This window comes from Oncorhynchus nerka, linkage group LG18 (assembly GCF_034236695.1).
Source record: "Oncorhynchus nerka isolate Pitt River linkage group LG18, Oner_Uvic_2.0, whole genome shotgun sequence".
In the NCBI taxonomy this organism is placed as follows: Eukaryota; Metazoa; Chordata; class Actinopteri; order Salmoniformes; family Salmonidae; genus Oncorhynchus; species Oncorhynchus nerka.
This window is the reverse complement of record NC_088413.1, coordinates 3,644,708-3,706,349: the sequence shown is the minus strand read 5'-3', so window position 1 is coordinate 3,706,349 and position 61,642 is coordinate 3,644,708. Positions and strand designations below refer to the sequence as shown.

At 43.6% G+C, this 61,642-nt stretch overlaps 5 protein-coding genes across 8 annotated transcripts; 2 read left to right on the top strand and 3 right to left on the bottom strand.

Moving 5' to 3' along the window:
- Positions 1-1,471: 1,471 nt before the first annotated feature.
- On the top strand, positions 1,472-14,763 carry LOC135561698 (NACHT, LRR and PYD domains-containing protein 3-like). Of its 2 annotated transcripts, XM_065003436.1 has the most exons (11): positions 2,706-5,496; positions 5,747-5,913; positions 6,011-7,805; positions 7,889-8,062; positions 9,858-10,031; positions 10,209-10,385; positions 10,465-10,638; positions 10,805-10,978; positions 11,867-11,913; positions 12,049-12,592; positions 14,583-14,763. In XM_065003436.1, exons 1-11 carry the CDS (start codon positions 5,426-5,428, stop codon positions 14,761-14,763), a joined length of 3,678 nt encoding a protein of 1,225 aa, XP_064859508.1. In that variant the 5' UTR covers positions 2,706-5,425. The 2 variants fall into 2 exon arrangements, with proteins under 2 accessions (XP_064859507.1, XP_064859508.1); XM_065003435.1 differs by lacking the exons at positions 7,889-8,062; positions 9,858-10,031; positions 10,209-10,385; ... (3 more) ...; positions 12,049-12,592; positions 14,583-14,763 and adding an exon at positions 1,472-1,538 and having other exon boundaries at positions 5,354-5,496; positions 6,011-7,809.
- Positions 14,764-17,241: 2,478 nt separating this feature from the next.
- LOC135561701 (NACHT, LRR and PYD domains-containing protein 1 homolog) lies at positions 17,242-22,400 on the top strand. Its single transcript, XM_065003439.1, has 8 exons — positions 17,242-17,862; positions 18,749-18,813; positions 18,946-19,158; positions 19,342-19,598; positions 19,836-19,970; positions 20,102-20,234; positions 20,318-20,347; positions 21,040-22,400. Exons 3-8 carry the CDS (start codon positions 18,969-18,971, stop codon positions 21,438-21,440), a joined length of 1,146 nt encoding a protein of 381 aa, XP_064859511.1. The 5' UTR covers positions 17,242-17,862; positions 18,749-18,813; positions 18,946-18,968; the 3' UTR covers positions 21,441-22,400.
- A 17,434-nt stretch (positions 22,401-39,834) lies between these two features.
- Positions 39,835-46,411, bottom strand: LOC115124178 (uncharacterized). The gene is made up of 10 exons (XM_065004497.1): positions 46,397-46,411; positions 44,500-46,264; positions 43,881-43,918; positions 42,840-42,904; positions 42,493-42,707; positions 42,049-42,305; positions 41,418-41,552; positions 41,154-41,286; positions 41,041-41,070; positions 39,835-40,647 (listed from the first exon to the last, which is right to left on the bottom strand). Exons 1-10 carry the CDS (start codon positions 46,409-46,411, stop codon positions 40,247-40,249), a joined length of 3,054 nt encoding a protein of 1,017 aa, XP_064860569.1. The 3' UTR covers positions 39,835-40,246.
- Positions 46,412-46,836: 425 nt separating this feature from the next.
- Positions 46,837-48,475, bottom strand: LOC135561966 (neoverrucotoxin subunit beta-like). Its single transcript, XM_065004496.1, has 4 exons — positions 48,461-48,475; positions 48,200-48,396; positions 47,533-47,579; positions 46,837-47,396 (listed from the first exon to the last, which is right to left on the bottom strand). Exons 1-4 carry the CDS (start codon positions 48,473-48,475, stop codon positions 46,837-46,839), a joined length of 819 nt encoding a protein of 272 aa, XP_064860568.1.
- On the bottom strand, positions 48,319-55,980 carry LOC135561696 (NACHT, LRR and PYD domains-containing protein 3-like). Of its 3 annotated transcripts, XM_065003431.1 has the most exons (7): positions 55,301-55,678; positions 54,897-55,063; positions 52,888-54,799; positions 52,631-52,804; positions 49,436-49,609; positions 48,983-49,156; positions 48,319-48,903 (listed from the first exon to the last, which is right to left on the bottom strand). In XM_065003431.1, exons 1-7 carry the CDS (start codon positions 55,594-55,596, stop codon positions 48,726-48,728), a joined length of 3,075 nt encoding a protein of 1,024 aa, XP_064859503.1. In that variant the 5' UTR covers positions 55,597-55,678; the 3' UTR covers positions 48,319-48,725. The 3 variants fall into 3 exon arrangements, 2 of the variants coding, with proteins under 2 accessions (XP_064859503.1, XP_064859504.1); XR_010459609.1 differs by lacking the exons at positions 48,319-48,903; positions 48,983-49,156 and adding an exon at positions 49,976-50,105 and having other exon boundaries at positions 49,522-49,609; positions 55,301-55,980; XM_065003432.1 differs by lacking the exons at positions 48,319-48,903; positions 48,983-49,156; positions 49,436-49,609 and adding an exon at positions 49,618-50,105 and having other exon boundaries at positions 55,301-55,980.
- Between the last annotated feature and the right edge of the window lie 5,662 nt (positions 55,981-61,642).

Here is a 61,642-nt window from a genome sequence, read left to right as displayed (position 1 = left end):
AACCTTCTTGGGGAGCTGGACCCTTGCGAAAGGTCCAACCAAACAGCCTCTCTCCTTCTGCAGCCTCCTGGATGTGTGGATCTTCTAGCAGGAGGGTCAGTTAGTCCTCCACTAGGTACCTAGCTGGACCCCTATCTAGCAGGAGGGTCAGTCAGTCCTACACACATTCAACATAAATGTTTTTTATGAATATATTGTACAGTGTTGGCCTGTTAGAGGTTCATGAGAGAGACTGATTATCAACACAACCACCTCAGTCTATCAGCAGGTTTCCTGTTAGAGGTTCATGAGAGAGACTAATTATCAACACAACCACCTCAGTCTATGAGCAGGTTTCTCAGTGAGAGCCTGACGTCTGGAACACACTGACCATTGTCAGACATAAGGAGCTGTTAACCTGTCACTCCTTTACCAATGACTTGAGAGTGTCTGAAGGACATATAAGGAGCTGTGTGACCTGTCACTCCTTTACCAATGACTTGAGAGTGTCTGAAGGACATATAAGGAGCTGTGTGACCTGTCACTCCTTTACCAATGACTTGAGTGTCTGAAGGACATATAAGGAGCTGTGTAACCTGCCACTCCTTTACCAATGACTTGAGAGTGTCTGAAGGACATATAAGGAGCTGTTAACCTGCCACTCCTTTACCAATGACCTGAGAGTGTCTGAAGGACATATAAGGAGCTGTTAACCTGTCACTCCTTTACCAATGACTTGAGAGTGTCTGAAGGACATATAAGGAGCTGTTAACCTGTCACTCCTTTACCAATGACCTGAGAGTGTCTGAAGGACATATAAGGAGCTGTTCAACCTGTCACTCCTTTACCAATGACCTGAGAGTGTCTGAAGGACATATAAGGAGCTGTCCAACCTACGTTGATCTACCTGCCCAGGGACTACAGTTAAACTAGCTAGCTGGCTAAATCTGTCACATTTACAGAAATGATGATTGATGTGAAGTACCTCTGTCAAATACATTTTCAATAAATGACAGGAAAATGAATGGAATGTATTTGTCTGTGCATGTCTATCTCTGAATGTGTGTTGGTCTCTGTGTGTGAATGTGTCTTTGATTAGTGTGATTAGTTCAATGTAACTTCACATTATAAAGAGTCTATTTTTAACTTCATTTGCTATACATTATAATCAATATTTTGGGGGGGAGGGTTTGCAGAATCATTGTCTGTCATCGGTTACCCATCCTATCGTATTACCATAACAATACAGATATGACCGTCTTGCGTACTTCTGCCGAACCTGGTTGTTGTCACACTGCCCTCTGCTGGTAGCACTGCAAAACATCACTCAATCAAATCCTGATATAAAATAATACAAAATGCACTTTTACCAGATAGAATATGAATTCATGGGCTGAATACTGGCATTAAGTGTATGAAAACTTTACATGACATAAATGTGAATATATAATATAATCGTATACATGTTGAACCAGCCCACTGTGTTGAAATAGGAAGTACATTTATAAGGAAGTGAAGGAAGAAATGGACAATATCGGTAGAAGAAAAATGTTTCTAAGGTTTGTACTGTACCGTTCTTTTACAATTTTATGGAGAAAAGTGTTTCGGAGAAGTTAGGCAATCGCAGAGAGAGGTAAGACGTCCACATAATTATTATCTTTGCACTCTTTCACTTCCCGGAGGAAGACGTCTATCACGTAAACTAGTTTCCTTGAAAAATAAAAGTAATTCTCGTCAATTCGGTCAAGTAAAAGTGACGTGCGGCAATGGGTATTGAAACTAAAAGAAGGGCTTATGTGAAAAGTTTATGCCGCGATCACAACAACTGGGAGCTCTGAAAAATACGATGTCAGCTCTCGAGAAAGAGGACGGTTCAAATCGATTTTTCCCAGTCAGATTTAGTTTTTTACCGAGATCCCTGTGGTTTTGCAGGCGATATTAAGTTGATAAACTCAGAAAGGTGGTGATCTGCTTTGCTCACTAGTTACCACATCCACAAAGTCAGAAGGTCCGCCTACCCGACCAATCAGATGAGGGAGTGTGATGACGCGTAAGCTTACCCGACCAATCATATGGTTGCGGGAAACGCTGCAATCTCCAAATGGTAAATCTCGAGTTCAAGTTTTGAGGACCAAATAACGAAATACATTCAGGAACAAGAACTGGCAACGTCACTAAAAATCATACATCAGGAAAATACAAAAGTTTTGGCCAAAAAATTAAGTGGGCTTTTTTCTTTTTTTCGATAACTAGTATTTAAATTATTAGATCAACTGTTTGTTTTTTACGCACAACAAAGCCTTGACAAGAATGACGCGCTGGCCCACTATTTATTGTTTCTGCAGTAAGGATTCACCCTCTTCAGAGAATTATTGTGTAACTTATCTGCATTTAATCGTTGTTTTGAGCTCAAAAAGCACATCGTAGCTGTATGTAAACCAGGGAGCGAAATGAACGGCTCTTTCACCGATGCAATTCGGTTACCGACGTTCACCAAAAAGATCCGTTCAAAAACAACCTGTCGTTATCGAACGTCCCATCACTAGTTGAAACAGGAAATATTTGTATAAGGAAGTAGAGGAAGTAACGGACGTTATCGTCGAAGAAAAATGTTTCAGATGTTTGTAGCTTTCTTTTACAATGTAATGTAGAAAAGTATTTTTGAGAAGTTAGTTCATCATAAAGAGAGATGATTTAGGGGTTAAGACTTCCGCCAAGTTAATACAATATTGATTTAAACGTTCAAGAATGATTATTTTAGGCTTATTTACATTGGTATTGATTCATAGTGATTAGCCTAATCAATAAGATCCAATGTGATGTGAGAAAGGCTACAGGGCTATGAGGTATGGTATTATTGTTATCGGTGATTGACAGCACATTAAGGTGATTATTATCTACAGTAGTTTTTTTTTAATGAACAATAGTCCCTCTCATCAATTCGGTAAAAAGTGACGTGCGGTAATGGGCATTGAATCTTTACGTGACCGGCCTCCTTGATTCGGTCTTATATAGCAACATTTGAAAATGTGTTTTTTACATTGGAAAAAAATCAGAGACAGAGATACAAAATGGTGTATCATACTCTGCATTTGAGGAACAATGGGAAAGTAATTCTGCTTTGAAAGTTGAAACCCCACCATTGAGAAAATGGCCCCTGAATGTTTAGGTGCACCTACTGGAGAGCTCTCCTTTGTCTCCACCCATTCAGCATTGTTCACACCCCCTTTAAGTCTTAACCCCACCCATCTGTTTAAGGATTCACATGTGAGGTCATGTGATAAACAGTGAGTAGTGTAGTAAAGATTAAGACTAAAAGTAGTAGCCTACAATAAGGAACAATTCCAGATCAACAGAAAGTGTCCAGATATATATATTGTATAAATGTTAGATGATGCTAATCGAGACACTAAACTGATGGGTCATGTGATAGAAATGCTATACCCCCCAGCCACATCTAGCAACGTGGATGGGTCATGTGATAGAAATGCTATACCCACCAGCCACATCTAGCTACGTGGATTGGTCATGTGATAGAAATGCTATACCCCCCAGCCACATCTAGCAACGTGGATGGGTCATGTGATAGAAATGCTATACCCCCCAGCCACATCTAGCAACGTGGATTGGTCATGTGATAGAAATGCTATACCCCCCAGCCACATCTAGCAACGTGGATGGGTCTCTACAGAAACCTGGTCCCGACTGAGTCCCAACGCTCCTTGGTGACAACAACACCAGGCTTCAGAGCATCAATGCTGTAAAACAGGAAATAACTAAACCAATTGAGAAGACATGACAACCTTGCATAACATCAATTCACCTCCCGAGTTTAGATATGAAGAATAACCTCATACAATGCAATGAAAATGATATTCATCTGAAGTGCTGGTACTTCTTGATCTGTGGCAGTGGCCTGAAGACCGGAGTCAGGTGTTGTTGCCAGCCATAACTTTCCACCAGCACCGTACCATCCTCCAGTCCAACCAGCTGTGGGATGGTGACCCCTGTCACTGTGCTGTTCTTCACAACACCAGCAATCTCAGACAAAGTGTTCACTCTGGTCTTTCTGAAGCGCTGCTTGATGAGGCCGAAGGGTTAGGATGAAATACCTGTCAGCTATTTTAACAGTCTGTAATGTCTACTTGGTAAATGTTTATAATGTCTACTACCGTCTTTCAATGTAAACTGTAAAGTCGATGTCTGTAATGTATTTTAGTTAGTTGTGTTTGGACCCCAGGTGTTATGGAGTCAGCTAATGGGGATCCAACCAGGTAGAATAGCTGTTGTTATGGAGTCAGGGGATCCAACCAGGTGGACTAGCTGTTGTTATGGAGTCAGGGGATCCAACCAGGTAGACTAGCTGTTGTTATGGAGTCAGCTAATGGGGATCCAACCAGGTAGACTAGCTGTTGTTATGGAGTCAGGGGATCCAACCAGGTAGACTAGCTGTTGTTATGGAGTCAGGGGATCCAATCAGGTAGACTAGCTGTTGTTATGGAGTCAGCTAATGGGGATCCAACCAGGTAGACTAGCTGTTGTTAAGAAATCAGGGGATCCAACCAGGTAGACTAGCTGTTGTTATGGACTCAGGGGATCCAACCAGGTAGACTAGCTGTTGTTATGAAATCAGGGGATCCAACCAGGTAGACTAGCTGTTGTTATGAAATCAGGGGATCCAACCAGGTAGACTAGCTGTTGTTATGGACTCAGGGGATCCAACCAGGTAGACTAGCTGTTGTTATGGACTCAGGGGATCCAACCAGGTAGACTAGCTGTTGTTATGGACTCAGGGGATCCAACCAGGTAGACTAGCTGTTGTTATGGACTCAGGGGATCCAACCAGGTAGACTAGCTGTTGTTATGGAGTCAGGGGATCTAACCAGGTAGACTAGCTGTTGTTCTGGACTCAGGGGATCCAACCAGGTAGACTAGCTGTTGTTATGGACTCAGGGGATCCAACCAGGTAGACTAGCTGTTGTTATGGAGTCAGGGGATCTAACCAGGTAGACTAGCTGTTGTTCTGGAGTCAGCGAGTGGGGATCTAACCAGGTAGACTAGCTGTTGTTATGGTGTCAGGGGATCCAACCAGGTAGACTAGCTGTTGTTATGGTGTCAGGGGATCCAACCAGGTAGACTAGCTGTTGTTATGGTGTCAGGGGATCCAACCAGGTAGACTAGCTGTTGTTATGGTGTCAGGGCATCCAACCAGGTAGACTAGCTGTTGTTATGGGGTCAATATTAATAATATTGGACTGTGTATGTTTAAATGCAACAAGAAGTATCTGAACTCTGACCTCTGACAATAAAAGTGTTGTCATTGTTAATGGTTCTTCAATGTTCAGACATACTGTTCTGTTATTACTTATTGTAGCTGAGTGAGCTGTGACTTACATCTAAAACGAGTCTCTCTGGGGGGAGAGAGGAGGGGACTACTGCCTCTACAATGAGTCTCTCTGGGGAGAGAAAGGAGGGGACTACTGCCTCTAAAATGACTCAAGACACCAGTTCAAAGAGGTAAGAGATGAATTGCAAAATATACATTGCTATTAAAAAAATCAAACTAATGAAAAGTGATCCCAAATTATATGGAATGTAGATCTACATAATTATTTTAAAATTCCAAACATGGATTTACCAATTGCAGACTGTAGCTTTAAAAGAAACATCAGGACTTCTAGAAGTTCCATTATACAGTTGTTAAAATGAAGTAGATGAGGTATTAATGTAATATTGATGAGGTGATCTGTCTCCCTGTTTTGTTCAGTGTCCAGAAGCCCAGAGCAGAGTCCCCTACAACCAGCCTGCTATCAATGAAGAGTGATCAGCCACCTGCTTTCAGCCAGGAACCATTACCAGATGACAATAAGGAAGTGGAGAGTTTGGACAGTGAGGATGCATTAAAGATCACACACAACCTTCTGGACAGAAGAAGTAAGACTGTGTTTCATATAATATTACAAAGAATGGTACAAAGGCCATTATAAAACACACAAACTTATGAGTCCCAACTCTCATTGTTTTCCTACAGGTCAAACTCTGCTGACAGTCCAACAAGAGATTAAGGCTAAACTGAAACACAAGTATCAACACATATCTGAAGGAATTGGACACCATGGAAACCAAAGTCTGTTCAAGGACATATACACAGACCTCTACATCACAGAGGGTGGAAGTGGAGGGCTCAATAATGAACATGAGGTTAGACAGATAGAGATGGCATCCAAGAAACGAACCACACAAGAGACACCAATCAAATGCAACGACATCTTCAAGCCTTTACCTGGACAAGACAAACCTATCAGAACTGTGCTGACAAAAGGAATCGCTGGTGTTGGAAAAACAGTCTCTGTGCAGAAGGTCATCCTTGACTGGGCAGAGGGAAAAGCAAATCAGGACGTTCATTTCATGTTTCCTCTTCCTTTCCGTGATCTGAACCTGAAAAAGGAACAATACAGTCTGATGCAACTTCTTTCCTACTACTTCTCAGAGATGAAAGAGATTGACAGCATTGAAGATGGTGAAACCAAAAACGTTTTCATTTTTGATGGTCTGGATGAGTGTCGACTTCCTCTAGACTTCAAAAACAATGAGAAGTGCTCTGAAGTCACGAAGCCAACCTCAGTGGACGTGCTGCTGACAAACCTCATCAAGGGGAATTTGCTTCCCTCTGCTCTACTCTGGATAACTTCACGACCTGCAGCAGCCAATCAGATCCCTCCTGAGTGCGTTGACCAGGTGACTGAGGTACGAGGGTTCAATGATCCACAGAAGAAGGAGTACTTCAGGAAGAAAATCAAAGATCAGAATCTGGCCAATGAAATCATCAAACACATGAAGACATCAAGGAGCCTCCACATCATGTGCCACATGCCAGTGTTCTGTTGGATATCAGCCACTGTCCTTGAGATGATGCTGAAAGAGGCAGAGAAGGATGAAGTCCCCAAAACTCTGACCCAGATGTACTCACACTTCATACTCATCCAAATCATTGCGAAGAACAAGAAGTACAACAAAGCCACAGAGACAAACGCAAAGGAACTGTCTCAGTCAGACAAAGAGATGATCCTGAAACTGGCAAAACTTGCTTTCCAACAGCTGCAGAAGGGCAACCTGATCTTCTATGAGGAGGAACTGAGAGAGTGTGGCCTTGATGTCACAGAGGCATCAGAGTACTCAGCATTGTGTACAGAGATCTTTAAAGAGGAATCTGGGCTGTACCAAGACAAGGTCTACAGCTTTGTGCATCTGAGCATTCAGGAGTTTCTAGCAGCAGTGCATGCTTTAGAATCATGTCTGGACAAGAAGGAAAATGTTTTCTCCCCCACTAGTGATGATGAAGAGAAAGAATCAATCCAGTTGTCTGACTTACACAGGAGAGCAGTGGACCAGGCCTTGAAGAGTGAGAATGGACACCTGGACCTGTTCCTCCGCTTCCTTCTGGGTCTCTCACTGGAGTCCAATCAGAATCTGTTACGAGGCCTTCTGACACAGACAGGAAGGACAACACAGACCAATGCAGTTGAGAGAACAGCCAGGTACCTTTCAAACAAGATCAAGAAGGAATCCTCACCAGAAAGGATCATCAACTTGTTCCACTGTCTGAATGAACTTGGTGCCAACTCTCTAGTTGAAGACATGCAGACCTCCCTGCGATCAGGAACTCTTTCAGAAACAATACTAGAACCTGACCAATGTTCAGCCCTGGCCTACCTGTTACTGATGTCAGAGGAGGTGCTGGAGGAGTTTGACCTGAAGACATACAACACGTCAAAGGAAGGTTATCAGAGGTTGCTGTCGGTAGTGAGAACCTGTAAGAGAGCACTGTAAGTTCTGTTATTGAGTTGATGTTGACAGTATCATTATAATGAAGGATTTGTATATCTAACAGACTATATCCTCTCTTCAGACTAGCTGGCTGTAAACTCACATATAAATCCTGTGAGACTCTGACCTCATCTCTGCAGACACCAAACTCCCCCCTGAGAGAACTGGACCTCAGCTACAATGACCTGGGAGACAGAGGGGTGGAGCTGCTCTGTGTTGGACTAACCAGTCCACTCCGCAACATACAGACACTAGTGTGAGTTAACGTCCTTCAGTAGCCACTGTGGGTGTTTATATATTTTGTATATGGTTAGTATGTGTGTGTTTTTAACATTGTTAAATCATGTGCCCTTCTGTTTTTGTCTTAATGCATACAGTATATCACAAAAGTGAGTACACCCCTCACATTTTTGTCAATATTTGAGTATATCTTTTCATGTGACAACACTGAAGAAATGACACTTTGCTACAATGTAAAGTAGTGAGTGTACAGTTTGTATAACAGTGTCAATTTGCTGTCCCCTCAAAATAACTCAAAACTCACAGCCATTAATGTCTAAACCACTGGCAACAAAAGTGAGTACACCCCTAAGTGAAAATGTCCAAATTGGGCCCAATTAGCCATTTTCCCTCCCCGGTGTCATGTGACTCGTTAGTGTTACAAGGTCTCAGGTGTGAATGGGGAGCAGGTGTGTTAAATTTGGTGTCGTCGCTCTCACACTCCCTCATACTGACTGGTCACTGGAAGTTCAACATGGCACCTCATGGCAAAGAACTCTCTGAGGATCTGAAAAAAATCATTGTTGCTCTACATAAAGATGGCCTGGGCTATAAGAAGACTACCAAGACCCTGACACTGGGCTGCAGCACGGTGGCCAAGGCCATACAGCGGTTTAACTGGACAGGTTCCACTCAGAACAGGCCTCACCATGGTCGACCAAAGAAGTTGAGTACATGTGCTCAGCGTCATATCCAGAGGGTGTCTTTGGGAAATAGACGTATGAGTGCTGCCAGCATTGCTGCAGAGGTTGAAGGGGTGGGGGGGTCAGCCTGTCAATGCTGAGACCATACGCCGTACACTGCATCAAATTGGTCTGCATGGCTGTCGTCCCAGAAGGAAGCCTCTTCTAAAGCTGATGCACAAGAAAGCCCGTGAACAGTTTGACAAGCAGACTAAGGACATGGATTACTGGAACCATGTCCTGTGGTCTGACGAGACCAAGATAAGTTTATTTGGTTCAGATGGTGTCAAGTGTGTGTGGCGACAACCAGGTGAGGAGTACAAAGACAAGTGTCTTGCCTACCGTCAAGCATGGTGGTGGGAGTGTCATGGTCTGGGGCTGCATGAGTGCTGCCGGCACTGGGGAGCTACAACTCATTGAGGGAACCATGAATGCCAACATGTACTGAAACAGAGCATGATCCCCTCCCTTCGGAGACTGGGCCGCAGGGCTTTATTCCAACATGATAACGACCCCCAAACACACCTCCAAGACGACCACTGCCTTGCTAAAGAAGCTGAGGGTAAATGTGATGGACTGGCCAAGCATGTCTCCAGACCTAAACCCTATTGAGCATCTGTGGGGCATCCTCAAATGGAAGATGGAGGAGAGCAAGGTCTCTAACATCCACCAGGTCCGTGATGTCGTCATGGAGGAGTGGAAGAGGACTCCAGTGGCAACCTGTGAAGCTCTGGTGAACTCCATGAGGGTTAAGGCAGTGCTGGAAAATGATGGTGGCCACCAAAATATTGACACTTTGGGCCCAATTTGGACATTTTCACTTAGGGGTGTACTCACTTTTGTTGCCAGTGGTTTAGACATTAATGGCTGTGAGTTTTGAGTTATGTTGAGGGGACAGCAAATTGACACTGTTATACAAGCTGTACACTCACTACTTTACATTGTAGCAAAGTGTCATTTCTTCAGTGTTGTCACATGAAAAAATATACTCAAATATTTACAAAAATGTGAGGTGTACTCACTTGTGATATACTGTATCATTAAAGCTTTGCGTATTTAACTGTGTATCAACACATCTCCTCTCTCCAGACTAGCTGGCTGTAAACTCACATATGAATCCTGTGAGACTCTGGCCTCAGCTCTGCAGACACCAAACTCCCCCCTGAGAGAACTGGACCTCAGCTACAATGACCTGGGAGACAGTGGAGTGGAGCTGCTCTGTGTTGGACTAACCAGTCCACTCCGCAACATAGAGAGACTTGTGTAAGCACATTTTCTTCAGTATCCACTGAGTATTGATATAGAATATTTTGAATGTAGTTAGTATGTTTATGTTTTTAACATTGTTAAATCATGTGCCTTTCTGTTATTGTCTTAATGCATCTCATTATTCGTAAAGCTTTGCATATTTAACAGTGTCGACACATCTCCTCTCTCCAGACTGGATCACTGTGACCTCACATATGAATCCTGTGAGATTCTGACCTCAGCTCTGCAGACACCAAATTCCCCCCTGAGAGAACTGGACCTCAGCCACAACAATGACCTGGGAGACAGAGGAGTGGAGCTGCTCTGTGTTGGACTAACCAGTCCACTCTGCAACATACAGACACTAGTGTGAGTTAAATATCTTCAGTATGAGTTATTATGTGGATGTTTTCAACATGTGTTAATCATGTGCTATTCTGCCCTCAAGTCTAGGTCACTGTGGTCTGACAGAGGGTTGCTGTTCAGATCTGGCCTCAGTCCTGAGTTCACCCAACTCACAACTGAAACAACTGGAGCTGAGAGACAATGACCTGCAGGACTCAGGAGTTACACTGCTGTCTGCTGGACTGGAGGCTCCAGACTGTAAACTACACACACTGGGGTAAGTACAGCTGTTTCATACAGGTTGGTACTGAGCTTAGTAAAACACAAACTCTGAAAATCTAATATTTCATCACAATGTTTGTGTCATGGATAAATGTATTCGTGTCCTACAAGATGATTGACATCAGTACACCAACCTAGACAGCTGTTGTGTCTCTCTGTAGGCTGTCTGGCTGTCTGGTCACAGAGGAGGGCTGTGCTGCTCTGTCTTCAGCTCTGAGGTCAAACCCCTCCCTCCTGAAAGAGCTGGACCTGAGCTACAATCACCCAGGAGACTCTGCAGTGGGACTGCTTTCAGCTGCTCTGGTGGATCCCACATATAAACTGATGAAGCTGAAGTAAGTCAGAATAGATGTCCTAATAGTGTGATCAGCGGTTGTGTCATATGTAGTGTAGTAGGGTCAGTAACATGAGGACATGATGGTAGAATTAAGGGGAAGTTTACCCAGCAGGCTGAGCACTCCAACACAGCATACATCATCACCACATGAATACTCTTCTTCTGCATCTCTGATATCCTGTTGGAATTGTACTCTGTTCTGTATGCAGTAGGTAGGATAGAATACCTGTATGTCTCTAGTAATGAATTGTACTCTGTTCTGTATGCAGTAGGTAGGATAGAATACCTGTATGTCTCTAGTAATGAATTGTACTCTGTTCTGTATGCAGTAGGTAGGAGAGAATACCTGTATGTCTCTAGTAATGAATTGTACTCTGTTCTGTATGCAGTAGGTAGGAGAGAATACCTGTATGTCTCTAGTAATGAATTGTACTCTGTTCTGTATGCAGTAGGTAGGAGAGAATACCTGTATGTCTCTAGTAATGAATTGTACTCTGTTCTGTATGCAGTAGGTAGGATAGAATACCTGCATGTGTCTAGTAATGGGTGTGGCCAGTAGCCTAGTGTTTAGAGCACTGGGCTACTAACCAAAAGGTTGCTTGATTGAATCCCTGAGCTGACAAGGTAAAAATATGTTGTTCTGCCCCTGAATAAGGCAGTTAACCCACTGTTCCCGTGCACCGAAGACGTGGATGTCATTAAGGCAGCCTTCTGCACCTCTCTGATTCAGAGTGGTTGGGTTAAATGCGGAAGACAGATTTCAGTTGAATGCATTTAGTTGTACAACTAATTGTCCCTTGGATAGTGCACCAGAACACAACAATATGGTTTAAATGTTGACTGCTTTATTAGGTCTTTGTCAGTCAATAACTTGTTTCTCCAACAGTGTGGATCATGGTGGAGAGTGCAGGCTGAAATCAGGTCCGAGGAAATGTAAGTCTCTTCAATCCTATTTAACTGTATATTCAGAACTATAGTAACATAGTAACTAATCAGTACTGGTTCTGTTCCTACAAAACAACATTTTATATGAAGATGTGGTTTGATTAAACTCTCCTTTGTCTACAGATGCCTGTCATCTCACCTTGGACCCAAGGACAGCAAACCCAAACCTGATACTGTCTGAGGGGAACAGGAAGGTGACACCGGTGGTGGAGGAGCAGCATTATGAAGACCATCCAGACAGATTTGACCGTTATCGCCAAGTTCTCTGCAGAGAAGGCTTATCTGATTCTCGTTATTACTGGGAGGTGGACTGGGATGGTGGTGGGCCTGCTATTGGTGTGGTGTACAAAGGAATGTTGGGAAGGGCTGGCATTTGTATTGGACTCACCAGCAATTCCTGGTGTATGTACTGCTCTGACAGCGTTTATGACTTTTACAATGCTGGAGTCCATAGTAGATCCATTCTTGGCCCTGTATCTAGCAGAGTAGGAGTGTATCTGGACTGGCCAGCTGGTACTTTGTCCTTCTATAGTGTGTCCTCCTCTGGTACACTGACACACCTTTACACATTCTACACCACGTTCACTGAACCCCTCTATCCTGGATTTGGGTTTCTTTTGTTGAAAACCTCCTCAGTGACCCTGTATCAGATCAACGACATTCAAAGGTGAGGTCATAGTTGACAAAGGGCAAATCCTTGAAGTCGGAAGTCAACTAGCTTAATGATTGGTTTACCGGCCATCAATTAGCTTTCTGATTGGTTACTTCACATACAGTGGAAGTCAGCAGTTTACATACACCTTAGCCAAATACATTTTAAACTCTGTTTTTCACAATTCCTGACACTTAGTAAAAATTCCCTGTCTCAGGTCTATTAGGATCACCACTTTATTTTAAGAATGTGAAATGTCAGAATAATAGTAGAAAGAATATTTTATTTCAGCTTTTATTTCTTTCATCACATTCCCAGTGGGTCTGAAGTCTACATACACTCAATTAGTGTTTGGTGGCATTGCCTTTAAATTGTTTAACTTGGGTCAATAGTTTGGGTAGCCTTCCACAAGCTTCCCACAATAAGTGGTTTTTTAAATGTATCATTTGTTTTACCTTTATTTAACTCGGCAAGTCAGTTAAGAACAAATTCTTATTTTCAATGACGGCCTAGGAACAGTGGGTTTAACTGCCTGTTCAGGGGCAGAACGACAGATTTGTACTTTGTCAGCTCGGGGATTTGAACTTGCAACATTTCGGTTACTAGTCCAATGCTTTTACCACTAGGCTACCCTGCCGCCCGTGAATTTTGGCCCATTCCTTCTGACAAAGATTGTGTAACTGAGTCAAGTTGTCGGCCTCATTGCTTTTTCAGTTCTGCCCACAAATTTTCTATGGGATTGAGGTCAGGGCTTAGTGATGGCCACTCCAATACCATGACTTTGTTGTCCTTAAGCCATTTTGCCACAACTTTGGAAGAATGCTTGGGGTCATTGTCCATTTGGAAGAGCCATTTTCGACCAAGCTTTAACTTCCTGACTGATGTCTTGAGATGTTGCATCAATTTATCCACTAAATTTTCCGGCCTCATGATGCCATCTATTTTGTGAAGTGCACCATTCCCTCCTGCAGCAAGGCACCCCCACAGCATGATGCTGCCACCCCGTGCTTCACGGTCGGGATGGTGTTCTTCAGCTTGCAAGCCTCTCCTTTTTCCTCCAAACATAACGATGATCATTATGGCCAAACAGTTCTATTTTTTTGTTTAATCAGACCAGAGGACATTTCTCAAAAGTATGATCTTTGTCCCCATGTGCAGTTGGAAACCGTAGTCTGGCTTTTTTTACGGCGGTTTTGGAGCAGTGGCTTCTTCCTTGCTGAGCGGCCTTTCAGGTTATGTCAATATAGGACTTGTTTTACTGTGGATATAGATACTTTTGTACCTGTTTCCTTCAGCATCTTCCCAATATTCTTTGCTGTTGTTCTGGGATTGATCTGCACTTTTCACACCAAAATGCGTTCATCTCTAGGAGACAGAACGTGTTTCCTTCCTGAGCGGTATGACGCCTGCGTGGTCCCATGGTGTTTATACTTGCGTACTATTGTTTGTACAGATGAACGTGGTACCTTCAGGCGTTTGGAAATTGATCCCAAGGATGAACTAGACTTGTGGAGGTCTACAATTATTTCTTTAGATTTTCTCATGATGTCAAGCAAAGAGGCCTTGAAATACATCTACAGGAAAACCTGCAATTGACTAAAATTACATCAATTAGTCTACCAGAAGCTTCTATGACATCCTTTCCTGGAATTTTCCAAGCTTTTTAAAGGCACAGTGAACTTAGTGAATGTAAACTTCTGACCCACTGGAATTGTGATACAGTAAAATACAAGTGAAATAATCTGTCAACAGTTGTTGGAAAAATGACTTGTCATGCAAAAAGTAGATGTCCTAACCGACTTGCCAAAACAATTGTTGATGGAAGCAACAATCTGCAACATTAAATCTGAACCACCCCTGATTATTATCAGAAGTTGTAAAAAGTTGTCCACTGCAGGAAACCCTCACTGGTACCATAATTTATAGAAATATCCATTTATGCATTTACAATATATAGTTGTATTTTGTTTAATCACGGTCAATCTGTCTGCTTTCCCAACACCAGAGACCATGGTGGAGAGAGTTGGATCAAGCCTGGACCTGAGGATACCGGAGACTATGGTGGAGAGAGTTGGATCAAGCCTGGACCTGAGGACACCAGAGACCATGGTGGAGAGAGTTGTATCAAGTCTGGACCTGAGGACACCGGAGACCATGGTGGAGAGTTGGATCAAGCCTGGACCTGAGGATACCGGAGACCATGGTGGAGAGAGTTGGATCAAGCCTGGACCTGAGGACACCAGAGAACATGGTGGAGAGAGTTGGATCAAGCCTGGACCTGAGGACACCAGAGACCATGGTGGAGAGTGTTGGATCAAGCCTGGACCTGAGGATACCGGAGACCATGGTGGAGAGAGTTGTATCAAGTCTGGACCTGAGGACACCAGAGACCCTGGTGGAGAGAGTTGTATCAAGCCTGGACCTGAGGACACCAGAGACCATGGTGGAGAGAGTTGTATCAAGCCTGGACCTGAGGACACCAGAGACCATGGTGGAGAGAGTTGGATCAAGCCTGGACCTGAGGACACCAGAGACCATGGTGGAGAGAGTTGTATCGAGCCTGGACCTGAGGACACCAGAGACCATGGTGGAGAGTGTTGGATCGAGCCTGGACCTGAGGACACCAGAGAACATGGTGGAGAGAGTTGTATCGAGCCTGGACCTGAGGACACCAGAGACCATGGTGGAGAGAGTTGTATCGAGCCTGGACCTGAGGACACCAGAGACCATGGTGGAGAGAGTTGGATCAAGCCTGGACCTGAGGACACCAGAGAACATGGTGGAGAGAGTTGGATCAAGCCTGGACCTGAGGACACCAGAGACCATGGTGGAGAGAGTTGTATCAAGCCTGGACCTGAGGACACCAGAGACCATGGTGGAGAGAGTTGGATCAAGTCTGGACCTGAGGACACCAGAGACCATGGTGGAGAGAGTTGTATCAAGCCTGGACCTGAGGACACCAGAGACCATGGTGGAGAGAGTTGTATCAAGCCTGGACCTGAGGACACCAGAGACCATGGTGGAGAGAGTTGTATCAAGCCTGGACCTGAGGACACCAGAGACCATGGTGGAGAGAGTTGTATCAAGCCTGGACCTGAGGACACCAGAGACCATGGTGGAGAGAGTTGGATCAAGTCTGGGCCTGAGGACACCAGAGACCATGGTGTAGAGAGTTGTATCAAGCCTGGACCTGAGGACACCAGAGACCATGGTGGAGAGAGTTGGATCAAGCCTGGACCTGAGGACACCAGAGACCATGGTGGAGAGAGTTGGATCAAGCCTGGACCTGAGGACACCAGAGACCATGGTGTAGAGAGTTGGATCAAGCCTGGACCTGAGGACACCAGAGACCATGGTGGAGAGAGTTGGATCAAGCCTGGACCTGAGGACACCAGAGACCATGGTGGAGAGAGTTGGATCAAGCCTGGACCTGAGGACACCAGAGACCATGGTGGAGAGAGTTGGATCAAGCCTGGACCTGAGGACACCAGAGACCATGGTGGAGAGAGTTGGATAAAGTCTGGACCTGAGGACACCAGAGAACATGGTGGAGTGTGTTGGATAATGTCTGGACCTGAGGACACCAGAGACCATGATGGAGAGAGTTGGATAAAGTCTGGACCTGAGGACACCAGAGACCATGATGGAGAGAGTTGGATAAAGTCTGGACCTGAGGACACCAGAGAACATGGTGGAGAGTGTTGGATAAAGTCTGGACCTGAGGACACCAGAGAACATGGTGGAGAGTGTTGGATAAAGTCTGGACCTGAGGACACCAGAGAACATGGTGGAGAGTGTTGGATCAAACCTGGACCTGAGGACACCAGAGAACATGGTGGAGAGTGTTGGATAAAGTCTGGACCTGAGGACACCAGAGAACATGGTGGAGAGAGTTGGATCAAGCCTGGACCTGAGGACACCAGAGACCATGGTGGAGAGAGTTGGATCAAGCCTGGACCTGAGGACACCAGAGACCATGGTGGAGAGAGTTGGATCAAGTCTGGGCCTGAGGACACCAGAGACCATGGTGTAGAGAGTTGTATCAAGCCTGGACCTGAGGACACCAGAGACCATGGTGGAGAGAGTTGGATCAAGCCTGGACCTGAGGACACCAGAGACCATGGTGGAGAGAGTTGGATCAAGCCTGGACCTGAGGACACCAGAGACCATGGTGGAGAGAGTTGGATCAAGCCTGGACCTGAGGACACCAGAGACCATGATGGAGAGAGTTGGATAAAGTCTGGACCTGAGGACACCAGAGAACATGGTGGAGAGTGTTGGATAATGTCTGGACCTGAGGACACCAGAGACCATGATGGAGAGAGTTGGATAAAGTCTGGACCTGAGGACACCAGAGAACATGGTGGAGAGTGTTGGATAAAGTCTGGACCTGAGGACACCAGAGAACATGGTGGAGAGTGTTGGATAAAGTCTGGACCTGAGGACACCAGAGAACATGGTGGAGAGTGTTGGATCAAACCTGGACCTGAGGACACCAGAGAACATGGTGGAGAGTGTTGGATAAAGTCTGGACCTGAGGACACCAGAGAACATGGTGGAGAGTGTTGGATCAAACCTGGACCTGAGGACACCAGAGAACATGGTGGAGAGAGTTGGATCAAACCTGGACCTGAGAAATGTGAGTTTTAACTGATAATTGTTTATGACTCAATATAGTTTTAAAGCATTACAGTTGGTTCCCAGACAAGGAACACAATCATGATCTATTTGGTCCAAAAAAAATTAAAGGTAGAGTCAGCAATATGACGTAGATGCACAAAGTAAATCGCATGGTGGGTCAATTTCTACAACAACTAAGAGTGTTGTAACACGATGCTAAACTTCTCTGCTGTTTTGGTCCCGTGACTACCACACCGTAAGAGAGTGAAGAGAACCCACGCACATGGGTAGATACTGTGTGTGACTGTGTGAGAGAAGTCAGGCATCTTGCTAATCACAATATCTGTGGTGCTGCTCGTACAACATCATTTAGCTGACTCTACCTTTAAGCTCTCACCCTAGGATCTACCAGAAATCAGGCCCCCAACACCTACAAAACATGGACCAGAACGATGTTTCCTGCTTCTACAAACATTAATTAATATAACACTAATGTCAGATTATGGTATGCTAATGAGTGTACATTCTGAGACCGTTGCTCACTTATATTCATTTTTATTACAAGTCTAATTATAAATTCATTATTCTGTGATATTGTCAGTTTTAAATAACTACTTTTGACTTCAGGGATTCCTCAGAGCTGTAAGACTTGTGACCATGTTGAGGTAAGTCATTATGTAAATTCTTACTTTTACATACCTGCAGGAGTCAGGCACTATCTCAAAGCCAGGTGTGTACTGACAAACCATTCATACTGGGATAGACAGTCCGGTAGTATTTTAGCTGTTGTCATATTTTGTCTTTAGACAGTTTAGTTTACAACCATTCATACTGGGATATAGACAGTCCTGTGTTCTGCTTTAGTAATATAAACACAGTCTCAAAGCCAGGTGTGTACTGACCAACCATTCATACTGGGATATAGACAGTCCTGTGTTCTGCTTTAGTAATATAAACACAGTCTCAAAGCCAGGTGTGTACTGACCAACCATTCATACTGGGATATAGACAGTCCTGTGTTCTGCTTTAGTAATATAAACACAGTCTCAAAGCCAGGTGTGTACTGACCAACCATTCATACTGGGATATAGACAGTCCTGTGTTCTGCTTTAGTAATATAAACACAGTCTCACAGCCAGGTGTGTACTGACCAACCATTCATACTGGGATATAGACAGTCCTGTGTTCTGCTTTAGTAATATAAACACAGTCTCAAAGCCAGGTGTGTAGTGACCAACCATTCATACTGGGATATAGACAGTCCTGTGTTCTGCTTGTAGACATGCAGGATTTTAGCTGTTTTCATATTTTATCATTGGACAGTTTAGTTGATAAATCCCCAGCATTCTGTGTAACATTGAATAAATACATTTGATTAGTTACTTTGGTTAATGGGCCAGTTTCCCAGAAACAGATTAAGTCTGGTCCTGGACCTTAAAGAACTTTCTATTGAAACTTCCATTGAGCATGCTTTTTAGTCCAGCACTAGACTCAATCTGTGTCCAGGAAACAGGCCCCATATGTATTACTGACATGCTTGTCCTTGTTCAGGACTCCACACACTGGCTTCAGATTGAACCCTTGACTTCCACTGTCCAGGGAGTGACAATGTTCAGGTAAAATAACTACTTTTAACATTTCATTCCCCTTGCTAGTGTATTTCCCCATTACCTTTGGGAATAGTCTTCTAATCCAACCTCCCCATTTGACCATTGACCTTCTCTACCATATCTTGTTGTTGCTCTCAGACACAGGACACCCAAAGGGAGTTATGAGTGCACAGTGTCTGGGCTCCGCTGGCTGTGTGAGAGATGTCATTCTGAAGTATCACTTCAGGAACTGGGAACCCTACAGTCAACTTCTGAAAGACATGCAGTACACACAAGGTGGTCCATTGCTGGACATTACTATGGAGTTAGGTGAACTGGAGGAAGTTCATCTGCCACACTTTGTCTGTTTAGGTAAAACCACATAGATTTAGTATTCAGAAAGATGTTTCCATGTAACTGAGTTTCACTTCCTCAATTAATGAACAAACTAATTTGGGAGATTGAGTTTACTGTGATCTGGTACTGCATATTCTTTGGGTTTTAGTTGGATGAATAATACAATATTTGTCTTTCTGTCTCCTTTGTGTTGTTCAGGGACCAACCCTTCCCTGAGGAATGACATGAAGATTCTTCATGTAGAGGAACATGGAGTGTCTTTAGAGGAAGTGCATGAGGTCACCAGATTCCATGTTAAGATTCTCCATCCCAAGTTCTCACTTATCTCTGTTGTACTGAGATTACTGTCTTGGAACATAGATGTCCACTGTGATGTGGTCCTCTACATGGCAGTAAAAAGGTCAACAGTCATTTCAAGGCTGTACCTGCTCCTCAGAAACTCCAGTCAGAAAGAGGTGAGACACTATCACTGAAGTGACAACAGTATGTTGAAACCTACTGAAGGAAAGCTGATAGTTTGTTGAAAATCTCTAGATTACAAAGACAACATGCAGCTCTGTGAGAAATCTATTTCTGTTGTAACATTCCTTAGTACAATAAAAACAATGACCAACATTGGTTTCTCAGTGAGCTGCAAGTTGTGTGAATTCTGAGACTACATTGTTCTGACTACTACATTGCTCATTTTGTAGGCTGTTCAGGAACGGGAGAAAAACCAGGTGTCCAAAGGATTTTCAGAATTGGTCCTGTCAAGTCCAAACGGGTCCTTAAAGCTGAACAGTTGGTTTGCACTCAAGAATCCCCTCTCCACTTCCATAAATCCAGAGGTGCAGTTTTATCAGGCTGAGGACATGAATCTGTTATATTGTATATGAATTACTGGAATATCATTCTATTTCACTATTTCTTTCTCGCTCTGTCTGTTGTCTCAATCGTTGCACCATATGGCCTCCTACAGAAGATTCAGCTGTTACCTGCAGACACCACACCAAGCTGTTGTAAGATGATAATGAGAAACACAGGGGTGGACATTGAGATGGAGTTAATCGGGGATGATGAGAGGACAGTATGGAGAGAGATGGTACCAATAGGTAGGAGCAGATGTCAATCAAAACTGTGTTTTTTTCTGACCGATGCTATTTAGAGTGATAAAACCTATTTTTGTTTCTTTCAGATGAATACATCACTGAAACCCATTCAACTAGTAAGTAAACAGAAGAGGTACAAACCAATGACTTGAGGGTCAGTCAACATGGTTTACTGTAGGACCTGGACAGGTCCTGATTATAAAAGACTGTCTTCAAGAACAATGACATCTCCTCCAGGACTTGATGTAGATCAGCCTGGTTCTGAATGCCCCAATGACATCTCCTCCAGGACTTGATGTAGATTAGCCTGGTTCTGAATGCCCCAATGACATCTCCTCCAGGACTTGATGTAGATTAGCCTGGTTCTGAATGCCCCAATGACATCTCCTCCAGGAGTTGATGTAGATTAACCTGGTTCTGAAGGACCCAATGACATCTCCTCCAGGACTTGATGTAGATTAGCCTGGTTCTGAATGACCCAATGACATCTCCTCCAGGACTTGATGTAGATTAACCTGGTTCTGAATGCCCCAATGACATCTCCTCCAGGAGTTGATGTAGATTAACCTGGTTCTGAAGGACCCAATGACATCTCCTCCAGGAGTTGATGTAGATTAGCCTGGTTCTGAATGACCCAGTCTGGTTTTTTTATGTCTGTGAAACCGTCCCTAAATGTGAATATGTGATATGTTCAGGTCGTTATTGTAATAGAGAATGTTTTCTCAATACTTTTATTTTAGGAGTCTGTTTCTAAATGTCTGAAATGTGAATGAACAAATGTAGTTATATTGTAACCTCACTCTCTCAGGTGCTGTGTTGGGGGCAGGAGCTCCGGCTGAGATCAGTCTGACTGGTTCTCCAGAGCACCAGCTGCGTTCTATACGGACAGAGTTTGTGAAACGAGTGTCAAGACCTGTCCTGAATGGTCTGCTGGACAGACTCCTGCAACACACAGTCATCAACCAGGAGGAAATGGAGTCAGTGGAGGTGATCGCTGAGAGGGCAGAGAAGGCACGTGACATCATCGACATGGTGTTGAGAAAAGGAACTGAACCAAGTTCCAGGATGATCAACCTTCTTGGGGAACTGGACCCCTGTCTTTGGACAGAGCTTCAGATCAACAGTTGTAGTCAACCCCTGGAGGTGGGGAGACCAGGCAGAGTAGACAGGCAGGATGGTTCAACATGTTCTTGCTGTCTGTTGCTTTAATTCAGGTTACAGAAAATGTCAATCAAACATGACCACTATAATAACAATAAACTTACTGAAGGACCAACCACACAGCCTCTCTCCTTCTGCAGCCTCCTGGAAGTGTGGATCTTCTAGCAGGAGGGTCAGTCAGTCAGTCAGTCCTACATACATTCAACATAAATGTATTTGATGAATATATTGTACAGTGTTGGCCTGTTAGAGGTTCATGAGAGAGGCTGATTATCAACACAACCATCTCAGTCTATCAGCAGCTTTCTCAGTGAGAGCCTCATGTCTGGAACACATTGACCATTGACAGACATAAGGAGCTGTGTGACCTGTCACTCCTTTACCAATGACTTGAGAGTGTCTGAAGGACATATAAGGAGCTGTTAACCTGTCACTCCTTTACCAATGACTTGAGAGTGTCTGAAGGACATATAAGGAGCTGTTAACCTGTCACTCCTTTACCAATGACTTGAGAGTGTCTGAAGGACATATAAGGAGCTGTTAACCTGTCACACCTTTATCATTGACAGACATAAGGAGCTGTGTGACCTGTCACTCCTTTATCATTGACAGACATAAGGAGCTGTGTGACCTGTCACTCCTTTATCATTGACAGACATAAGGAGCTGTGTGACCTGTCACTCCTTTATCATTGACAGACATAAGGAGCTGTGTGACCTGTCACTCCTTTATCATTGACAGACATAAGGAGCTGTGTGACCTGTCACTCCTTTATCATTGACAGACATAAGGATAAATGTTGTTTTAATGTTTGTTTAATTAAAATGTTTATCTACCTGCCCAGGGACTACACCTGCCTACAGGTAGATAAATGGACTACATTTGAAAACTAGCTAGCTGGCAAAATCTGGTACATTTACAGAAATGTTGATTTGTGTGCAGAATCCCTGTCAAATACATGTAGTACATTCTGTGTGTATCTTTGTTTAAACTGTGTATGTGAGTTGGTCTCTGATTACTGTGATTAGTTCAATGTAACATCATATACTGTACATTCTAATCAGTCTGTTTTGGGTTTGCAGAATCATTGTATATCATTGGTTACCCATCCTATCATGTTACCACCCAGATGTGACTGACTAGCTCAGCGGTTCCCATCCTATCATGCTACCACCCAGATGTGACTGACTAGCTCAGTGGTTCCCATCCTATCATGTTACCACCCAGATGTGACTGACTAGCTCAGCGGTTCCCATCCTATCATGTTACCACCCAGATGTGACTGACTAGCTCAGCGGTTCCCATCCTATCATGTTACCACCCAGATGTGACTGACTAGCTCAGTGGTTCCCATCCTATCATGTTACCTCCCAGATGTGACTGACTAGCTCAGTGGTTCCCAAAACTTTCCCATTCTGGAGACCATCAAATCACTGTCGAAAGCTCTTGAGGACCACCGTTCACCATTCACAGAGTCTCTGATATTTTTCCACATCAAATATTTTGATGGTTAAATTATGTCAATGGATGTGAATGTAACAAGGCCTGTAAAGGTCTATTGTTATCATAAACTATTTGCATTGTGAAAAGAAATGTAAACTTGCTTATAATACCATTAATACTCCTAAGCTAAGGTAACTGAGCTAAACGACTACCGCCCCGTAGCACTCACTTCCGTCATCATGAAGTGCTTTGAGAGACTAGTCAAGGACCATATCACCTCCACCCTACCTGTCACCCTAGACCCACTCCAATTTGCTTACCGCCCAAATAGGTCCACAGACGATGCAATCTTAACCACACTGCACACTGCCCTAACCCATCTGGACAAGAGGAATACCTATGTGAGAATGCTGTTCATCGACTACAGCTCGGCATTCAACACCATAGTACCCTCCAAGCTCATCATCAAGCTCGAGACCCTGGGTCTCGACCCCGCCCTGTGCAACTGGGTACTGGACTTCCTGACGGGCCGCCCCCAGGTGGTGAGGGTAGGCAACAACATCTCCTCCCCGCTGATCCTCAACACTGGGGCCCCAAAAGGGTGCGTTCTGAGCCCTCTCCTGTACTCCCTGTTCACCCACGACTGCGTGGCCACGCACGCCTCCAACTCAATCATCAAGTTTGCGGACGACACAACAGTGGTAGGCTTGATTACCAACAACGACGAGACGGCCTACAGGGAGGAGGTGAGGGCCCTCGGAGTGTGGTGTCAGGAAAATAACCTCACACTCAACGTCAACAAAACTAAGGAGATGATTGTGGACTTCAGGAAACAGCAGAGGGAACACCCCCTATCCACATCGATGGAACAGTAGTGGAGAGGGTAGCAAGTTTAAGTTCCTCGGCATACACATCACAGACAAACTGAATTGGTCCACTCACACAGACATCATCGTGAAGAAGGCGCAGCAGCGCCTCTTCAACCTCAGGAGGCTGAAGAAATTCGGCTTGTCACCAAAAGCACTCACACACTTCTACAGATGCACAATCGAGAGCATCCTGGCGGGCTGTATCACCGCCTGGTACAGCAACTGCTCCGCCCTCAACCGTAAGGCTCTCCAGAGGGTAGTGAGGTCTGCACAACGCATCACCGGGGGCAAACTACCTGCCCTCCAGGACACCTACACCACCCGATGTTACAGGAAGGCCATAAAGATCATCAAGGACATCAACCACCCGAGCCACTGCCTGTTCACCCCGCTATCATCCAGAAGGCGAGGTCAGTACAGGTGCATCAAAGCTGGGACCGAGAGACTGAAAAACAGCTTCTATCTCAAGGCCATCAGACTGTTAAACAGCCACCACTAACATTGAGTGGCTGCTCCCAACACACTGACACTGACTCAACTCCAGCCACTTTAATAATGGGAATTGATGGGAAATTATGTAAATATATCACTAGCCACTTTAAACAATGCTACCTTATATAATGTTACTTACCCTACATTATTCATCTCATATGCATACGTATATACTGTACCCTATATCATCGACTGCATCCTTATGTAATACATGTATCACTAGCCACTTTAACTATGCCACTTTGTTTACATACTCATCTCATATGTATATACTGTACTCGATACCATCTACTGTATCTTGCCTATGCTGCTCTGTACCATCACTCATTCATATATCCTTATGTACATATTCTTTATCCCCTTACACTGTGTATAAGACAGTAGTTTTGGAATTGTTAGTTAGATTACTGTTGGTTATTACTGCATTGTCGGAACTAGAAGCACAAGCATTTCGCTACACTCGCATTAACATCTGCTAACCATGTGTATGTGACAAATAACATTTGATTTGGAACTGACAAATAAAATTGGATTTGATTTGATTTGAACTGTTATTATTATTTTTTTAAATAACTGCATGTTTACTTGTTAGAATCTTAACTTATAGGCTGAATACTGGTATTACGTGTATGAAGACTTTACATGACATAAATATCAACAAAAAAACCTATAGGTGTTGAATCAGCCCACTGTGTTGAAACAGGAAGTCCATTTATAAGGAAGTAGAGGAAAGGGTCTCTTTTTGCTCAATGCGATTAAGTGTATGAAGACTTGATCTGGTTTATAACATACAGCAGAATGTAACAGGTGAACAGACAACTGATCTTTTGCATTGACGTGTGTAGGCTACCTATAAACTGTCGTTGATAAAACATTTTAAAGTGTACAGTGTTTCAGAATTCGCCGCAGTGCCGTATATTTAGGTTCGGGAAAAAGTGAAGGCAAAACATTTCTGAAATCAAAAGATCAGTTTAGAGGTCCACAATTTGATCCAGATATTTCCTTTAGATTTACTGTCTGGGCCTAATTCCAACACTTCCAAAGTATACAGCAAATTAAGGGCGTTATTGTCCCCATAAAGGGTGAATGAGGGATGTATTTCACCTGGAGTTATAACACTAGTTCACACTGCACCATTTCACCTGGAGTTATAACACTAGTTCACACTGCACCACTACACCTGGAGTTATAACACTAGTTCACTCTGCACCACTACACCTGGAGTTATAACACTAGTTCACACTGCACCACTACACCTGGAGTTATAACACTAGTTCACACTGCACCGTTTCACCTGGAGTTATAACACTAGTTCACACTGCACCACTACACCTGGAGTTATAACACTAGTTCACACTGAACCACTACACCTGGAGTTATAACTCTAGTTCACACTGCACCGTTTCACCTGGAGTTATAACACTAGTTCACACTGCACCACTACACCTGGAGTTATAACACTAGTTCACACTGCACCGTTTCAACTGGAGTTATAACACTAGTTCACACTGCACCACTACACCTGGAGTTATAACACTAGTTCACACTGCACCACTACACCTGGAGTTATAACTCTAGTTCACACTGCACCGTTTCACCTGGAGTTATAACACTAGTTCACACTGCACCACTACACCTGGAGTTATAACACTAGTTCACACTGCACCACTACACCTGGAGTTATAACACTAGTTCACACTGCACCGTTTCACCTGGAGTTATAACACTAGTTCACACTGCACCATTTCAGCTGGAGTTATAACACTAGTTCACACTGCACCGTTTCAGCTGGAGTTATAACACTAGTTCACACTGCACCACTACACCTGGAGTTATAACACTAGTTCACACTGCCCCACTACACCTGGAGTTATAGCACTAGTTCACACTGCACAGTTTCACCTGGAGTTATAACACTAGTTCACACTGCACCACTACACCTGGAGTTATAACACTAGTTCACACTGCACCACTACACCTGGAGTTATAACACTAGTTCACACTGCACCACTACACCTGGAGTTATAACACTAGTTCACACTGCCCCACTACACCTGGAGTTATAGCACTAGTTCACACTGCACAGTTTCACCTGGAGTTATAACACTAGTTCACACTGCACCACTACACCTGGAGTTATAACACTAGTTCACACTGCACCACTACACCTGGAGTTATAACACTAGTTCACACTGCACTGTTTCACCTGGAGTTATAACACTAGTTCACACTGCACCACTACACCTGGAGTTATAACACTAGTTCACACTGCAGCACTACACCTGGAGTTATAACACTAGTTCACACTGCACCGTTTCACCTGGAGTTATAACACTAGTTCACACTGCACCGTTTCACCTGGAGTTATAACACTAGTTCACACTGCACCGTTTCACCTGGAGTTATAACACTAGTTCACACTGCACCATTTCAGCTGGAGTTATAACACTAGTTCACACTGCACCGTTTCAGCTGGAGTTATAACACTAGTTCACACTGCACCACTACACCTGGAGTTATAACACTAGTTCACACTGCCCCACTACACCTGGAGTTATAGCACTAGTTCACACTGCACAGTTTCACCTGGAGTTATAACACTAGTTCACACTGCACTGTTTCACCTGGAGTTATAACACTAGTTCACACTGCACCACTACACCTGGAGTTATAACACTAGTTCACACTGCACCACTACACCTGGAGTTATAACATTAGTTCACACTGCCCCACTACACCTGGAGTTATAGCACTAGTTCACACTGCACAGTTTCACCTGGAGTTATAACACTAGTTCACACTGCACCACTACACCTGGAGTTATAACACTAGTTCACACTGCACTGTTTCACCTGGAGTTATAACACTAGTTCACACTGCACCACTACACCTGGAGTTATAACACTAGTTCACACTGCACCACTACACCTGGAGTTATAACACTAGTTCACACTGCACCGTTTCACCTGGAGTTATAACACTAGTTCACACTGCACCGTTTCACCTGGAGTTATAACACTAGTTCACACTGCACCACTACACCTGGAGTTATAACACTAGTTCACACTGCACCACTACACCTGGAGTTATAACACTAGTTCACACTGCACCACTACACCTGGAGTTATAACACTAGTTCACACTGCACCGTTTCACCTGGAGTTATAACACTAGTTCACACTGCACCACTACACCTGGAGTTATAACACTAGTTCACGCTGCACCACTACACCTGGAGTTATAACACTAGTTCACACTGCACCGTTTCACCTGGAGTTATAACACTAGTTCACACTGCACCACTACACCTGGAGTTATAACACTAGTTCACACTGCACCACTACACCTGGAGTTATAACACTAGTTCACACTGCACCACTACACCTGGAGTTATAACACTAGTTCACACTGCACCGTTTCACCTGGAGTTATAACACTAGTTCACACTGCACCACTACACCTGGAGTTATAACACTAGTTCACACTGCACCGTTTAACCTGGAGTTATAACACTAGTTCACACTGCACCACTACACCTGGAGTTATAACACTAGTTCACACTGCACCACTACACCTGGAGTTATAACACTAGTTCACACTGCACCACTACACCTGGAGTTATAACACTAGTTCACACTGCACCGTTTCACCTGGAGTTATAACACTAGTTCACACTGCACCACTACACCTGGAGTTATAACACTAGTTCACACTGCACCACTACACCTGGAGTTATAACACTAGTTCACACTGCAACACTACACCTGGAGTTATAACACTAGTTCACACTGCAACACTACACCTGGAGTTATAACACTAGTTCACACTGCACCACTACACCTGGAGTTATAACACTAGTTCACACTGCACCGTTTCACCTGGAGTTATAACACTAGTTCACACTGCACCACTACACCTGGAGTTATAACACTAGTTCACACTGCACCACTACACCTGGAGTTATAACACTAGTTCACACTGCACCACTACACCTGGAGTTATAACACTAGTTCACACTGCACCACTACACCTGGAGTTATAACACTAGTTCACGCTGCACCACTACACCTGGAGTTATAACACTAGTTCACACTGCACCGTTTCACCTGGAGTTATAACACTAGTTCACACTGCACCACTACACCTGGAGTTATAACACTAGTTCACACTGCACCACTACACCTGGAGTTATAACACTAGTTCACACTGCACCACTACACCTGGAGTTATAACACTAGTTCACACTGCACCGTTTCACCTGGAGTTATAACACTAGTTCACACTGCACCACTACACCTGGAGTTATAACACTAGTTCACACTGCACCACTACACCTGGAGTTATAACACTAGTTCACACTGCACCACTACACCTGGAGTTATAACACTAGTTCACACTGCACCACTACACCTGGAGTTATAACACTAGTTCACACTGCACCACTACACCTGGAGTTATAACACTAGTTCACACTGCACCGTTTCACCTGGAGTTATAACACTAGTTCACACTGCACCACTACACCTGGAGTTATAACACTAGTTCACACTGCACCACTACACCTGGAGTTATAACACTAGTTCACACTGCAACACTACACCTGGAGTTATAACACTAGTTCACACTGCAACACTACACCTGGAGTTATAACACTAGTTCACACTGCACCACTACACCTGGAGTTATAACACTAGTTCACACTGCACCGTTTCACCTGGAGTTATAACACTAGTTCACACTGCACCACTACACCTGGAGTTATAACACTAGTTCACACTGCACCACTACACCTGGAGTTATAACACTAGTTCACACTGCACCACTACACCTGGAGTTATAACACTAGTTCACACTGCACCATTTCACCTGGAGTTATAATACTAGTTCACACTGCACCGTTTCACCTGGAGTTATAACACTAGTTCACACTGCACCACTACACCTGGAGTTATAACACTAGTTCACACTGCACCACTACACCTGGAGTTATAACACTAGTTCACACTGTACCACTACACCTGGAGTTATAACACTAGTTCACACTGCACCGTTTCACCTGGAGTTATAACACTAGTTCACACTGCACCACTACACCTGGAGTTATAACACTAGTTCACACTGCACCACTACACCTGGAGTTATAACACTAGTTCACACTGCACCGTTTCACCTGGAGTTATAACACTAGTTCACACTGCACCGTTTCACCTGGAGTTATAACACTAGTTCACACTGCACCGTTTCACCTGGAGTTATAACACTAGTTCACACTGCACCACTACACCTGGTGTTATAACACTAGTTCACACTGCACCACTACACCTGGAGTTATAACTCTAGTTCACACTGCCCCACTACACCTGGAGTTATAACACTAGTTCACACTGCACCACTACACCTGGAGTTATAACACTAGTTCACACTGCACCACTACACCTGGAGTTATAACACTAGTTCACACTGCACTGTTTCACCTGGAGTTATAACACTAGTTCACACTGCACCACTACACCTGGAGTTATAACACTAGTTCACACTGCACCACTACACCTGAAGTTATAACACTAGTTCACACTGCACAGTTTCACCTGGAGTTATAACACTAGTTCACACTGCACCACTACACCTGGAGTTATAACACTAGTTCACACTGCACCACTACACCTGGAGTTATAACACTAGTTTACACTGCACCACTACACCTGGAGTTATAACACTAGTTCACACTGCACCGTTTCACCTGGAGTTATAACACTAGTTCACACTGCACCACTACACCTGGAGTTATAACACTAGTTTACACTGCACCACTACACCTGGAGTTATAACACTAGTTCACACTGCACCACTACACCTGGAGTTATAACACTAGTTCACACTGCACCACTACACCTGGAGTTATAACACTAGTTCACTGCACCACTACACCTGGAGTTATAACACTAGTTCACACTGCACCGTTTCACCTGGAGTTATAACACTAGTTCACACTGCACCACTACACCTGGAGTTATAACACTAGTTCACACTGCATCACTACACCTGGAGTTATAACACTAGTTCACACTGCACCACTACACCTGGAGTTATAACACTAGTTCACACTGCACCACTACACCTGGAGTTATAACACTAGTTCACACTGCACCACTACACCTGGAGTTATAACACTAGTTCACACTGCACCGTTTCACCTGGAGTTATAACACTAGTTCACACTGCACCACTACACCTGGAGTTATAACACTAGTTCACACTGCACCACTACACCTGGAGTTATAACTCTAGTTCACACTGCCCCACTACACCTGGAGTTATAACACTAGTTGCACCACTGTTATAACACACCACTACACCTGGAGTTATAACACTAGTTCACACTGCACCACTACACCTGGAGTTATAACACTAGTTCACACTGCACTGTTTCACCTGGAGTTATAACACTAGTTCACACTGCACCACTACACCTGGAGTTATAACACTAGTTCACACTGCACCACTACACCTGGAGTTATAACACTAGTTCACACTGCACAGTTTCACCTGGAGTTATAACACTAGTTCACACTGCACCACTACACCTGGAGTTATAACACTAGTTCACACTGCACCACTACACCTGGAGTTATAACACTAGTTTACACTGCACCACTACACCTGGAGTTATAACACTAGTTCACACTGCACAGTTTCACCTGGAGTTATAACACTAGTTCACACTGCACCACTACACCTGGAGTTATAACACTAGTTCACACTGCACCACTACACCTGGAGTTATAACACTAGTTCACACTGCATCACTACACCTGGAGTTATAACACTAGTTCACACTGCACCACTACACCTGGAGTTATAACACTAGTTCACACTGCACCGTTTCACCTGGAGTTATAACACTAGTTCACACTGCACCACTACACCTGGAGTTATAACACTAGTTCACACTGCACCACTACACCTGGAGTTATAACACTAGTTCACACTGCACACGTTTCACCTGGAGTTATAACACTAGTTCACACTGCACCACTACACCTGGAGTTATAACACTAGTTCACACTGCACCACTACACCTGGAGGAGTTATAACACTAGTTCACACTGCAACACTACACCTGGAGTTATAACACTAGTTCACACTGCAACACTACACCTGGAGTTATAACACTAGTTCACACTGCACCACTACACCTGGAGTTATAACACTAGTTCACACTGCAACACTACACCTGGAGTTATAACACTAGTTCACACTGCACCACTACACCTGGAGTTATAACACTAGTTCACACTGCACCGTTTCACCTGGAGTTATAACACTAGTTCACACTGCACCACTACACCTGGAGTTATAACACTAGTTCACACTGCACCACTACACCTGGAGTTATAACACTAGTTCACACTGCACCACTACACCTGGAGTTATAACACTAGTTCACACTGCACCACTACACCTGGAGTTATAACACTAGTTCACACTGCACCATTTCACCTGGAGTTATAACACTAGTTCACACTGCACCGTTTCACCTGGAGTTATAACACTAGTTCACACTGCACCACTACACCTGGAGTTATAACACTAGTTCACACTGCACCACTACACCTGGAGTTATAACACTAGTTCACACTGCACCACTACACCTGGAGTTATAACACTAGTTCACACTGCACCGTTTCACCTGGAGTTATAACACTAGTTCACACTGCACCACTACACCTGGAGTTATAGCACTAGTTCACACTGCACCACTACACCTGGAGTTATAACACTAGTTCACACTGCACCGTTTCACCTGGAGTTATAACACTAGTTCACACTGCACCGTTTCACCTGGAGTTATAACACTAGTTCACACTGCACCGTTTCACCTGGAGTTATAACACTAGTTCACACTGCACCACTACACCTGGAGTTATAACACTAGTTCACACTGCACCGTTTCACCTGGAGTTATTACACTAGTTCATACTGCACCACTACACCTGGAGTTATAACACTAGTTCACACTGCACCACTACACCTGGAGTTATAACACTAGTTCACACTGCAACACTACACCTGGAGTTATAACACTAGTTCACACTGCACCGTTTCACCTGGAGTTATAACACTAGTTCACACTGCCCCACTACACCTGGAGTTATAACACTAGTTCACACTGCACCACTACACCTGGAGTTATAACACTAGTTCACACTGCACCACTACACCTGGAGTTATAACACTAGTTCACACTGCACTGTTTCACCTGGAGTTATAACACTAGTTCACACTGCACCACTACACCTGGAGTTATAACACTAGTTCACACTGCACCACTACACCTGGAGTTATAACACTAGTTTACACTGCACCACTACACCTGGAGTTATAACACTAGTTCACACTGCACCACTACACCTGGAGTTATAACACTAGTTCACACTGCACCACTACACCTGGAGTTATAACTCTAGTTCACACTGCACCGTTTCACCTGGAGTTATAACACTAGTTCACACTGCACCACTACACCTGGAGTTATAACACTAGTTCACACTGCACCACTACACCTGGAGTTATAACACTAGTTCACACTGCACCACTACACCTGGAGTTATAACACTAGTTCACACTGCACCGTTTCACCTGGAGTTATAACACTAGTTCACACTGCACCACTACACCTGGAGTTATAACACTAGTTCACACTGCACCACTACACCTGGAGTTATAACACTAGTTCACACTGCACCACTACACCTGGAGTTATAACACTAGTTCACACTGCACCACTACACCTGGAGTTATAACACTAGTTCACACTGCACCACTACACCTGGAGTTATAACACTAGTTCACACTGCACCGTTTCACCTGGAGTTATAACAATAGTTCACACTGCACCACTACACCTGGAGTTATAACACTAGTTCACACTGCACCACTACACCTGGAGTTATAACTCTAGTTCACACTGCCCCACTACACCTGGAGTTATAACACTAGTTCACACTGCACCACTACACCTGGAGTTATAACACTAGTTCACACTGCACCACTACACCTGGAGTTATAACACTAGTTCACACTGCACTGTTTCACCTGGAGTTATAACACTAGTTCACACTGCACCACTACACCTGGAGTTATAACACTAGTTCACACTGCACCACTACACCTGAAGTTATAACACTAGTTCACACTGCACAGTTTCACCTGGAGTTATAACACTAGTTCACACTGCACCACTACACCTGGAGTTATAACACTAGTTCACACTGCACCACTACACCTGGAGTTATAACACTAGTTTACACTGCACCACTACACCTGGAGTTATAACACTAGTTCACACTGCACCGTTTCACCTGGAGTTATAACACTAGTTCACACTGCACCACTACACCTGGAGTTATAACACTAGTTTACACTGCACCACTACACCTGGAGTTATAACACTAGTTCACACTGCACCACTACACCTGGAGTTATAACACTAGTTCACACTGCACCACTACACCTGGAGTTATAACACTAGTTTACACTGCACCACTACACCTGGAGTTATAACACTAGTTCACACTGCACCACTACACCTGGAGTTAGAACACTAGTTCACACTGCACCACTACACCTGGAGTTATAACACTAGTTCACACTGCACCGTTTCACCTGGAGTTATAACACTAGTTCACACTGCACCACTACACCTGGAGTTATAACACTAGTTCACACTGCATCACTACACCTGGAGTTATAACACTAGTTCACACTGCACCACTACACCTGGAGTTATAACACTAGTTCACACTGCACCACTACACCTGGAGTTATAACACTAGTTCACACTGCACCACTACACCTGGAGTTATAACACTAGTTCACACTGCACCGTTTCACCTGGAGTTATAACACTAGTTCACACTGCACCACTACACCTGGAGTTATAACACTAGTTCACACTGCACCACTACACCTGGAGTTATAACTCTAGTTCACACTGCCCCACTACACCTGGAGTTATAACACTAGTTCACACTGCACCACTACACCTGGAGTTATAACACTAGTTCACACTGCACCACTACACCTGGAGTTATAACACTAGTTCACACTGCACTGTTTCACCTGGAGTTATAACACTAGTTCACACTGCACCACTACACCTGGAGTTATAACACTAGTTCACACTGCACCACTACACCTGGAGTTATAACACTAGTTCACACTGCACCGTTTCACCTGGAGTTATAACACTAGTTCACACTGCACCACTACACCTGGAGTTATAACACTAGTTTACACTGCACCACTACACCTGGAGTTATAACACTAGTTCACACTGCACCACTACACCTGGAGTTATAACACTAGTTCACACTGCACCACTACACCTGGAGTTATAACACTAGTTTACACTGCACCACTACACCTGGAGTTATAACACTAGTTCACACTGCACCACTACACCTGGAGTTAGAACACTAGTTCACACTGCACCACTACACCTGGAGTTATAACACTAGTTCACACTGCACCGTTTCACCTGGAGTTATAACACTAGTTCACACTGCACCACTACACCTGGAGTTATAACACTAGTTCACACTGCATCACTACACCTGGAGTTATAACACTAGTTCACACTGCACCACTACACCTGGAGTTATAACACTAGTTCACACTGCACCACTACACCTGGAGTTATAACACTAGTTCACACTGCACCACTACACCTGGAGTTATAACACTAGTTCACACTGCACCGTTTCACCTGGAGTTATAACACTAGTTCACACTGCACCACTACACCTGGAGTTATAACACTAGTTCACACTGCACCACTACACCTGGAGTTATAACTCTAGTTCACACTGCCCCACTACACCTGGAGTTATAACACTAGTTCACACTGCACCACTACACCTGGAGTTATAACACTAGTTCACACTGCACCACTACACCTGGAGTTATAACACTAGTTCACACTGCACTGTTTCACCTGGAGTTATAACACTAGTTCACACTGCACCACTACACCTGGAGTTATAACACTAGTTCACACTGCACCACTACACCTGGAGTTATAACACTAGTTCACACTGCACAGTTTCACCTGGAGTTATAACACTAGTTCACACTGCACCACTACACCTGGAGTTATAACACTAGTTCACACTGCACCACTACACCTGGAGTTATAACACTAGTTTACACTGCACCACTACACCTGGAGTTATAACACTAGTTCACACTGCACAGTTTCACCTGGAGTTATAACACTAGTTCACACTGCACCACTACACCTGGAGTTATAACACTAGTTCACACTGCACCACTACACCTGGAGTTATAACACTAGTTCACACTGCACCACTACACCTGGAGTTATAACACTAGTTCACACTGCACCGTTTCACCTGGAGTTATAACAATAGTTCACACTGCACCACTACACCTGGAGTTATAACACTAGTTCACACTGCACCACTACACCTGGAGTTATAACTCTAGTTCACACTGCCCCACTACACCTGGAGTTATAACACTAGTTCACACTGCACCACTACACCTGGAGTTATAACACTAGTTCACACTGCACCACTACACCTGGAGTTATAACACTAGTTCACACTGCACTGTTTCACCTGGAGTTATAACACTAGTTCACACTGCACCACTACACCTGGAGTTATAACACTAGTTCACACTGCACCACTACACCTGAAGTTATAACACTAGTTCACACTGCACAGTTTCACCTGGAGTTATAACACTAGTTCACACTGCACCACTACACCTGGAGTTATAACACTAGTTCACACTGCACCACTACACCTGGAGTTATAACACTAGTTTACACTGCACCACTACACCTGGAGTTATAACACTAGTTCACACTGCACCGTTTCACCTGGAGTTATAACACTAGTTCACACTGCACCACTACACCTGGAGTTATAACACTAGTTTACACTGCACCACTACACCTGGAGTTATAACACTAGTTCACACTGCACCACTACACCTGGAGTTATAACACTAGTTCACACTGCACCACTACACCTGGAGTTATAACACTAGTTTACACTGCACCACTACACCTGGAGTTATAACACTAGTTCACACTGCACCACTACACCTGGAGTTAGAACACTAGTTCACACTGCACCACTACACCTGGAGTTATAACACTAGTTCACACTGCACCGTTTCACCTGGAGTTATAACACTAGTTCACACTGCACCACTACACCTGGAGTTATAACACTAGTTCACACTGCATCACTACACCTGGAGTTATAACACTAGTTCACACTGCACCACTACACCTGGAGTTATAACACTAGTTCACACTGCACCACTACACCTGGAGTTATAACACTAGTTCACACTGCACCACTACACCTGGAGTTATAACACTAGTTCACACTGCACCGTTTCACCTGGAGTTATAACACTAGTTCACACTGCACCACTACACCTGGAGTTATAACACTAGTTCACACTGCACCACTACACCTGGAGTTATAACTCTAGTTCACACTGCCCCACTACACCTGGAGTTATAACACTAGTTCACACTGCACCACTACACCTGGAGTTATAACACTAGTTCACACTGCACCACTACACCTGGAGTTATAACACTAGTTCACACTGCACTGTTTCACCTGGAGTTATAACACTAGTTCACACTGCACCACTACACCTGGAGTTATAACACTAGTTCACACTGCACCACTACACCTGGAGTTATAACACTAGTTCACACTGCACAGTTTCACCTGGAGTTATAACACTAGTTCACACTGCACCACTACACCTGGAGTTATAACACTAGTTCACACTGCACCACTACACCTGGAGTTATAACACTAGTTTACACTGCACCACTACACCTGGAGTTATAACACTAGTTCACACTGCACAGTTTCACCTGGAGTTATAACACTAGTTCACACTGCACCACTACACCTGGAGTTATAACACTAGTTCACACTGCACCACTACACCTGGAGTTATAACACTAGTTCACACTGCATCACTACACCTGGAGTTATAACACTAGTTCACACTGCACCACTACACCTGGAGTTATAACACTAGTTCACACTGCACCACTACACCTGGAGTTATAACACTAGTTCACACTGCACCGTTTCACCTGGAGTTATAACAATAGTTCACACTGCACCACTACACCTGGAGTTATAACACTAGTTCACACTGCACCACTACACCTGGAGTTATAACTCTAGTTCACACTGCCCCACTACACCTGGAGTTATAACACTAGTTCACACTGCACCACTACACCTGGAGTTATAACACTAGTTCACACTGCACCACTACACCTGGAGTTATAACACTAGTTCACACTGCACTGTTTCACCTGGAGTTATAACACTAGTTCACACTGCACCACTACACCTGGAGTTATAACACTAGTTCACACTGCACCACTACACCTGGAGTTATAACACTAGTTCACACTGCACAGTTTCACCTGGAGTTATAACACTAGTTCACACTGCACCACTACACCTGGAGTTATAACACTAGTTCACACTGCACCACTACACCTGGAGTTATAACACTAGTTTACACTGCACCACTACACCTGGAGTTATAACACTAGTTCACACTGCACCGTTTCACCTGGAGTTATAACACTAGTTCACACTGCACCACTACACCTGGAGTTATAACACTAGTTTACACTGCACCACTACACCTGGAGTTATAACACTAGTTCACACTGCACCACTACACCTGGAGTTATAACACTAGTTCACACTGCACCACTACACCTGGAGTTATAACACTAGTTTACACTGCACCACTACACCTGGAGTTATAACACTAGTTCACACTGCACCACTACACCTGGAGTTAGAACACTAGTTCACACTGCACCACTACACCTGGAGTTATAACACTAGTTCACACTGCACCGTTTCACCTGGAGTTATAACACTAGTTCACACTGCACCACTACACCTGGAGTTATAACACTAGTTCACACTGCATCACTACACCTGGAGTTATAACACTAGTTCACACTGCACCACTACACCTGGAGTTATAACACTAGTTCACACTGCACCACTACACCTGGAGTTATAACACTAGTTCACACTGCACCACTACACCTGGAGTTATAACACTAGTTCACACTGCACCGTTTCACCTGGAGTTATAACACTAGTTCACACTGCACCACTACACCTGGAGTTATAACACTAGTTCACACTGCACCACTACACCTGGAGTTATAACTCTAGTTCACACTGCCCCACTACACCTGGAGTTATAACACTAGTTCACACTGCACCACTACACCTGGAGTTATAACACTAGTTCACACTGCACCACTACACCTGGAGTTATAACACTAGTTCACACTGCACTGTTTCACCTGGAGTTATAACACTAGTTCACACTGCACCACTACACCTGGAGTTATAACACTAGTTCACACTGCACCACTACACCTGGAGTTATAACACTAGTTCACACTGCACAGTTTCACCTGGAGTTATAACACTAGTTCACACTGCACCACTACACCTGGAGTTATAACACTAGTTCACACTGCACCACTACACCTGGAGTTATAACACTAGTTTACACTGCACCACTACACCTGGAGTTATAACACTAGTTCACACTGCACAGTTTCACCTGGAGTTATAACACTAGTTCACACTGCACCACTACACCTGGAGTTATAACACTAGTTCACACTGCACCACTACACCTGGAGTTATAACACTAGTTCACACTGCATCACTACACCTGGAGTTATAACACTAGTTCACACTGCACCACTACACCTGGAGTTATAACACTAGTTCACACTGCACCGTTTTACAACCGATCTGATCTATAACAAGTTTATAGATCTCAATATTTTTGTAAATGCACATTTATCAATGTATACATTTTGTGTAGACACTTTAAAAAAATAATACTTGTAAACTGTCAGATATTGGATAGAGGTGCTGGTGTCAGATATTGGATAGAGGTGCTGGTGTCAGATATTGGATAGAGGTGCTGGTGTCAGATATTGGATAGAGGTGCTGGTGTCAGATATTGGATAGAGGTGCTGGTGTCAGATATTGGATAGAGGTGCTGGTGTCAGATATTGGATAGAGGTGATAGTGTCAGATATTGGATAGAGGTGCTGGTGTCAGATATTGGATAGAGGTGCTGGTGTCAGATATTGGATAGAGGTGCTGGTGTCAGATATTGGATAGAGGTGCTGGTGTCAGATATTGGATAGAGGTGATAGTGTCAGATATTGAATAGAGGTGATAGTGTCAGATATGGAATAGAGGTGCTGGTGTCAGATATTGGATAGAGGTGCTGGTGTCAGATATTGGATAGAGGTGCTGGTGTCAGATTTGGATAGAGGTGATAGTGTCAGATATTGAATAGAGGTGATAGTGTCAGATATTGGATAGAGGTGCTGGTGTCAGATATGGATAGAGGTGATAGTGTCAGATCTGGATAGAGGTGCTGGTGTCAGATATTGGATAGAGGTGATAGTGTCAGATCTGGATAGAGTGGATTATTATCATATCAAATGTACTGATGTGGTCAAATTATATGGGCATGTTGCATGAATTCACAATACACAAAATATATATTTTTTTAATACTCTCACAATTTCACACATTTTCAACATACAGTATATATTTATTGGCGGCAGGTAGCCTGGTGTGTAGGAGCGTTGGGCCAGTAACCGAAAGTTTGCTGGATCGAATCCCGAGCTGACAAGATACACATCTGTCGTTCTGCCCGTGAGCATGGCAGTTAACCCACTGTTCCCTGGGCGCCATTGACGTTTGATTGATAACTGACCCTCCTGCTAGATAGGGGTCCAGCTAGGTACCTAGTGTAGGACTGACTGACCCTCCTGCTAGAAGAGCCACACTTCCAGGAGGCTGCAGAAGGAGAGAGGCTGTGTGGTTGGTCCTTCAGTAAGTTTATTGTTATTATAGTGGTCATGTTTGATTGACATTTTCTGTACATTGTTGTGACCCTGAATTAAAGCAACAGACAGCAAGAACATGTTGAACCATCCTGCCTGTCTACTCTGCCTGGTCTCCACACCTCCAGGGGTTGACTACAACTGTTGATCTGAAGCTGTGAACAAAGACAGGGGTCCAGTTCCCCAAGAAGGTTGATCATCCTGGAACACGACTCCGTTCCTTTTCTCAACACCATGTCGATGATGTCACGTGCCTTCTCTGCCCTCTCAGCTATCACCTTCACTGACTCCATTTCCTCCTGGTTGATGACTGTGTGTTGCAGGAGGCTGTCCAGCAGACCATCCAGGACAGGTCCTGATACTCGTTTCACAAACTCTGTCCGTACAGAACGCAGCTGCTGCTCTACAGAACCAGTCAGACTGCTCTCAGCCGGACCTCCTGCCCCCAACACAGCACCTAAGAGAGTCAGGTTACAAAATGTCATTGGGGCATTCAGAACCAGGTTAATCTACATCAAGTCCTGGAGGAGATGTCATTGGGGCATTCAGAACCAGGCTAATCTACATCAAGTCCTGGAGGAGATGTCATTGGGCCATTCAGAACCAGGCTGATCTACATCAAGTCCTGTAGGATATGTCATTGGGGCATTCAGAACCAGGCTAATCTGCATCAAGTCCTGGAGGAGATGTCATTGGGGCATTCAGAACCAGGCTAATCTACATCAAGTCCTGGAGGAGATGTCATTGTTCTTGAAGACAGTCTTTTATAATCAGGACTAGTCCGGGTCCTACAGTAAACCACGTTGACTGACCCTCAAGTCATTGGTTTGTACCTCTCCTGTTTACTTACTAGTTGAATGGGTTTCAGTGATGTATTCATCTGAAAGAAACAAAAATAGGTTTTATCACTCTAAATAGCATCGGTCAGAAAATAACACAGTTATGATTGACATCTGCTCCTACCTATTGGTACCATCTCTCTCCATACTGTCCTCTCATCATCCCCGATTAACTCCATCTCAATGTCCACACCTGTGTTTCCCATTATCATCTTACAACAGCTTGGTGTGGTGTCTGCAGGTAACAGCTGAATCTTCTGTAGGAGGCCATATGGTGCAACGATTGAGACAACAGACAGAGAGAGAAAGAAATAGTGCAATAGAATGATATTCCAGTTCTTCATATACAATATGACAGATTCATGTCCTCAGCCTGATAAAACTACACCTCTGGATTTATGGAAGTGGAGAGGGGATTCTTGAGTGCAAACCAACTGTTCAGCTTTAACGACCCGTTTGGACTTGACAGGACCAATTCTGAATATCCTTGGGACACCTGATTTTTCTCCCGTTCCTGAACAGCCTACAAAATGAGCAATGTAGTAGTCAGTCAGAACAATGTAGTCTCGTAATTCACACACCATGCAGCTCACTGAGCAATCCATTTTTGTCAACAACAAAAAATGTGTATGCTTTTGTTTTACTATCCCTATTTTACCAGGATATTATTTTAAAGGTGTACCAGGTAAGTTGACTGAGAGGAGATTCTCTTTTACAGCAATGACCTGGAGAAGAGTTACAGGGGAGAGGAGAGGGGGAAAATGAGCCAATTGGAAGCTGGGGATGATTAGGTAGCCATGATGGTATGAGGGCCAGATTGGGAATTTAGCCAGGTAACCGGGGTTAACTGAGAAACCAATGTTGGTCATAGTTTCTATTGTATTAATGAATGTTACAACAGAAATAGATTTCTCACAGAGCTGCATGTTGTCTTTGTAATCTAGAGATTTTCAACAAACTATCAGCTATCCTTCAGTAGGTTTCAACATCCTGTTGTCACTTCAGTGATAGTGTCTCACCTCTTTCTGACTAGAGTTTCTGAGGAGCAGGTACAGCCTTGAAATGACTGTTGACCTTTTTACTGCCATGTAGAGGACCACATCACAGTGGACATCTACGTTCCAAGACAGTAATCTCAGTACAACAGAGATAAGTGAGAACTTGGGATGGAGAATCTTAACATGGAATCTGGTGACCTCATGCACTTCCTCTAAAGACACTCCATGTTCCTCTACATGAAGAATCTTCATGTCATTCCTCAGGGAAGGGTTGGTCCCTGAACCACACAATACAAAGGAGATAGAAAGACATTTTATTATTCATTATTCTAAAAAAACACAAAGAATATGCAGTACCAGATCACAGTAAACTCAAACTCCCAGAATAATGAATTCATTATTTCAGGAAGTGAAACTCAGTTACATGGAAATGTCTTTCTGAATACTATTTCTACATGGTTTTACCTAAACAGACAAAGTGTGGCAGATGAACTTCCTCCAGTTCACCTAACTCCATAGTGATGTCCAGCAATGGACCACCTTGTGTGTACTGCATGTCTTTCAGAAGTTGACTGTAGGGTTCCCAGTTCCTGAAGTGATACTTCAGAATGACATCTCTCTCACACAGCCAGCGGAGCCCAGACACTGTGCACTCATAACTCCCTTTAGGTGTCCTGTGTCTGAGAGCAACAACAAGATATGGTAGAGAAGGTCAATGGTCAAATGGAGAGGTTGGATTAGAAGACTATTCCCAAAGGTAATAGGGAAATACACTAGCAAGTAGAATGAAATGTTAAAAGTAGTTATTTTACCTGAACATTGTCACTCCCTGGACAGTGGAAGTCAAGGGTTCAATCTGAAGCCAGTGTGTGGAGTCCTGAACAAGGACAAGCATGTCAGTAATACATATGGGGCCTGTTTCCTGGACACAGATTGAGTCTAGTGCTGGACTAAAAAGCATGCTCAATGGAAGTTTCAATAGAAAGTTCTTTAAGGTCCAGGACTAGACTAAATCTGTGTCCGGGAAACTGGCCCATTAACCAAAGTAACTAATCAAATGTATTTATTCAATGTTACACAGAATGCTGGGGATTTATCAACTAAACTGTCCAATGATAAAATATGAAAACAGCTAAAATCCTGCATGTCTACAAGCAGAACACAGGACTGTCTATATCCCAGTATGAATGGTTGGTCAGTACACACCTGGCTTTGAGACTGTGTTTATATTACTAAAGCAGAACCCAGGACTGTCTATATCCCAGTATGAATGGTTGGTCAGTACACACCTGGCTTTGAGACTGTGTTTATATTACTAAAGCAGAACACAGGACTGTCTATATCCCAGTATGAATGGTTGGTCACTACACACCTGGCTTTGAGACTGTGTTTATATTACTAAAGCAGAACACAGGACTGTCTATATCCCAGTATGAATGGTTGGTCAGTACACACCTGGCTTTGAGACTGTGTTTATATTACTAAAGCAGAACACAGGACTGTCTATATCCCAGTATGAATGGTTGGTCAGTACACACCTGGCTTTGAGACTGTGTTTATATTACTAAAGCAGAACACAGGACTGTCTATATCCCAGTATGAATGGTTGGTCAGTACACACCTGGCTGTGAGACTGTGTTTATATTACTAAAGCAGAACACAGGACTGTCTATATCCCAGTATGATTGGTTGGTCAGTACACACCTGGCTTTGAGACTGTGTTTATATTACTAAAGCAGAACCCAGGACTGTCTATATCCCAGTATGAATGGTTGGTGCAGTACACACCTGGCTTTGAGACTGTGGCTGACTCCTGCAGGTATGTAAAAGTAAGAATTGACATAATGACTTACCTCAACATGGTCACAAGTCTTACAGCTCTGAGGAATCCCTGAAGGCAAAAGTAGTTATTTAAAACGGACAATATCATGGAGTAATGAATTAATAATCATTAAATAGACTTGTAATAATAATTTATATAAGTGAGCAACAGTCACAGAATGTACACTCTTTAGTATACCATTATCTGACATTAGTGTTATATTAATGAATGTTTGTGGAAGCAGGAAACAACATCGTTCTGGTCCATGTTTTGTAGATGTTGGGGGCCTGATTTCTGGTAGATCCTATGATGAGAGCTTAAAGGTAGAGTCAGCTAAATGATGTTGTATGAGCAGCACCACAGATATTGTGATGAGCAAGATGCTTGACTTCTCTCTCAAACAGTCACACACAGTATCTGCCCATGTGCACGGGTTCTCTTCACTCTCTTACAGCGTGTTAGTCACGGGACCAAAACAGCAGAGAAGTTTAGCCTTGCTCTCCAATACTCTTAGTTGTTGTAGAAATATAATATAAATACATTTGTTTTGACCAAATAGATCATGATTGTGTTCCTTGCCTTGAAATCAACTACAATGAATGCTTTAAAACTATTTTGATTTAAAAACAATTAAATCAAATAACACTCACATTTCTCAGGTCCAGGCTTGATCCAACACTCTCCACCATGGTCTCTGGTGTCCTCAGGTCCAGGCTTGATCCAACACTCTCCACCATGGTCTCTGGTGTCCTCAGGTCCAGGCTTTATCCAACACTCTCCACCATGGTCTCTGGTGTCCTCAGGTCCAGGCTTTATCCAACTCTCTCCACCATGGTCTCTGGTGTCCTCAGGTCCAAACTCGATCCAACTCTCTCCACCATGGTCTCTGGTGTCCTCAGGTCCAGGCTTGATACAACACTCTACACCATGGTCTCTGGTGTCCTCAGGTCCAGGCTTTATCCAACACTCTCCACCATGGTCTCTGGTGTCCTCAGGTCCAGGCTTTATCCAACTCTCTCCACCATGGTCTCTGGTGTCCTCAGGTCCAGGCTTGATACAACTCTCTCCACCATGGTCTCTGGTGTCCTCAGGTCCAGGCTTTATCCAACACTCTCCACCATGGTCTCTGGTGTCCTCAGGTCCAGGCTTGATCCAACTCTCTACACCATGGTCTCTGGTGTCCTCAGGTCCAGGCTTGATACAACTCTCTCCACCATGGTCTCTGGTGTCCTCAGGTCCAGACTTTATCCAACACTCTCCACCATGGTCTCTGGTGTCCTCAGGTCCAGGCTTGATCCAACTCTCTCCACCATGGTCTCTGGTGTCCTCAGGTCCAGGCTTTATCCAACACTCTCCACCATGGTCTCTGGTGTCCTCAGGTCCAGGCTTGATCCAACACTCTCCACCATGGTCTCTGGTGTCCTCAGGTCCAGGCTTTATCCAACACTCTCCACCATGGTCTCTGGTGTCCTCAGGTCCAGGCTTGATCCAACTCTCTCCACCATGGTCTCTGGTGTCCTCAGGTCCAGGCTTGATACAACACTCTCCACCATGGTCTCTGGTGTCCTCAGGTCCAGGTTTGATCCAACACTCTCCACCATGGTCTCTGGTGTCCTCAGGTCCAGGTTTGATCCAACTCTCTCCACCATGGTCTTTGGTGTCCTCAGGTCCAGGCTTGATACAACTCTCTCCACCATGGTCTCTGGTGTCCTCAGGTCCAGGCTTGATCCAACTCTCTCCACCATGGTCTCTGGTGTCCTCAGGTCCAGGCTTGATCCAACTCTCTCCACCATGGTCTCTGGTGTCCTCAGGTTCAGGCTTGATCCAACTCTCTCCACCATGGTCTCTGGTGTCCTCAGGTCCAGGCTTGATACAACTCTCTCCACCATGGTCTCTGGTGTCCTCAGGTCCAGCCTTTATCCAACTCTCTCCACCATGGTCTCTGGTGTCCTCAGGTCCAGCCTTTATCCAACTCTCTCCACCATGGTCTCTGGTGTCCTCAGGTCCAGGCTTGATCCAACTCTCTCCACCATGGTCTCTGGTGTCCTCAGGTCCAGGCTTGATCCAACTCTCTCCACCATGGTCTCTGGTGTCCTCAGGTCCAGGCTTGATACAACTCTCTCCACCATGGTCTCTGGTGTCCTCAGGTCCAGGCTTGATCCAACTCTCTCCATCATGGTCTCTGGTGTCCTCAGGTCCAGGCTTGATCCAACTCTCTCCACCATGGTCTCTGGTGTCCTCAGGTCCAGGCTTGATACAACTCTCTCCACCATGGTCTCTGGTGTCCTCAGGTCCAGCCTTTATCCAACTCTCTCCACCATGGTCTCTGGTGTCCTCAGGTCCAGGCTTGATCCAACTCTCTCCACCATGGTCTCTGGTGTCCTCAGGTCCAGGCTTGATCCAACTCTCTGGTCTCTGGTGTTGGTAAAGCAGAAGGATAGACTGTGATTAAACTAAATAGTCTTCATAAGCAGTACAAAGGGTGTATAAAGGGTGACAGGACAGCTCCCTATGTAGGCTGCATTGCCTAAATGTGACATAACCCACTATGTCACCTTCCATAAAGTCAATACTGATGGTGACATTTAACTAAGCAAGTCAGTTCAGAACAAATTGTTATTTACAATGACGGCCTACACCAGCCAAACCCTCCCCTAACCCGGATGACGCTGGACCAATTGTGCGCCTAACACATTAAAACACACCACTACTACTACTAGTCTAACTGTCTGTAGGTCCAACAGAACACATTAAAACACACCACTACTACTACTAATCTACCCGTATTTTAGGTCCGACAGAACACATAAAACACACCACTACTACTAATCTAACTGTCTGTAGGTCCAACAGAACACATTAAAACACACCACTACTACTAATCTAACTGTCTGTAGGTCCAACAGAACACAATACACCACTACTACTAATCTAATTGTTCCAGAGAAAACACATGATGAAACATCGCTATTTAACATTGCTATGACTCACCTCTGAATGTGTTGGTCATCTATCTGACACAGGGTCACTGAGGTGGATTTGGAGTAAACCTCAAACCCAAATACAGGATAGAGGGGTTCAGTGAACGTGGTGTGTTCTGTGTAAAGGTGTGTCACTGTACCAGAGGAGGACACACTATAGAAGGACAAAGTACCAGCTGGCCAATCCAGATACACTCCAACTCTCTTAGAATGAGGATGAGGGATGATACTGCCGACTCCAGCATGGTAAAAGTCATAACTACTATCATTGCAGAATAAACACCAGGACTTCCTATTGAGTCCAGTCCTGCTGTCAACCTCCTCTCCCTTTCTCTCCATTCCTTTGTACACCACACCAATGTCAGCCATGTCACCATCCCTCTCCACCTCCCAGTAATAACGACCTCCAGATAAGCCTCTGCAGAGAACGTGGGTATGATAGTCAAATCTGTCTGGATGGTCTTCATAATGCTGCTTCTCTTCCACCAACGTGACCTTCCTGTTCCCCTCAGACAGTATCAGGTTGGGGTGTGCTGTATTTGTGTCCAGGGTGAGATGACAGGCATCTGTAGACAAAAGGAGAGTTTAATCAAACCACATCTTCATTTAAAATGTTGTTTCATAGGAACAGAACAAGTATTGATTAGTTACTATGTTACTATAGTTCTGAATATGCAGTTAATTAGGATTGAAGAGACTTACATTTCCTCAGCCCTGATTTCAGCCTGCACTCTCCACCATGATCCACACTGTAGGAGATACAGGTTATTGAGTGACAAAGACCTAATAAAGCAGTCAACATTTAAACCATATTGTTGTGTTCTGGTGCACTACCCCAGTTCATTACTATCCTACCTACTGCATACAGAACATAGTACAGTTCATTACTAGAGACATACAGGTATTCTATCCTACCTACTGCATACAGAACGGAGTACAAATCATTACTAGAGACATACAGGTATTCTATCCTACCTACTGCATACAGAACGGAGTACAATTCCTTACTAGAGACATACAGGTGTTCTATCCTACCTACTGCATACAGAACAGAGTACAATTCATTACTAGAGACATACAGGTATTCTATCCTACCTACTGCATACAGAACAGAGTACAGTTCATTACTAGAGACATACAGGTATTCTATCCTACCTACTGCATACAGAACAGAGTACAATTCCAACAGGATATCAGAGATGCAGAAGAAGAGTATTCATGTGGTGATGATGTATGCTGTGTTGGAGTGCTCAGCCTGCTGGGTAAACTTCCCCTTAATTCTACCATCATGTCCTCATGTTACTGACCCTACTACACTACATATGACACAACCGCTGCTCACACTATCAGGAAATATATTCTGACTTACTTCAGCTTCATCAGTTTATATGTGGGATCCAACAGAGCAGCTGAAAGCAGTCCCCCTGCAGAGTCTCCTTGGTGATTGTAGCTCAGTTCCAGCTCTTTCAGGTGGGAGGGGTTTGACCTCAGAGCTGAAGACAGAGCAGTACAGCCCTCCTCTGTGACCAGACAGCCAGACAGCCTACAGAGAGACACAACAGATGTCTAGGTTGGTGTACTGGTGTCAATCATCTTGTAGGACACCCATCCATTTGTCCATGACACAAACATTGTCATGAAACATCAGATTTTCAGAGAATTTGTTTTACTAAGCTCAGTACAGACCTGACTGAAACAGCTGTACTTACCCCAGTGTGTGTAGTTTACAGTCTGGATCCTCCAGTCCAGCAGACAGCAGTGTAACTCAGCTCAGTACCGACCTGACTGAAACAGCTGTACTTACCCCAGTGTGTGTAGTTTACAGTCTGGATCCTCCAGTCCAGCAGACAGCAGTGTAACTCAGCTCAGTACCGACCTGACTGAAACAGCTGTACTTACCCCAGTGTGTGTAGTTTACAGTCTGGATCCTCCAGTCCAGCAGACAGCAGAGTAACTCCTGAGTCCTGCAGGTCATTGTCTCTCAGCTCCAGGTGTTTCAGTTGTGAGTTGGGTGAACTCAGGACTGAGGACAGATCTGAACAGCAACCCTCTGTCAGACCACACTGACCTAGACTAGAGGGCAGAAGAGCACATGATTAACACATGTTGAAAACATCCACATAATAACTCATACTGAAGATATTTAATTCACACTAGTGTCTGTATGTTGCAGAGTGGACTGGTTAGTCCAACACAGAGCAGCTCCACTCCTCTGTCTCCCAGGTCATTGTAGCTGAGGTCCAGTTCTCTCAGGGGGGAGTTAGGTGTCTGCAGAGCTGAGGTCAGAGTCTTACAGGATTCATATGTGAGTTTACAGCCATCCAGTCTGGAGAGAGGAGATATGTTGTTATACTGTTAAATATGCAAAGTTTGAAGAATAATTATATGCATTCAGACAATAACTGAAGGACATGATTAGACAATGTAAAACATATACTAACTTACTCAAGATATTTAACCTTAGTTTCATATATTTATCACATCGTATGTATGTTTCTGCATATTTACCAAGATGTTCAAAAAATGTTAAAAACATAATAACACATATTTACTACAAATATATAAACAAGATAAAGACAATGGATAATGAAGATATTTAACTCACACTAGTGTCTGTATGTTGCAGAGTGGACTGGTTAGTCCAACACAGAGCAGCTCCACTCCTCTGTCTCCCAGGTCATTGTAGCTGAGGTCCAGTTCTCTCAGGGGGGAGTTTGGTGTCTGCAGAGCTGAGGCCAGAGTCTCACAGGATTCATATGTGAGTTTACAGCCAGCTAGTCTGGAGAGAGGAGATGTGTTGATACACAGTTAAATACGTATTGTTTTGAGAATAAGAGATGCATTAAAACCTTTAGTGACTCCCCATCCCGGGTCCAGGAGCGTAATCACTGACTGATACTAATTAGCATAACGCAACGGACATAAATATTACTAGAAAATATTCCATTCATGAAAATCACAAGTGAAATATATTGAGACACAGCTTAGCCTTTTGTTAATCACCCTGTCAGCTCAGATTTTCAACAGCCAAAGCAAGACAAGCATTTGTGTAAGTTTATCGATAGCCTAGCATAGCATTATGTCCAGCTAGCAGCAGTTAACTTGGTCACGAAAATCAGAAAAGCAATCAAATTAAATAGTTTACCTTTGATGAGCTTCGGATGTTTTCACTCACGAGACTCCCAGGTAGATAGCCAATGTTCCTTTTTTCCCAAAATATTATTTTTGTAGGCGAAATAGCTCCGTTTGTTCTTCACGTTTGGCTGAGAAATCGACTGGAAATTGAGGTCACGACAATGCCGAAAAATATTCCAAATTAGCTCCATAATATAGACAGAAAAATGGCAAACGTTGTTTATAATCAATCCTCAAGGTGTATTTCAAATATCTATTCGATAATATATCCACCGGGACAATTGGTTTTTCAGTAAGACCGATTGGAAAAATGGCTACCTCTGTATTTTACGCAAGAATCACTCTAAGAGCCATCAGGTGACCACTTGCGCAATGTAGGCGCTTACGCTCATTCTTTAACATAAAGGCGTAAAACTACGTCACAATGCTGTAGACACCTTGGGGAATACGTAGAAAAAGTAATCTGGTTGATAGCACATTCACTGCTCAATAGGGACGCATCGGAACGCGGAGCTTTCAAAAGATTTGAAATTGGATTGTTCTCAGGCTTTGCCAGCAATATCAGTTCTGTTATACTCACAGACAATATTTTTACAGTTTTGGAAACTGTAGAGTGTTTCCTATCCTAAACTGCCAATTATATGCATATTCTAGCATCTTGTCCTGACAAAAAAAACAACGTTTAATTTGGGAACGTTATTTTTCCAAAAATGAAAATACTGCCCCCTAGTCACAAGAGGTTTTTAAGATAATAACTGAAGGACATTATTAACCAATGTTAAAAACATACTAACCCACTCAAGATATTTAACCTAAGTTTCATATATTTATCACATCGTACATTGGGGCAAAAAAGTATTTAAACAGCCACCAAGTTTTAAACAGCCACCAAGTGCACGTTCTCCCTTCTTAAAAAGATGAGAGAGGCCTGTAATTGTCATCATAGGTACACGTCAACTATGACAGACAAAATGAGAAAAATAAATCCAGAGAATCACATTGTAGGATTTTTAATTTATTTATTTGCAAATTATGGTGGAAAATAAGTATTTGGTCACCTACAAACAAGCAAGATTTCTGGCTCTCACAGACCTGTAACTTCTTTAAGAAGTTATAGGTCTTCTGTCCTCCACTCGTTACCTGTATTAATGGCACCTGTTTGAACTTGTTATCAGTATGAAAGACACCTGTCCACAACCTCAAACAGTCACACTCCAAACTCCATTATGGCCAAGACCAAAGAGCTGTCAAAGGACACCAGAAACAAAATTGTAGACCTGCACCAGGCTGGGAAGACTGAATATGCAATAGGTAAGCAGCTTGGTTTGAAGAAATCAACTGTGGGAGCAATTATTAGGAAATGGAAGATCTACAACACCACTGATAATCTCCCTCGATCTGGGGCTCCACGCAAGATCTCTCCCGTGGGGTCAAAATTATCACAAGAACGGTGAGCAAAAATCCCACAACCACACGGGGGGACCTAGTGAATGACCTGCAGAGAGCTGGGACCAAAGTAACAAAGCCTACCATCAGTAACACACTACGCCGCCAGGGACACAAATCCTGCAGTGCCAGACGTGTCCCCCTGCTTAAGCCAGTACATGTCCAGGCCCGTCTGAAGTTGGCTAGAGAGCATTTGGATGATCCAGAAGAAGATTGGGAGAATGCCATATGGTCAGACGAAACCAAAATATAACTTTTTGGTAAAAACTTAACTTGTCGTGTTTGGAGGACAAAGAATGCTAAGTTGCATCCAAAGAACACCATACCTACTGTGAAGCATGGGGGTGGAAACATCATGCTGGAAACATCATGCTTTGAGGCTGTTTTTCTGCAAAGGGACCAGGACGACTGATCCATGTAAAGGAAAGAATGAATGGGGCCGTGTATCGTGAGATTTTGAGTGAAAACCTCCTTCCATCAGCAAGGGCGTTGAAGATGAAACGTGGCTGGGTCTTTCAGCATGACAATGATCCCAAACACACCGCCTGGGCAACGAAGAAGTGGCTTCGTAAGAAGCATTTCAAGGTCCTGGAGTGGCCTAGCCAGTCTCCAGATCTCAACCCAATAGAAAATCTTTGGAGGGAGTTGAAAGTCCGTGTTGCCCAGCAACAGCCCCAAAACATCACTGCTCTAGAGGAGATCTGCATGGAGGAATGGGCCAAAATACCAGCAACAGTGTGTGAAAACCTTGTGAAGACTTACAGAAAACGTTTGACCTCTGTCATTGCCAACAAAGGGTATATAACAAAGTATTGAGATAAACTTTTGTTATTGACCAAATACTTATTTTCCACCATAATTTGCAAATAAATTCATTAAAAATCAATGTGATTTTCTGGATTTTTTGTTTATTATTTAACGCGTCTGTTTGTTTGTTGTATTCGGTCTCTGTGGTGATGTTACTGTGGTGATGTTACTGTGGGTTGTTACTGTGGTGATGTTACTGTGGGTTGTTACTGTGGTGATGTTACTGTGGGTTGTTACTGTGGTGATGTTACTGTGGTGATGTTACTGTGGTGATGTTACTTTGTACATTTGTCTTTTTCAATAAAAGAATGTTGATTACTCATATCTGCTGTCCTGCGCATGACTCTCGACACCGGCTACACACAGGACCCTTACATATAAAGACAGTGGATACTGAAGATATTTAACTCACACTAGTGTCTGTATATTGCGGAGTGGACTGGTTAGTCCATCACAGAGCAGCTTCACTCCTCTGTCTCCCAGGTCATTGTAGCTGAGGTCCAGTTCTCTCAGGGGGGAGTTTGGTGTCTGCAGAACTGAGGCCAGAGTCTCACAGGATTCATATGCAAGTTTACAGCGATCCAGTCTGGAGAGAGGAGATAATCTGTTAGAAATACAAATCCTTCATTATAATGATACTGTAAACATCAACTCAATAACAGAACTTACAGTGCTCTCTTGCAGGTTTTCACTACGGGCAGCAACCTCTGATAACCTTTCTCTGATGTGTTGTATGTCTTCAGGTCAAACTCCTCCAGCACCTCCTCTGACATCAGTAACAGGTAGGCCAGGGCTGAACATTGGTCAGGTTCTAGTATTGTTTCTGAAAGAGTTCCTGATCGCAGGGAGGTCTGCATGTCTTCAACTAGAGAGTTGGCACCAAGTTCATTCAGACAGTGGAACAAGTTGATGTTCCTTTCTGGTGAGGATTCCTCCTTGATCTTGTATGAAAGGTACCTGACTGTTCTCTCAACTGTTTCCTCATTGGTCTGTGTTGTACTTCCTGTCTGTGTCAGAAGGCCTCGTAAAAGATTCTGATTGGACTCCAGAGAGAGGCCCAGAAGAAAGCTGAGGAACAGGTCCAGGTGTCCATTCTCACTCTTCAAGGCCTGGTCCACTGCTCTCCTGTTTAATTCAGGCAACTGGAATGACTCTTTCTCTTTATATTCATCATTGTCGTCATCATCATCCTCATCTTCGTCATCCTTCTCTTCCTCCTCATCCGGCTTATCATCAATCTCCTCCTCTTCCTCCTCCTCATCATCATCATCACTGGTGACTGCTTTGGGGGGGAAAACATTTTCCTTCTTGTCCAGACATGATTCTAAAGCATGCACTGCTGCTAGAAACTCCTGAATGCTCAGATGCACAAAGCTGTAGACCTTGTCTTGGTACAGCCCAGATTCTTCTTTAAAGATCTCTGTACACAATGCTGAGTACTCTGATGCCTCTGTGACATCAAGACCACACTCTCTCACGTCCTCCTCATAGAAGATCAGGTTGCCCTTCTGCAGCTGTTGGAAAGCCAGCTTTGCCAGTTTCAGGATCATCTCTTTGTCTGACTGAGACAGTTCCTTTGGGTTTGTCTCTGTTGCTTTGTTGTACTTCCTGTTCTTCACAATGATTTGGATGAGTATGAAGTGTGAGTACATCTGGGTCAGAGTTTTGGGGACTTCATCCTTCTCTGCCTCTTTCAGCATCATCTCAAGGACAGTGGCTGATATCCAACAGAAGACCGGCATGTGGCACATGATGTGGAAGCTCCTTGATGTCTTCATGTGTTTGATGATTTCATTGGCCAGATTCTGATCTGTGATTTTCTTCCTGAAGTATTCCTCCTTCTGTGGATCATTGAACCCTCGTACCTCTGTCACCTGGTCAACACACTCAGGTGGGATCTGATTGGCTGCTGCGGGCCGTGTGGTTATCCAGAGGAGAGCAGAGGGAAGCAGATTCCCCTTGATGAGGTTTGTCAGCAGCACGTCCACTGAGGTTTGCTTCGTGACATCACAGCACTTCTCATTGTTTTTGAAGTCTAGAGGAAGTCGACACTCATCCAGACCATCAAAAATGAAAACAGTTTTGGTTTCACCATCTTCAATGCTGTCAATCTCTTTCAGCTCTGGGAAGTAGTGGGAAAGAAGTTGCATCAGACTGTATTGGTCCTTTTTCAGGTTCAGATCACGGAAAGGAAGAGGAAGCATGCAATGAACGTCCTGATTTGCTTTTCCCTCTGCCCAGTCAAGGATGACCTTCTGAACAGAGACTGTTTTTCCAACACCAGCGATTCCTTTTGTCAGCACAGTTCTGATTGGTTTGTCTTGTCCAGGTAAAGGCTTGAAGATGTCGTTGCATTTGATTGGTGTCTCTTGTGTGGTTCGTTTCTTGGATGCCATCTCTATCTGTCTAACCTCATGTTCATTATTGAGCCCTCCACTTCCACCCTCTGTGATGTAGAGCTCTGTGTAGATGTCCTTGAACAGACTTTGGTTTCCATGGTCTCCAATTCCTTCAGATATGTGTTGATACTTGTGTTTCAGTTTAGCCTTAATGTCTTGTTGGACTGTCAGCAGAGTTTGACCTGTAGGAAAACAATGAGAGTTGGGACTCATAAATTTGTGTGTTTTATAATGGCCTTTGTACCATTCTTTGTAATATTATATGAAACACAGTCTTACTTCTTCTGTCCAGAAGGTTGTGTGTGATCTTTAATGCATCCTCACTGTCCAAACTCTGCACTTCCTTATTGTCATCTGGTAATGGTTCCTGGCTGAAAGCAGGTGGCTGATCACTCTTCATTGATAGCAGGCTGGTTGTAGGGGACTCTGCTCTGGGCTTCTGGACACTGAACAAAACAGGGAGACAGATCATCTCATCAATATCACATTAATACCTCATCTACTTCATTTTAACAACTGTATAATGGAACTTCTAGAAGTTTCTTTTAAAGCTACAGTCTGCAATTGGTAAATCCCTGTTTGGCCTTTTAAATTAATTATGTAGATCTACATTCCATGTAATTTGGGATCACTTTAGTTTGATTTTTTTAATAGCAATGTATATTTTGCAATTCATCTCTTACCTCTTTGAACTGGTGTCTTGAGTCATTTTAGAGGCAGTGGTCCTCTCCTCTGTCTCCCCAGAGAGACTCATTTTAGAGGCAGTAGTCCCCTCCTCTGTCTCCCCAGAGAGACTCATTTTAGAGGGAGTGGTCCCCTCCTCTGTCTCCCCAGAGAGACTCATTTTAGAGGCAGTGGTCCCCTCCTCTGTCTCCCCAGAGAGACTCATTTTAGAGGCAGTGGTCCCCTCCTCTGTCTCCCCAGAGAGACTCATTTTAGAGGCAGTGGTCCACTCCTCTCTCTCCCCAGAGAGACTCATTTTAGAGGCAGTAGTCCCCTCCTTTCTCTCTCCAGAGAGACTTGTTTTAGATGTAAGTCACAGCTCACTCAGCTACAATAAGAAATAACAGAACAGTATGTCTGAACATTGAAGAACCATTAACAATGACAACACTTTTATTGTCGGAGGTCAGAGTTCAGATACTTCTTGTTGCATTTAAACATACACAGTCCAATATTATTAATTTGATTTGGATCCCCACTAGCTGACTCCATAACAACAGCTAGTCTACCTGGTTGGATCCCCTGACTCCATAACAACAGCTAGTCTGCCTGGTTAGATCCCCTGATTCCATAACAACAGCTAGTCTACCTGGTTGGATCCCCTGACTCCATAACAACAGCTAGTCTGCCTGGTTGGATCCCCTGACTCCATAACAACAGCTAGTCTACCTGGTTAGATCCCCACCCGCTGACTCCAGAACAACAGCTAGTCTACCTGGTTGGATCCCCTGACTCCATAACAACAGCTAGTCTGCCTGGTTGGATCCCCTGACTCCATAACAACAGCTAGTCTACCTGGTTGGATCCCCTGACTCCATAGTCTTCCTGGTTGGAGCCCCTGATTCCATAACAACAGCTAGTCATGACAGATTGGTGATGTTCAAAGATAGGTGTTTTTTTTTTCAACGGTTACAGATCCAGTTGCAGGGTGTTCATACAAATCTTTTTAAAGTGTGCTGTGGAGCTCTGCGAGATTTCTGTGATTTTCTATGATTTTCTGAAATAACACACACTCACTAAACCCTCCGTAAATAACTCAGTTCTTAACGTAAAGACTTAAAACTCAGGATTCTGTAAAGGCATACCCCAATCAGGATATGAGTTTATTTATAGCTTCCTGTGCCAACCGGAAGTGCCTTAAATGGTGTCATAGTGGCAGTTTCCAAGGGTTAAAAAGGTCAGATCTTTTCAAAACTTCATATGTGTGATTTAGGCAACCCCCATGAACTTTAAGTCAGTCATTTCTCCCAACAGATGTCAAAGAAAAGCTTTCTCTCACACACACACACAGAGACACACACACACAGCAAGGATGGAGTGACAAAGTGAGGTGCTTAAAGACACACAGAGCCTGCAATGGCATTTCCGTATTCTCTAGGCCGTGCCGAGTTCAACAAGATGCCCCGCTTGACCGTAGCTCGCTCGGTCTAAGCGCAGCGACCATTGAAAAGTAGGCCCAAAATAAAGCCTAGCCCTAAATGTCATTTGTTTTGGGTGACAGTGAGAGAACTGTTAGGGTGAGAAGCACAATTCGACCTCAGGTACGTTCCTAAGGTCCTCCTGATCCGTGCAAGCCTAACCTTGACCGTGTGGCATTAACTCTTACCAGTTAAAAGAAGGTGTTTACATCAAACAATTTGCATTGACTTCTCTCCCCATAGGAATACATTGCCTGCACCCCTAAATTCAACCTGAAACCTATGTGGGTTATGAATGCCTTATGAACCTGTCTTCTATGACAGTCCATCAGACCACTATGAGGTCTACCTGTGTCGATTCTAAGCTTCCTGGAGCAACCGGAAGTGGTTAAATTGACCCAAAAGGTGTTTTGATGTACATAACCTTCAAAGGTGAAAATGACTACATTCAACCCTGTGTAGATCAGTCAATTCTTAACTTAAAGACTTAAAACTCAGTATTCTGTAAAAGCATACCCCAATGAGGATATGTGTTGACTTATAGCTTCCTGTGCCAATCGCAAGTGCCATAATTGGTGTCTCAGGAGCTGTTTCAAAGGGTTAAAAAAATCAGATCTTTCCAAAACTTCATAAATGTGATTAGGCAACCCCCATGAACTGTAAATCAGTCATTTTTCCCATACAATTTCAAAGGAAAACTAAATCACACACACACACAGCTTGGAAGTAGGGACCCATTGGGGTGCGTTAGAGACATACACTGCCAGCATTAGTTAACCTTGTTGGAACTTTTAAAGAACCGCCAGACCTAGAGTTCCGAAACTTTAGAATCCTGTTCTGGACCTCAGGTCGATAGTGCGTGGTGAGTTACGTGGCTCTAGAAGGTTCTCGGACCGAGAAACAGCCTCGTACATTTGCAATGACTTCAATTCATTTTTGCATCACGAAAATGACGACATTTAGAAATGTCCCAGAGTCGTAAGACTAGGTGCATTGCGACCGTCTCGGCCCATAGAGACAGAACCCAACGTTTCTGTCCGATAGCTCATTCAAGGACCCCGTAGCAAGTCATGGAAAAAAGTGGATTTTCAGCATCAATTAGGGTTTTGCTCGGACACCAAATGACCGATCGAGCCGAAACTTGGGATTCGGGGTCGCCTCAGCTAGGCCTACACATAACATAAGAAATGGACCCGCAGCTAGAACGTAACTACGTGTTTTATGTTTTTTTTATGGTTTGAACCGAAGGCGTTGTGAATTTTGGGCCAGCTCTGAAGTATGTGATAGTTGGCTACTAAACGAGTTGGAAAAAGTGGGTTTGGTGTCAGTTTGTATCAGTTTGGTGTCAGAATGATATCTAATTGACTGATGGACGGTGACTTGCTGGTGACTCTTGTCCATTTGCAATATGTTTAAACAGTGAGGTACCATCACCAAAGTGACATTCTGAAATCAACTCTAACGAGCGATTGAGATGAACCAGAATCACTGCCCAGCCATCCCGTGTTCATCGGGCCAGTCAATTTCACATTCCTGCAGGATTTTTATAGCATGACAAATTCGTGATGGTACCTGCCCATTGAACCATATTGCAAATGCACAGTGACTTTGCAAAAGTGAGAAAACATAAACAAATGGACATGATGAAATCAACACAACGAGTGATGGAAAGGTACAACTATCACTGCTCGGCCATCCTGTGTTCATCATGCCAGTCAATTTAGCATTTCTGCAGGATTTTTGAGCATGTCAAATTTCTTATGGTAAATGCCCATTGAAACATATTGCAAATGCATGTGCATTTGCAATATGATTCTATAGTGAAAAAACATCACCAAATGGACATGATGAAATCAACACAACGAGTGATGGAAAGGAACAACTATCACTGCCCAGCCATCCCGAGTTCATCAGGCCAGTCAATTTTGCATTTCTGCAGGATTTTTGAGCATGTCAAATTTCTTATGGCATTTGGCCCCCCAAAAAGTGACTTTTGACTTCCTATGAAATCATATTGCAAATGGACAAATCATATTCCTTATGCACAAGTAAAATTTTTTTTTACAAAAGCATATTCATACAGTTCTTACACATGATTAATTGACATAAAATCGAAACAATTTCGAAAAAACGGTCCAGAAAGCACTTTTTTACAAGGGTGATACGTTTTTTAAAAAAAGTTCACATTTTCGACTTTTGACTTCCTATGAAATCATAATAATAAAATACGACTAAAGTATGTTGATACAGTTCTTATACGTGTGTAATTGACACAAAATTCGAAAGAATTTCGAAAAACGGTCCAGAAAGCACTTTTTTAAGGGTGTGTGAAGTTTTTTACAACATTTTGACATTTTTGACTTTTGACTTTTGACTTCGTATGAAATCATATTGAAAATGGACAAAACATATTCCTTATGCGCATGTAAAAAAAAAAATAAAAAAAATATGATAATATAATTGGACAAAAGTGTATTCATACAGTTCTTACACATGTGTAATTGACAAAAAAAATCGAAAGAATTTCAAAAAACGGTCCAGAAAGCACTTTTCTAAGAGGTGATAAGTTTTTGACAAAAAAATCATTTTTTCAAAATGTTGCTTTTGGACGTTGACTTGGGTTACATTTCCAATATGAAAAACCAAGGTGGAACGCATTCGCCACCTGTTGGATTTTTAAAGTGTTACAACTGGCAATTGCCATATGGCATTTGCAATACACTTTGCATGAATCAACGCCGAATTGGGTGGTATTGGACAATGTGTATATGGTTTGTCCGATGCCAATGACTTCCCATTCATTTTTGTCCACTACAGGGGGGTATTCCCTTACAACAGCTAGTCTACCTGGTTGGATCCCCTGACTCCATAACAACAGCTAGTCTACCTGGTTGGATCCCCTGACTCCATAACAACAGCTAGTCTACCTGGTTGGATCCCCTGACTCCATAACAACAGCTAGTCTACCTGGTTGGATCTCCTGACTCCATAACAACAGCTAGTCTACCTGGTTGGATCCCCTGACTCCATAACAACAGCTAGTCTACCTGGTTAGATCCCCTGACTCCATAACAACAGCTAGTCTACCTGGTTGGATCCCCTGACTCCATAACAACAGCTAGTCTACCTGGTTGGATCTCCTGACTCCATAACAACAGCTAGTCTACCTGGTTGGATCCCCTGACTCCATAACAACAGCTAGTCTACCTGGTTGGATCCCCTGACTCCATAACAACAGCTATTCTACCTGGTTGGATCCCCATTAGCTGACTCCATAACACCTGGGCTCCACACACAACTAAAAGACATTACAGACATCGACTTTACAGTTTACATTGAAAGACGGTAGTAGACATTATAAACATTTACCAAGTAGACATTACAGACTGTTAAAATAGCTGACAGGTATTTCATCCTAACCCTTCGGCCTCATCAAACAGCGCTTCAGAAAGACCAGAGTGAACACTTTGTCTGAGATTGCTGGTGTTGTGAAGAACAGCACAGTGACAGGGGGCACCATCCCACAGCTGGTTGGACTGGAGGATGGTACGGTGCTGGTGGAAAGTTATGGCTGGCAACAACACCTGACTCCGTTCTTCAGGCCACTGCCACAGATCAAGAAGTACCAGCACTTCAGATGAATATCATTTTCATTGCATTGTATGAGGTTCATATCTAAACTCGGGAGGTGAATTGATGTTATGCAAGGTTGTCATGTCTTCTCAATTGGTTTAGTTATTTCCTGTTTTACAGCATTGATGCTCTGAAGCCTGGTGTTGTTGTCACCAAGGAGCGTTGGGACTCAGTCGGGACCAGGTTTCAGCTGATGCACAACGCTGACATCCTTCCTCCCATAGATGGTCTGCCTGTCCAAGCACCATCTGGACTGGACACAACTTGACAATCTGATATTTTTGAGAAGATCAGGGAGTTTTGCTACGAAGAAGCTATGGACAACACATGCCCTGCACCAAAAGTCAAGGGCAGGACAGAAACAGGCTCTCTGAATATAGATTCCCTTGTTCATGCGTGGTTCAGACGGACCAGTTCATCATTGGGGGAGAGTTCCCAGTCATCAGCACTGTCTGCAGTGCTTCTAGTCACATGACTCTCTCCTAACACACACCATATGTTGTTGCTACTTTAAAAAATGTATCCTGCTGCTCAGCCACTTTACCTATACTGATTGTATACATGTAACTACCTCATCTATCACCAGTATCACTGATATGGTTATTGATATGGTTCTTCTACATACTATATAACTACCTCATCTATCACCACTATCACTGATATGGTTATTGATATGGTTCTTCTACATACTATATAACTACCTCATCTATCACCAGTATCACTGATATGGTTATTGATATGGTTCTACTACATACTATATAACTACCTCATCTATCACCACTATCACTGATATGGTTATTGATATGGTTCTACTACATACTATATAACTACCTCATCTATCACCACTATCACTGATATGGTTATTGATTTTGTTCTTTGTCAGGGTAGGTTCATTGTTCCTTGTCAATCATTGGTTTACTGGTGAAATCAGCAATCAGACAATAACTTCTTTAAGTAAATCAATCAAACCTTTACTAATGCAACTGCAGACAGAATTTGACAATGGAAACATAGCATGTATGTTTCTGCAACCAACCAAAGGGCTGGTTAACTATATAGACTATATACCCATGATCACTCCCTAGTGGTATGATCACCTACGTCAATGTATGTGTGTTTCCATAAGCTGAGGTTACCTTATAAGGTAACCTGGTACAGTAGCTTCTGTGAATTCATTAGCATTGTCCACTGTCACACAAGATCAACATGTCAAAACCAGACAGTGGTTACTTCTCTTTATCTAGTTTCAGT

Coding starts and splice junctions, on each gene's coding strand:
- LOC135561698 (XM_065003436.1), top strand. CDS start 5,426: ATGAGTCTCTCTGGGGAGAGAAAGGAGGGGACTACTGCCTCTAAAATG. Junction 5,497..5,746: donor CAAGACACCAGTTCAAAGAG/GTAAGAGATGAA, acceptor TGTTTTGTTCAG/TGTCCAGAAGCCCAGAGCAG. Junction 10,979..11,866: donor TATAAACTGATGAAGCTGAA/GTAAGTCAGAAT, acceptor TTTCTCCAACAG/TGTGGATCATGGTGGAGAGT.
- LOC135561701 (XM_065003439.1), top strand. CDS start 18,969: ATGAGTGCACAGTGTCTGGGCTCCGCTGGCTGTGTGAGAGATGTCATT. Junction 19,599..19,835: donor GAAACTCCAGTCAGAAAGAG/GTGAGACACTAT, acceptor CTCATTTTGTAG/GCTGTTCAGGAACGGGAGAA. Junction 19,971..20,101: donor CCACTTCCATAAATCCAGAG/GTGCAGTTTTAT, acceptor GGCCTCCTACAG/AAGATTCAGCTGTTACCTGC.
- LOC115124178 (XM_065004497.1), bottom strand. Junction 42,306..42,492: donor GCCACACTTTGTCTGTTTAG/GTAAAACCATGT, acceptor TGTGTGGTTCAG/GGACCAACCCTTCCCTGAGG. Junction 41,287..41,417: donor CCACTTCCATAAATCCAGAG/GTGTAGTTTTAT, acceptor GGCCTCCTACAG/AAGATTCAGCTGTTACCTGC.
- LOC135561966 (XM_065004496.1), bottom strand. Junction 47,580..48,199: donor TATAAACTGATGAAGCTGAA/GTAAGTCAGAAT, acceptor TATCTCCTACAG/TGTGGATCATGGTGGAGAGT. Junction 47,397..47,532: donor GAAATCAGGGCTGAGGAAAT/GTAAGTCTCTTC, acceptor TTTTGTCTACAG/ATGCCTGTCATCTCACCCTG.
- LOC135561696 (XM_065003431.1), bottom strand. CDS start 55,596: ATGAGTCTCTCTGGGGAGAGAGAGGAGTGGACCACTGCCTCTAAAATG. Junction 49,610..52,630: donor CGCAATATACAGACACTAGT/GTGAGTTAAATA, acceptor TCCTCTCTCCAG/ACTAGCTGGCTGTAAACTCA. Junction 48,904..48,982: donor TGCAACATACAGACACTAGT/GTGAATTAAATA, acceptor TCTGCCCTCTAG/TCTAGGTCAGTGTGGTCTGA.